This window comes from Camellia sinensis, chromosome 3, assembly GCF_055761805.1.
Source record: "Camellia sinensis isolate YWXY chromosome 3, ASM5576180v1, whole genome shotgun sequence".
NCBI classification, from domain to species: Eukaryota; Viridiplantae; Streptophyta; class Magnoliopsida; order Ericales; family Theaceae; genus Camellia; species Camellia sinensis.
In genome coordinates, this window is record NC_138963.1 from 227,297,692 (window position 1) to 227,369,780 (window position 72,089).

Consider the following 72,089-nt stretch of genomic DNA (forward strand, 5'->3'; position numbering starts at 1 on the left):
TGGATGAGGGGTGGTGGTACAATTTGATGTGTAGTTTGTCTGCAAACTGCATTGCTTGGCGCTGCCCTTGGCTCAATCTGCCGACAATGAGTTACAACATGGCCCGTCAACCTGGGATTCAATTGATTGGCATGACACACTGTGTCTTCTACTTTTCGTTCCGGTTCTGGCGTCAGTTCAGGCATGATCAGACTTGCCCGTTAGAGAGGATAGAGTACCCTGCTGCATTCCCAGCCCGAGGCACACAGCTTGCCCGGTATGCCACAGCATGGAGGACTAGAGAACTCTTGGCCCCCGCTCCCACTTTCAGTTGCGCCTTGTCTGATGCGTGTTTGGATTGGCTCAATGAAGAGGCACAAGAAGGGCCCACTTTGGCATCGGAGGCTTCGACCAGCTCTAGGAGGGAGCACAGGAACACTTGACTTATCTATGCCCCAGATTTATTGCTTTATTAGTACTTTCAAGTTTTCTTTATGAATGTAATAAAAAGCAACTTCAATTTGTATGCAAGAGCAGGAGAACTCTGTATTGAAATCAATGAAATTGAAGGTTGTGGGTACTTGTAGACGCGCCCGCGGAGGGGCCCCTCGCTACTACAGTTCGGACTCGATTTTTTTGTTTGCGGTTCTTAATCTTGAACCAAAGAGTCCAAATCTGACAAATCGTTTTGAGAAACAGATTTTTGAAAAAATAGTGCCAAACATGGACTGCTTTGCCAGATACAGAGTCGTCACCTAAATATTTTTTAATGGGGAAATTTAGGAAACCCTGACTCGGTGCCGAAGGCCACATGTCCGTCATCACAGGAGTTGTCTCGGCTCGGGAGCTAAGGTACGATTGGGGAAGGTCAGCTATGAGCACCCCCTCCCGCCCGATCCGAAGATCAGCCTCTACTAACCGTGATATCCGTTTTTGAAAATATTATGTGTTCTTATTCCAATTATTAGCCTAGAATTACTACGTTATGCGCGCAGCAAACAAGTATAGACTAGATTGCCTAGTTTGGAAATAAGCATTGCATATCCGTTTGTTTCGAAAAGTGCTTTAGAATTTGCTACTCGCAAGTAGGCTAAAACACGGATTTCAACGAGTTTTCCCAACTCAAACAACCCAACCTTCACCCACAGGCATTAAAACAGTTTATCACATAAGCATCTAGACACATGGTAAACATGCTGTCATGATAGCATTCACACGCATGCGAGATGCTAAAGCAGGAAAATACTTACATCGTACTCCGTGCCAAAACAATAAACTAGTTAGCAAACATGCATGTCCTAGTTCATGTCAATTTGACTAATGCAACACATACAGGATGCAACTAGATAGGCTCGGCTAATCCTAAACATGGCATGAGAAATGCGATCAATCGATGCACGTATTCAATTTGGAATTGAAGTACAAATGTAGTTAGCGTGATGTACCGAGCCTAGTGCATGCAATACAAATGCATGAATGCACGCATGCATAGCATAAGGTATGCTAAATTAAACGTGCCCTAATACTAACCATCAAAGCGGGTAAGTAAAAGGGAAGAAAGAAGTGGGGATTGGAAGACATACACACCACTCACGCACACTTATTACAGATTTGCCCTCACTCAGAGGGACCGAATAAATATTACAAATTAATTAACTATGCAAGCTAATTAAATATTACAAATTAATTAATTAATTAACAAATTAACTTAAGCTAAGAAAACAGTAAATCGCCTCGGGAAATGCGTCGCCATGCGTGAGCTGCCTCTGTTTTCCTTCCTTCACTCCTCTGGAGGTTGTCAAAACCTCAGGACTGCTTCTCTGGACATTGAGGAGTGCCACCGGCTGAATAGAATTGCCACCGGCAGTGTGGCGTAGTCACCAGCACAAGATGAATCCATCGGCTGCTCGTTTACTGCCAGTCGGCAATATATACTGCCGGTCGGCAAGGAATGCCTGCAGAACCTGCAATTGACAGCAACAGAGGGCAAGGCAAAGCATGGCAGCACAATTCAAGGCATATATGCACCAATCATGTCCCTTATCATGGTAATGACTCAAAGGGGCATGTGTCTCGATTCTCGGACCACCAATCACGCATTTCCATGCATGATGGCCCAAGGGATCAAGTATGCAACTTTCATGTCAAATGAAATGCAAACCATACAAACAAACCAAGGCCCAATTCCCATCACCAACTCAAGGAACAAGGCATGCATGCAAGATGCAATGCAACCTAGGCATACAAGCTAAGGATGCAACATGGCATGGCATGGCAAGGCACTTATGCAAGCATACAAGCAAACATGTGGAAATGCAAATGGATGAAAAGATGGACTTATACAAGATTTGGGCAGCTCTAATAAGGCCCAAAACAGTGGCCAAAGTGACCAAAACAAGGGACCAAATGGCATGCAAACACACATGCACACAAGGACCAACACTTAGGCACAAATTGGACAACTCTCAAGCACACTTGCAAGAGGCATATCGTGGACAATTAACATGCAACATAAGCTCTGAAAATGCATGAGGATGGTGTCAAACCAAGCAACAAGATAGGCTAACATTAACATGCAAAATGGTCCAAGTACTTGAAGCCGATCAAAGGGGACTTGAACCATGGTTAAGCCAACCAAGCCTCACAAGGCTAAGAGGGCTTAAAATAGGTTCAAGACAGACCTAGACCATGCAAAAGGGACTCCCTAGATGGCATCTAAGGGGCTCAATTTCAAAGCATGCACTATGGCCAAAACATGGAACATACCACACATGCTTTCAAAGCATTAAAGAAGCATTCAAGGCAAACACATAGGCATGAAAATGGGACTGACATAACACGTAGGGTGGCCCCAAATCACCAAACCAATGCGAAGATGTCATGCTATACATGCACATACTCAAGGCCAACAAGCCGGAATGCAAAGAGGCTATACTAAGCATGCCAAATCCGACCCAAACAACCATGGACAGACCTAAAACATGGCAAAATATGCACAAAAGCTTCACAAGACTAAGCCTAAAACATGCTCTAACAAGGGCTAACAACCTAAGGCACATTGAGGCAATATCAAGGCATTACATGGTAGGTATGCTAAGCATGCATGGTGTACCAAAACCAACAAAAAACAGAGGTATAATACAACATATTAAGCATGGAAAGCAGCCAAGACATGGTCAATACACACTCTAACATGGCGCTCCCTCAAGAGGCCAAAAATGGTCCATTTTAAGGACAACAAGGAGAGGGGGTGGCCCTCTCCTTTTGGAGACTTTAAGGCACCATCTCCACCACTGAAATCCCTCAAGATTTCAGTGGTGAAGAGGCCCAAACACCAAAGTCTTGAAGCTTGCTCAAAATGGCTCAAAATGAGGCCTTTCAAGGCCTAAGAGGGGTCAAACACCCTCAAACCACAAAACACCCTTAATAAACAATCAAGAGGGTCTAAAAACAGAACTTTTTTGTATTATACACCAAGCTCAAAAATGAATTTAAGACAGGTAAAAATACAATGCAAGATTGGGGTAAAAAGGGGTAAGATTCTCACCCTTGAAGACCTCTTCAACAATGGTGCTCCAATGGCCCTCTTTGGCTTGAATCCAATACCAAAACACTAAAACCAGTCCTTTAGAACCTCAGTATCTATAGGAAGGTGAAACACTATGTGTTTGTGTGCAATAGTAAGACACAAACACACTTTAACACACACAAGAGGGAAAAAGAGAGAGATAATGTGTATCAAACCCTAACCCTAGAACTCAAACCCTAACAATGGCTGTCTAAGCTCTCCAAAATATCTCAAGTGTCTAACCTTAAGGCCAAGAGACAAGGCTTCTCTTTATAGAAGCTTATTGTCTTGTAAAGCTTACAAGACAAGCTTCCAAGAGAGAAATCCCTCCATACACGTGTATGGAGGGGAGCCAAAAGCAAGACAGCTGTCTTAAAATATCTGCAAAAGCAGATGCACAGTAGTCGGCCGGCCAAAAATGCCATCTTGGCAAAAAAGAGTGCCGACCGGCACTAAATAGTGCTGACCGGCAACAAATAGTGCTGGCCGGCAATATACATTGCCGGTGGCAGCAAAAACCAGCCGGTGGCCTCTAGCCACTGCCGGTGGTGTATGGGGATGCCTCACAAGGCATTCCCTGCCCTTCCAAGGCAAAACACAAGTGTTTGGTGAAAAACCAAACACTAAACAGTCAAGTTCGGAGATCCTGAGGCAAGGCGCGCGAGCCGAGACCTCCGGCAACTCCAAACGAACACAAACATGGATAATCACCGAGTGTTCAAACGGTGACGTCCAAGTCTTGAGGACTGTCAAAAATGGGGTGTCTACAGTTGCCCCTCTTTGACAGAACTCAAAAGTCATAACAATGACGGGAGTGAATGTTAAAGCCCAGAGACGACCCATTTTTGACAAGGCCGAAGACTCAGACAAACATGCAAGACAAACAAGATATGCGCCCGAAGGCAGGGAAAAAATGCAAGACAATGCACAGAGCCGAACATAACTTATGATCATGCAAAGAAAACTGTAACGAAGCACACATGTGACAGTTTTAAGCTAGCATACACCAAACTACACTACAATGCAGAAAGGATGTAAGAGAATTATGCAATTCTCAATACGTCTCACTCGGAGGATATAATACCTGTGCGGCTCGTCTGGTTGCACCAGCCTCAAATGAACCGTACATACAATATCATGCCTGAAAAGAAAACAAACTTAACAGGTACAATATTGTTAGCAACGTGCATGACAATGCAAGAATGGATGCAGAATGATAAGCAATATATACAAAACAATGTATAAACAATGCAAATGAAGATGCAATGTAATTGAAACAATGCAAACTATATGCAAAGCAATTGAATCACGATCCAATCACGAGTGGTTCGAAACCACACCTATGTCAAATAGATTGATGGAGGTAACAAGTCTGTCTACCACAGAACGGTCAACTGAACTGTGAGCATTGTAGACAGACACAAGAACAAGTATTGGGTGGAATGACATAAGTGGGGAAATGACCCGCTGGAGAAAGGACAATGATCCTAATGCCGGATGCAAAAATTATACTACAATGTAATGGAAATGAATATGGCACGCGGGCCAAACCAAATCTTGCCTAGGTAGGGCATGTACGCATACAAGCCACGTCTAACACAGAACGGTCTACTGAACTATGCTTCGACACGAGAAGTATGGGCACATACCAGACCAAGCTCAACCATGGAAAGGCGCAAGCCATAAATGGAAAGTGATGCAATGAATGCATGCGATCTACGATGCAATGAATATGGCACGCGGGCCAAACCAAATCTTGCCTAGGAAAGGCATGTACGCATACGAGCCATGTCTAACACAGAAAAGGTGCCGCAACCCTCAAACCAACATACCAGCGTGGAATAGGCGCGTACACATGCAGAACTGTGCTTTAACATGAAAAGTATGGGCACATACCGGACCGAGCTCAACATGGAAAGGCGCGAGCCATGGGCGGATGGTGATGCAATGAATGCATGCAAACTACCATGCAATATTTACAAATATGCAATGGAATGGATATTTACAAAATGCATGACAATGCAGTATGATGTGATCTACTGGGGAAAATGCAATGGATGCATGCAAGCTACAATGGAAATGCATGACAATGCATATGATGCAATGGCTATGACTGCAACTTTCCCTATCTTACCAAGAGGGCGATATACTAGGTTGGTTCAGTATCCAGAACTGAGGCGCCGACATGCTGCCTCAATCTATGGGGCTTCCATACAGATTTCAAGCCGACGGTACACCTCTGGGTATTTAAACCAGACTTTAGTCTCGGAATTCCCGAACCTTTACGTTCTAGGCATTAGCCGTTCGAACTCTAGTTTTCACCGTCCCAGTTGGTCTTCTAGGAACTCACCGCAAACATAGACTGGTGGCTTTACCAGACCACCGAAAGTCGTTCGGGCACAACAAACACCGAAGGAATTGCACCTTTAGAGGATTTAAGGTCTCCTAGACCGGGATGCAAAATGTATGCATGACAATGCACCGAAGGTTTCGCACCTCCAAAGGATTTAAGGTCTCCTAGACCTTGCGTGTTTAACGTCTCGCCAGACCAAGCGTGTTTAAGGTCTCGCCAGACCGCGCGTGTTTAAGGTCTCGCCAGACCGCGGCAATGTACGGAACAATACAAGAATGAGGCACGCATGCCTATGCAAATGAAGCATGATACAAGATGATACAAATGAGACACGCGTGCCTCATGAAATGCAAAATGATACAAGTGTGACACGTATGCCACACGAAATGCAAAATGAAACAAATGAGACACGCGTGCCTCATAAAATGCAAGAATGATACAAGTGTGACACGCATGCCACACGAAATGCAAAATGGAACAAATGAGACACGCGTGCCTCATAAGATGCAAAATGATGCGAGTGTGACACGCATGCCACACCGAATGCAAAATGAAACAAATGAGACACGCGTGCCTCATAAGATGCAAAATGATGCAAGTGTGACACGTATGTCACACATAATGCAAAATGAAACAAATGAGACACGCGTGCCTCATAAGATGCAAAATGATGCAAGTGTGACACGCATGCCACACAAAATGCAAAATGAAACAAATGAGACACGCGTGCCTCATAGGATGCAAAAATGATGCAAGTGTGACACGCATGCCACACAGAATGCAAAATTTTGAAAATTGGACTTATATGCTATGCGAAGCCGGTTCGTATTCAAAACAATGCAATGTACTAACAAGTACAAGCAAGGTGCGCAAAATAGCGCAAGTGATTTTGAAATGCACAAAACAGTGCGATGCGCTAAACAGCGCGAGTGATTAACTGCACAAAACAATGCGATGCGCAAAACAGCGCGAACAATAAAATTGCACAAAATAGTGCGATGCGCTAAACAGCGCAACTGATAAAACTGCACAAAACAGTGCGATGCGCAAAACAGCGCAAACGAAATGCAATGCACAAAACAGTGCGATGCGCAAAACAGCGCGAACAATAAAACTGCACAAAACAGTGCGATGCGCTAAACAGCGCGACTGATAAAACTGCACAAAACAGTGCGATCGATTGAAATGCACAAAATAGTGCAATGCGCTAAACAGCGCGATTGAAATACAATGCACAAAACAGTGCGATGCGCAAAACAGCGCGAACAATAAAACTGCACAAAACAGTGCGATGCGCTAAACAGCGCGACTGATAAAACTGCACAAAACAGTGCGATGCGCAAAACAGCGCGAAAGAAATGCAATGCACAAAACAGTGCGATCGATTGAAATGCACAAAATAGTGCAATGCGCTAAACAGCGCGATTGATTGCATGCTCTATGCAAATGACGACACGCATGCCAATGAAAAAGTGACACACATGCCGATGAAAATAAGGCACGCGTGCCAATGGAAATGAAACACGCATGCCGATGAAAATAAGGCACGCGTGCCGATGAAAATAAGGCATGCGTGCCGATGCAAATGGGGCACGCATGCTGATGCAAAATGGGGCATGCATGCCGATGAAAATGGGGCACGCATGCCGATGCAAAATAATACAAATGGAATAAATGAGACACGCATGCCTCATAAGATGCAAAATGATGCAAGTGTAGCACGCATGCCACACGGAATGTAAGATGATGCTAAGTGTGACACGCATGCCACACGGAATGGACTAAAATGCGTAACAACGCACGTGTTTCGGAACGCATGACAATGCAGGAAATAAAAATGCAATGACAATGCATGAGAGATGTGCATGACAATGCAAGAGGCGCGTGTTACAACGCATGTAGTATGTGCATAACAATGCAACTGTGAGGCGCGTGACAGCGCGATGTAATGCACCGAAATAGTGCGATGAACGCGTGCAACGCACATGGGGCAACTTTTGAATTTAAAAGGATACAAAAAGGATACACCTTGCACGAATTCGAGTGCCGCGCGCAGAAGACACGACCCGGGGTTACAACGGAGGCCGGTTGAGCGTCGGAGATGCACTTTCTTGCACTTTCTTGAGCTATGAAGACCAGAAACTTCTCATATGGCCTAAACAAGGCTGTGGGAACACCACCGGCCAGGAGGGGAGGCCACCGGCTGTCCACCGGCTGTGAAATAAATCTATCGGCACAATATTGTGCCGGCCGGCACAAAATGTTGCCGACCGGCAAACAGTTCCTGAGTCGGGGCAGTTTCGGCAATTCACTTCGGGTGTTTTAAAATAGGGTTTCAAACCCTATTTTCTCACTTCCCTTCCGCCGAAAACTCTCACTCTCTCTCTAGAGACTGTTTTTCTCTCCTCTTTCGCCCGTTTCTTCGCGTTCTACGCCCGTTTCGTCGTCGGATTAGAGATTTCCTTCGCGTTTCGGACATTTTCAACCGAACACATCTTCGTTTCGGTGCTTCGTTTGGCGTTCCTGCCTTTTTGGAGTTTGTTCCCCTTGCTTTTCTCTTGATTTCCATGCCCTTTCACATCCCGACCTTTCTGGTCATTTTCGGCCTTCTCGGGAGTTGACCTTTCGGTTGACTCTTCGTATTCTAGCCCGGTTTTCCTTCCTCTAGCTATTTTCTCATCATTCTCGACATGGCGGACGACATTCCACGCGGTGGGACTCCCCCAGACCACGAGATGGATCCCGAGATCGAGCTTCTACCTTTACGCGAGCGCCCGTTCGACCCGGCGACCTACCGGTCGGCGATCCATGTTCTGTCCCCCGATGGACTCCGCCAGTTTCGGAGCTTCGAGAGGCACGTGCCACTCGAGCTATTGTTGCGCGAGCCTACCTCCCACCTGTCCTTCGGCACTTCCGAGGTAACTCTTTTTTCTCTATTTTACTTTCTGCAATGTAGGATACAAAACTGTCAACTGCTAGTTGTACTTTTTAATTGCTTTAGCCCAGATACCCTGTATACTGTAGTTGATTGCAAATGCACTTGCAACTGATTATCTGTTTGAGACTGACACATGCACACACACTACACTGGCCCTGAATCACCCAAACACACGGCGCACACTGTATACACACTGGTACCCGATTTTTGTTTAAATCTGTTAAACAAATGCACGCATGCTATACTATACTGAACCACCAAAGCACGCTGACTCATCACACGTTTGTAGTTCACTGTAAGCACACCGGCACCCGGTAGTTGTTTAAATCTGTTAAACCTGCACGCATGCTACATCTGTATGCTTCTTAAAACTGCATTTTGAATGTTGCCTTGCCATTGTTATTTTCTGTTTACAGGAGGGTTCCCATACCATCCACGGGTATGGGAACACTGGCGTTCGGGAGTGGTACGACGAGCTCCCTGACGCGGTCCGTCGCATAGTGGACCGGGCGAGCTTCGGCGCCTTCTGCCAAGGGCTCTCGCGACTCACTACTTGCAGACCTCTACTCGCCGTTCTGGCGGAGAGGTGGTGGGACACCACCGATTCATTTCACTTTTCCACAACAGGGGACATGACGATGACCCCTTACGACTTCTCGATGCTCACAGGCATCGGGGTGGGGGGTGATCCGATCCCCTTTGATATCGATATGGACGAGTGGACCGCCGCTCAGGTCTATCTACTGGGGGAGGCCCCACCTCTCGCTCGTCCAGGTTTTGTGCGGTACTCCTGGTTCGAGGTACAGTTTAGGGTCCAGCCCACTCTCGGTGATGCAGATCCGATGACCCCGGAGGCCGAGGAGAGGTATGCCCGCGGCTTCCTCGTGTTCTTATTCAGGACGACCATCTTCGCCGACCGGGCGAACACCGTGCCTCTCTGCCTTCTCAGCGCACTGGTGGACGTCCGGGACATCCTGCATTATGATTGGGGCGGCGCTGCTCTGGCCACCCTCTATGGATACATGAGCTCGGCTTCGCACGGCAGCGGCCAGTTGCTCGGAGGCTACTGGCGGGCTTGGGAGGTACATTTCTTCTCCGCTTTTCATTTCTGTCCGATATTTTCTGTACTCTGTACACTGCACACACTGTAGTCTGCTCTATACTTGCTGTATACTGTACACACGGCACACACATTCATTCTGCTTTACACCGACTGTACACTGTTCACACTGCCCACTCTGCACAATACACTGCACAACACACGGTTCTGCTATTTCTGCTTTATTCTGTATTCTGCTTTATCTGATAAATGCACTGGTATTTACCTTACAGTTGTGGGTTTACGCCTACTTTCCTAGGCTCGCTCCCGTACCAGTCACAGAGACTCCTCTGGTCGTCCCCTTTTCACGTCGTTTTGACGGGAGATGCACCCTAGAGGCCACGAGAGACATTCGGCTTTTTCTGCCGATACTTCGACACCATTACCCCGGCCGAGGTATGTTTTACTTGCAGTTCATTTAAGCTTCGCTTTCCCACTGCATATTTCAATAACAGTAGATAACAAATTGTCTGCATTTTCAGATCACCTGGCAGCCTTGGGCTCCGTTGCCAGCTGTGACTCGAGATCGGTTTGCCGGTGCCGGTGAGACCTCACGTTTCCGAATCTTGTTGGAGGGCCCGGTCTGTCAGGCTTGGTACCTGGGGGAGCGTTTCCTACGCCAGACCCTAGGGTTACCTGAGCAGATAGTCCCGGTTCACCCTCCCGCGGATATGAGGGAGACCGAGGGGCTCACGACCGAGCAGATGGACGATTTCACTATTGGCTGGGAGGAGGCCCGCTTCAGAGGCACCGGCGACTATCGGGAGTATGTGCAGACGTACCTGATGCGACCTCTGAGTGGCGGCCATCGAGCAGAGGGAGCTAGGCCTGCGGCGCCAGCGGCTGGGGCAGGAGTAGGAGCTGGAGCGGGAGCTTCGAGGAGGGCCCGAGTCCGTGGCAGGGGCGGAGCTCAGGGAGGACGGGGGGCTGGTTGGCCCGCCCTGCCTGCTGTACTGACTTTCCAGGGGCAGGGTGGGGCGACCTATCAGATCCCCTTCGCCCCTACGCTAGCTGATCACGAGTTTGTCAGTGTCCCCGACTTGCCTCCGGTATGTATTACTGCATTTTTGTATAGTCATTTCATTTCAGTTTATTTGATATTCCACAGAATATTGATGCATCTGATACTTTTGTAGGCTTCTTCTGGGTATACCCGGCAGTCATTGGAGATGAACGCCTCCATGATGGGGATGCTTCAGCGGACCTTTGATCTTCTGGCCCTCTACAGCATTCCGGTATGTTCTTCTGATACTGGCCTCAAACCATTCATACACTGCTTCACATAATCTGATGCACTGCACAACACCTAATACACTGATCTCACAGCATCTGACACACTGCATACACTGCATTCTGCACTGTACTCTGCATTCTGGACTGACAAACTGCTCACGGCATTCATACACTGTACTCATACACTGCATTCTGCACTGTACTCTTCATTCTGGACTGACAAACTACTCACGGCATTCATACACTGTACTCATACACTGCATTCTGCACTGTTAAACTGCCCACAGCATATATACACTGTACTCATACACTGCATTCTGCACCGTTAGATTGTCCACAGTATACTGATGCATTTCCCTTTTGTGTACCTTTTCAACCTCCTTTCCAGATTCCTATGGCAGGAGGTGCTCCAGCTGGACCTCCCGTCCCTGCCCGAGGGAGAGATGAGGAGGGCCGAGTATTCCCCCGCTCCAAAGCGGGGCGCGCTCATGTCGGGAGCAGCTCGCGAGCTCCAGTCCCGGATGATGATGATGACAAGGAGTCAGAGGCGGAGGCAGAGGCAGAGTCCGAGTCATCGGAGAAGGAGACCAGAGGCGGTTCTAGCTCGGGCTCTGACGACGATGCTGATGATGCTCCTGGACCCTCGTCCAGGAAGAGGACCAGGACAGACTGATGGCCCTTGGAGTGCTCGTCATGGATACAGATTTTGTTATTTTTCTTTTCTTTCTTGTACTTTTGTCTTTTGTTGGTAGTTAGATTACATTGTACTGCCGCAGGCGGATTTTTGTTTCCAAAACTTGTACATTTGAAAAGATGATGAAATGAAACAGGCTTTTTTATCTGAAAAAGTGTTACATTTACATATCTCTACATATTGCATTGTGTTTCATCATGTTACACCTCAATGTAAATGGAATTGATTGGTTGTCTGAAAATTGAACCTTTGCACTGTAATAATCAGATAACTAAATAGCCAACAGCAAAATAACCCAAGCAACCCACTGCCTGATTCTGGATACACAGCCCTTGCTCTACTGGGGATTAATCTACATATAGCCCTTAGCACAGCATTCTGTTCATCCTGCGCACAGCAAACTTGAGTGAATGGCCCAATCTGACAAGACGGAGCTCAAAGATGGAACCGGACACGCTCAGATGTAGAGAATGGCACCGCATTCTGAGTGTAAACAATTCTAAAATTGAATGAGGGTTTTTCAAACCGGGGTATCGAGCCTACAACTGAACACAGCGGGAAGGACTCAAACAAAAAGGGTACACGTCCCAAACACAACGAGACACGCTCGGAGAAGACCTAAAACACAGGTTGAGGTAAACAAAATAAAAGACACGGCACATAGACGCGTCAACGAAAACGGGGGACCTCAGATCACGAGGAGCCAGTTTCTTTGGGTATTGTTTCCCACCCTTTCTGATTTGTGATTCTCACATCATTCTGGCACTCAAGCTCGGCTTTTTCTCTCAAAACCCTTTTCCTCACTTTTTTCTCAACTTACACCTCTCTATTCTTCATTCTCTCATTTTTCATCCCTCCCCGGGGTGATTGATGGATAAATAGAAAGGTGTGGATTCATGCTCAACACCGTTAGCTCACGGCTATTTCTTCTGGCGGGTAGAGCGCTCTTCTGGCAAGTACGTCGATGACGGGGGAAACACAGAACGCCTGACTCAACCGTGCCCCTAGTTCATCATTTTAACCATTCTTTGTTTTTGCTTTCTACTAAAACAGTTTTGATCAAAACGAGGGTTGAATTAACGTACTTGTTCGATTTTCGATTTGAAAAGCATGCAAGTCAGGCTGCAAGCACTGAAAATTTTCCTTTTTGGGTCCAAGAAAATGGTCCAGTTTTGGAAAACGAAATAGTTTTCGAGAAAATAGTCAACCTCAGTAAAAATTTTCAAAAACTAGTTTTCAAACAGTCAATGCTCAACGAGCATGGAACTTACTCTTTGCGATGCGCAACCTCGGATCGGAGGCAATGGAAAATTGCCCCTGGTTTGAAGGGGGGTGGGAGGCAACGAAAAGTTGCCCCTGGTCTGAACGGCGTCTCGCGACGGCTGGTGGCAACGGAAAGTTTCCCCTTGTTTGGATGATGCCGCAGCAGTCCGCAGACAGTCTTCATTGGCGGTGGTCGAGCTCTTGGACACAGAGATGACGAAGTCGGTCACAACAAATATATGGACACAATCACCTTGAAGGGTATTGGCAATTGGATTTTGGGATGAAATCGAAACCATTGCATGGACTGAGACGCTATGAAAGCGTTGGGGGCTGGACTTCATGATGAAGTTGCCTACGTATCCCAAACATGGGAATCAAGCCTCACGTAGTTCCGGTTAAGGTACACTCGGGTATTTTAACCTTCACTTTTCAGGCTCTAATTTTTGCCAAGGTGCCCGATGCGGGTTTTCGACCTTGCGAGCTTTTCTTTTCATTTTCTTTTTTTTTTGTTGTTTTTCTTCTTTTCTTTTTTTGCTCTTTTGTTTCTTTTTTGCTTTCTGCTTTTTCTTTTTGTATGTTTCTCTTGCTCTAACTTTTGCCTAGGTCGCCTTTCCGGGTTTTCAGCCCAGCGAGCTTCTCAAAGGATAAAAGTGTAACAAGTCCATGCCAAATGGTTTTTGAAGTTGAAGCCTCTCTGTGTCTAGGAGATCGACTGTTGTACTGATTTGCGGAAGAACCCATCATGGTTGTTCCAAGAGCTCCTTCTAATGAGATCTACTCCTTTGATGCAGATTCGGCTTTGGTGCCTCTTGCTCGTGGGCGGCCCCTGATCTGGCCATACAGACCTTGCATGACGTTTGACCGTTGAACTTTCTGAACGTTCTGAACAGGTTCAAAGTTTGAAAACGAACGGGTTGAATCTTGAGGCTGAGAGCGATCCTAGGATGCGCAATCTCAAGAGCGATTCCACACAAGTCTTCACAGGGCCACGTAAAACATTTGTTTTCAAAAGTTTTTAGGAAAGCGACAAATCGCTCGCGCCGAAGATAGTGTGGAACCAATCTGGATCAAGCCAAGATCCTTCTCAGTACTCACGCCGACAAGCATGATTTCATTCATTAAAAGGCTTAGCACGCCTCTCTTTCTCTCAAAATGATTAAAATTTTGCAAAACCCAAGGAATTTCTTCGTCTTCGTTTTCATCACCGCAGTGTTCAAAAGGGTTTTTTTTTTAAAAACTTAGGTTAATGCAATGAGTTTGGCGCGCAGGAGAGCAGGCGAGATGTACTGTTAGCCCAATCAAATTCTCTGGCACTTATGCTGAAAGCAAGCATGAAAGTGAGATAGCAACAGCTGTTTCATTCGGATTTGTTGGTGCAACTGGCCTCTCGGCAGAAACAGACTCAAAACAAAAACAGATAATTACAAGACAAAACGGTGTTCGAGGCAACAACCCCAGAATCACCTAGTATTATATACAAAGGGGACTGACTCGATACAACAAGACAGACCCTTAAGCAAAAAGGCTGACTCAAGACAAACAGACAGACTCAAAACAAAAGACTGACTCGATACCCAAGCCAGGATTTACAAGGCTAGTGTTCATAGCCACTCAAAAATGCGTGCCAGACGCTACATTCAAAACACATCCAGATGTCGCCCGCAGGTGGTTCAACTTCTGATTACATACTTGCAGTATCCTCAAAGTCCAACAGCTCGGTGGTAACAGACTTCGCTGAGGTGGGTGGGAGGATAACCTCATTGTCAATCAAATCTTGCACCTCATGACGGAGGTGGAAGCAATTGTCGGTGGCATGGCCTGTCTGCTGGTGGTACGCGCAGTACTGAGCAGCATCATGCGTAGCGGGGAGATTCTTCGGGAGAGGCCGAGGCTCCAAGGGTTTAAGGTGTCCCCTCTCGGCAAGGATCTGAAGTGCCTTGGATAGAGGCATGTAGAGAGCATGAAAGGTCCTGCACCCTCGGGGCAGGTACTTTGGAGTCTGAGCGCTTTTACTAGCTGCACAGGGGAAAGGGTCGGCAGGCGCCACCTTGGCTTTCTGATCTTTCCCGGGTGCAGGGGCGGGAATAGGAGGAACAGTCTTGGCATGACGGGGCCTATCCCGATTTTCTGACTGACCTGAACTACCCTCAGGTGGAGTGGGGAAAGCATCCTCCACAATTTTTGCCACAACTGCGGATATCTGTTGCTTGTTCATCCCCCCGGCTTTCAAAGCCTCGACTGCCCACAGCAGTTGTTCAATAGGATCGGCGTCTGCCTTCATTTTGTCTTTTCCTCCGACCTCAGCCTGATCGAGGGTTTGAGTTGCTACTTCAGAGCGAAGCCCGGTTGTTGCTGACATGTCGTGGCTGTAGCTGGGAGCCACCTCTGGCTGGCTGAGCTCTATCACAATCCGCCCCAGCAGTGGGGGCTCCTGTGGTATGAAATTCCCGGCATATGGTGCCGCTGGGGGTGAAGCTGACATTCCGTAGGCGAGATCCGCCACAGACCTCTGGAGATCGCCTATCATCCCCATCAGTTCGAATGTAGTAGGCTCGCGAGCCTGATATAACTGGGGTGCCCAGACCGGGTGCACAACAGGTGACCTGGGTGGATGTGACACATCAGTGTTGGCCTCACTTTGCAGAGTGATCCCCTGCTCCAATGCAGCCGTCATAACTACAATCTCTTCTGAATTCTGCGTCATCATAAGCCCTGCCTCGGCAAGGGAGAACACTGGCTATTCTATATCAACTCTCTGACCTTCTGAACTGAAAGGAAAAACATACAGCATTTCAGCTCCAAACGGATCAAACACAGGTGTAGCCGAACAACTGTATTCCACTACTGATCACTGTTCCCAGAAATCACTGTTCCCAAAAACTGAACCCGATACCCGCAGATAACTGATTCTCATAACTGATACTGATACTGGCGCCCTCAGGTTTGATACTAAAACTTGCAAACTGATATATACTTTCCCTGTAGAAATACATTCTAAAAGCACATAGCAAGTAAAGAGAACCAAAAACACCCCTATGTTGGGGTAGGGTTTCCCTGTCCTATTTTGTCAAGAGCTAGGGTTTCACTACGCACGCAGCGGTTCTCAAACAACCTAACATCGGGTAAGCAGCCTATCCTAATTTAGAATGGTCACTATGGATCCGAAAATGTACTAGGTCGAGTGGTCAAAAAGGGTGCCCCGGTAAAACCGGGGTTTGTGTTCCCATACTGTCAGAGCCCATAACCGGTCAGCCTTATGGTCATGCCTTGACAGGAATAGCAGATGGCAAACACTGTGTTCTTAGGCGCACCAATGCACATGCAATGCAAAGAGACACATAAATGAATTCAAAACAGGATGTCACGAGTTCGAGTCAAGCTCTCTAAAATCCCCAGCGGAGTCGCCAGAAACTGTAGACGCGCCCGCGGAGCGGCCCCTCGCTACTACAGTTCGGACTCGATTTTTTTGTTTGCGGTTCTTAATCTTGAACCAAAGAGTCCAAATCTGACAAATCGTTTTGAGAAACAGATTTTTGAAAAAGTAGTGCCAAACATGGACTGCTTTGCCAGACTGCTTTGCCAGATACAGAGTCGCCACCTAAATATTTTTTAATGGGGAAATTTAGGAAACCCTAACTCGGTGCCGAAGGCCACATGTCCGTCATCACCGGAGTTGTCTCGGCTCGGGAGCTAGGGTATGATTGGGGAAGGTTAGCTATGAGCACCCCCTCTCGCCCGATCCGAAGATCGGCCTCTACTAACCGTGATATCCGTTTTTGAAAATATTATGTGTTCTTATTCCAATTATTAGCCTAGAATTACTACGTTATGCACGCAGCAAACAAGTATAGACTAGATTGCCTAGTTTGGAAATAAGCATTGCATATCCGTTTGTTTCGAAAAGTGCTTTAGAATTTGCTACTCGCAAGTAGGCTAAAACACGGATTTCAACGAGTTTTCCCAACTCAAACAACCCAACCTTCACCCACAGGCATTAAAACAGTTTATCACATAAGCATCTAGCCACATGGTAAACATGCTATCATGATAGCATTCACACGCGTGTGAGATGCTAAAGCAGGAAAATACTTACATCGTACTCCGTGCCAAAACAATAAACTAGTTAGCAAACATGCATGTCCTAGTTCATGTCAATTTGACTAATGTAGACACCCCATTTTTAACCGACCTTAAGACTCAGACATCACCGATTGAGCGCTCGGTGACGTTGCATATTGTGCTCGTTCAGAAGTCTCAGAGTCGCGGCCGTGAGCCCTGCCTCTGGATTTCCGAACCCTCTTCTGTGCCTTGCCTCGGTTTGCGAACCAGACTCGGTTTTCTCTGTTTCTTTTCCTGAGGGGAGGGAGAGGTCCCATAGACCATCTCTCAGTGGCCGTGGGCTACATTTTGTGGCTACAGGCCATTTTGTCCATTTCGGAGTCCGGTTTCCGATTTTTCAGGACCGTTGGCCGTGTGCCTCGGTTCGGGACCGCCTAACCATCTCCGTTTGCTCTAAATTTTGGCTTACATCTTATTTACTCCCTTTTGAGGGACACTGGGGTCTGAGAAACCCACTTCGTGGCCGAACGCCACTTTCGGTGCTTGGCAGCCCATTTTCGGGACCCCAAACTGCGTGTTTTGGCCCCCGAGCATTCGTTTTGCATCGGTTTTCGTTCATTTTTGGCAGGTGCCTCTGTTTCATCACCAGGAAGGTCACTGGAGGGTGGGAGTCCAGCAATTATCGTGGCAACCAGTTATATTCCATTTTCGCCCTTCGACACCCGTTTTTCGCGCTTCCGGGCCAATGTTGAACACCTTGGGGCCACTTTCTTCAACCCCAAACCACATATTTGTGTCGTACACACATGGGAGGACCCTAAAAGTTTATGGCCGGCCAGAAATTCCATTTGACCCTTTTGAACCCCTCTTAAAAATGGCTTGTTCTCTCTCCTGTTTTAGCGTTTCCAAATTCGAACCACAGGGTTGTGAAGAGGAGACCTGGGAGGCCACCTTTTTGTGGTGGCCGGCCACTAAAGCAAGTTGACCCTTTTGACCCCTAGCCGGCCGGCTAGGGGAGGTGGCCGGCTGGCCACCTGCAAGTCCAAAAGGTGGCCGGCCATGTTCCTTGCACTGTGGACTTTACAGCTGTATAGCTGTTTCCCCCAGAAAATATCTCAATCCGAGGGATATTTTGTGGGGGAAAGCCTTGGTCCTTTTCCCTCACCCTTTCCTTCCATGCTCCCCCTCCTTTTGGTCCTTATAACCAGCTGCAAGCATTGGTCTGGAGGGTTAGAAAAATTGGTCTTCAAGCTTGGTATACAAAATCCTCCTCCATCTCTCTCATTTCCTTGAAAACCTCCAAGTCCAATACCACCATTTCTTCTACACCACCAACCCCCACCCTTCCATCCTCCATTCCAAAAATTTGAAGGTGTTCTCCAAGGCCTAAGGAGCCACAAACTCAAGCCAAGAGGCAACCAAAGTCAAGCCTTCAAGGGTAAGTAGTATTTTTCCTTTTTTGAGCTTATTTTGGTATCTTTTCTTAGCCATATATTCTTATTGTTTTGAGCTCCAGCCCTAACTAAAAGTGGCCTTATTTTGAGCTCTTTTTCACTTTTTGTTAAGGGCTCAACCCTGTTTGAGCCTCCCATATTGCACTTGCTTCAATATCCCTCCTTGGTCCCCTTTTCTTGCATGTCTTGGCAGCCCATTATGCTTCCATTTTTGGGCATTTTATAGAGCTAGAAAAAGTCTTATTTTGACCTTCTTAACATGTTTTATTAAGGGTCTTTGCTTGTTTGATGAATGCTTTGTATACCTCATGTTATAGCCACTTTTTGAGCCTCGTTTTGCATTGCATTTCTAGCATGTTTGTATACTGTTTTGGTCATTTTACAGTTCTGTAAATATGCATATTTTTGGTCCCTCTTCAATGTTGTAGAAGGGAATTTTTCAGTTTGGGCTTTTCATATACCACTTGCTTCTTTGGCCACCTTTTGGCCCATTTTCCTGCATGAGAGCTTAGCCATATCTATGTTTGTTTTTGAGGTTTTTACAGTTCTGTAAAGTAGCTTATTTTTGGCCCCTCTTCAATGCTGTTGAAGGGCCCTAACCTGTTTGGAGTCAGCAGCTGTGAGTTGCTTCATAATCTCATGTTTAGGGCCATTTTTGCATGTCATTGTTGCCCTACCTTTGCTTGTTGTTTGGCCATGATTTGTACTAGTAAAATGATAATTTTGGGGCTTCCTTGCTACTGTCTATTCATTTCATGTCCATATTGTGCATATTTGGTATAGCTATAGGCCATTTCGGGTGCCAAAGTCCATGTTTCGGGACTATTCCATGCATCGGGTGTGTTTTCGCCTCATTTCGGGGCTGTTTCCCCCCACATTTCAGTGCTAAAATTCCATTAGCATGTTTGCATATCATTTCCATGCTATTGCATTGCATATGTCACTGCCTCGGTTTGCGTGCCTGTGTGCACGCATTCCGAAGCACTTCATTTTCATCCACCGGCATCCTATGTGAGTGTGGCTGAGGCTCTCTCATGTTGGTCTAAACCCATATCATATTTTCATGTCATTTGCATTGCGTATGCCATTGTCTCGGTTTGCGTGCCCGTGTGCACGCATTTCAAGGCACTTCATTTTCATCCATCGGCCTCTTATGTGAGTGTGGCTGAGGCTCTCTCATGTTAGTATAAGTCCATGTTGCATTCTATATGCCATTTTAGCCATATTGCATTGCATATGCCATTACCTCGGTTTACGTGCCCGTGTGCACGCGTTTCGAGGCACTTCACTTTCATCCATCGGCTTCTTATGTGAGTGTGGCTGAGGCTCTCTCATGTTAGTATAAGTCCATGTTGCATTCTATATGCCATTTTAGCCATATTGCATTGCGTATGCCATTGTCTCGGTTTGCGTGCCCGTGTGCACGCATTTCGAGGCACTTCATTTTCATCCATCGGCCTCTTATGTGAGTGTGGCTGAGGCTCTCTCATGTTAGTATAAGTCCATGTTGCATTCTATATGCCATTTTAGCCATATTACATTGCGTATGTCATTGCCTCGGTTTGCGTGCCCGTGTCAGGGTTTCCTAAATTTCCCATTAAAAAAAATATTTAGGTGGCGACTCTGTATCTGGCAAAGCAGTCCATGTTTGGCACTTCTTTCAAAAATCAGTTTTCTCAAAACGATTTGTCGGATTTGGACTCTTTGGTTCAGACTTAGAACCGTGACAAATTTGAGAGTCCTGAGCTGTAGTGACCCAAATGAACGGAACGGGAGCTCGTTCCTCCCGGGGCGTTCGGGGACGTCTACAACTAATGCAACACATACAGGATGCAACTAGATAGGCTCGGCTAATCCTAAACATGGCATGAGAAATGTGATCAATCGATGCACGTATTCAATTTGGAATTGAAGTACAAATGCAGTTAGCGTGATGTACCGAGCCTAGTGCATGCAATACAAATGCATGAATGCACGCATGCATAGCATAAGGTATGCTAAATTAAACGTGCCCTAATACTAACCATCAAAGTGGGTAAGTAAAAGGGAAGAAAGAAGTGGGGATTGGAAGACATACACACCACTCACGCACACTTATTACAGATTTGCCCTCACTCAGAGGGACCGAATAAATATTACAAATTAATTAACTACGCAAGCTAATTAAATATTACAAATTAATTAATTAATTAACAAATTAACTTAAGCTAAGAAAACAGTAAATCGCCTCGGGAAATGCGCCGCCATGCGTGAGCTGCCTCTATTTTCCTTCCTTCACTCCTCTGGAGGTTGTCAAAACCTTAGGACTGCTTCTCTGGACATTGAGGCCTGCCACCGGCTGAGTAGAATTGCCACCGGCAGTGTGGTGTAGTCACCGGCACAAGATGAATCCATCGGCTGCTCGTTTACTGCCGGTCAGCAATATATACTGCCGGTCGGCAAGGAATGCCTGCAGAACCTGCAAATGACAGCAACAGAGGGCAAGGCAAAGCATGGCAGCACAATTCAAGGCATATATGCACCAATCATGTCCCTTATCATGGTAATGACTCAAAGGGGCATGTGTCTCGATTCTCGGACCACCAATCACGCATTTCCATGCATGATGGCCCAAGGGATCAAGTATGCAACTTTCATGTCAAATGAAATGCAAACCATACAAACAAACCAAGGCCCAATTCCCATCACCAACTCAAGGAACAAGGCATGCATGCAAGATGCAATGCAACCTAGGCATACAAGCTAAGGATGCAACATGGCATGGCAAGGCAGTTATGCAAGCATACAAGCAAACATGTGGCAATGCAAATGGATGAAAAGATGGACTTATACAAGATTTGGGCAGCTCTAATAAGGCCTAAAACAGTGGCCAAAGTGACCAAAACAAGGGACCAAATGGCATGCAAACACACATGCACACAAGGACCAACACTTAGGCACAAATTGGACAACTCTCAAGCACACTTGGAAGAGGCATATCATGGACAATTAACATGCAACATAAGCTCTGAAAATGCATGAGGATGGTGTCAAACCAAGCAACAAGATAGGCTAACATTAACATGCAAAATGGTCCAAGTACTTGAAGCCGGTCAAAGGGGACTTGAACCATGGTTAAGCCAACCAAGCCTCACAAGGCTAAGAGGGCTTAAAATAGGTTCAAGACAGACCTAGACCATGCAAAAGAGACTCCCTAGATGGCATCTAAGGGGCTCAATTTCAAAGCATGCACTATGGCCAAAACATGGAACATACCACACATGCTTTCAAAGCATTAAAGAAGCATTCAAGGCAAGCACATAGGCATGAAAATGGGACTGACATAACACGTAGGGTGGCCCCAAATCACCAAACCAATGCGAAGATGTCATGCTATACATGCACATACTCAAGGCCAACAAGCCGGAATGCAAAGAGGCTATACTAAGCATGCCAAATCCGACCCAAACAACCATGGACAGACCTAAAACATGGCAAAATATGTACAAAAGCTTCACAAGACTAAGCCTAAAACATGCTCTAACAAGGGCTAACAACCTAAGGCACATTGAGGCAATATCAAGGCATTACATGGTAGGTATGCTAAGCATGCATGGTGTACCAAAACCAACAAAAAACAGAGGTATAATAAAACATATTAAGCATGGAAAGCAGCCAAGACATGGTCAATACACACTCTAACATGGTGCTCCCTCAAGAGGCCAAAAATGGTCCATTTTAAGGACAACAAGGAGAGAGGGTGACCCTCTCCTTTTGGAGACTTCAAGGCACCATCTCCACCACTGAAATCCCTCAAGATTTCAGTGGTGAAGAGGCCCAAACACCAAAGTCTTGAAGCTTGCTCAAAATGGCTCAAAATGAGGCCTTTCAAGGCCTAAGAGGGGTCAAACACCCTCAAACCACAAAACACCCTTAATAGAAAATCAAGAGGGTCTAAAAACAAAACTTTTTTGTATTATACACCAAGCTCAAAAACGAATTTAAGATAGGTAAAAATACAATGCAAGATTGGGGTAAAAAGGGGTAAGATTCTCACCCTTGAAGACCTCTTCAACAATGGTGCTCCAATGGCCCTCTTTGGCTTGAATCCAATACCAAAACACTAAAACCAGTCCTTTAGAACCTCAGTAGCTATAGGAAGGTGAAACACTATGTGTTTGTGTGCAATAGTAAGACACACACACACTTTAACACACACAAGAGGGAAAAAGAGAGAGATAATGTGTATCAAACCCTAAGCCTAGAACTCAAACCCTAACAATGGCTGTCTAAGCTCTCCAAAATATCTCAAGTGTCTAACCTTAAGGCCAAGAGACAAGGCTTCTCTTTATAAAAGCTTATTGTCTTGTAAAGCTTACAAGACAAGCTTCCAAGAGAGAAATCCCTCCATACACGTGTATGGAGGGGAGTCAAAAGCAAGACAGCTGTCTTAAAATATCTGCAAAAGAAGATGCACAGTAGTCGGCCGGCCAAAAATGCCATCTTGGCAAAAAAGAGTGCCGACCGGCACTAAATAGTGCTGACCGGCAACAAATAGTGCCGGCCGGCAATATACATTGCCGATGGCAGCAAAAACCAGCCGGTGGCCTCTAGCCACTGCCGGTGGTGTATGGGGATGCCTCACAAGGCATTCCCTGCCCTTCCAAGGCAAAACACAAGTGTTTGGTGAAAAACCAAACACTAAACAGTCAAGTTCGGAGATCCAGAGGCAAGGCGCGCGAGCCGAGACCTCCGGGAACTCCAAACGAACACAAACATGGATAATCACCGAGTGTTCAAACGGTGACGTCCAAGTCTTGAGAACGGTCAAAAATGGGGTGTCTACAGTACTGAAAATTTTTCGCTTTGGTCCAAGAATGGTCTAAGTTGTAAAAAGATTAATTTTGAGCAAAGTCAACATTTATTAAAACTTTTCAAAACCATTTTCGATATGGATCAGAACTGGACACGCTTGAAATCTGCCACTGAGATGCACAACCTCGGATCCTAGCAACTGGAAAGTTGCCCCTAGTCGGAATAGTACCACAGCACTGCATAGCAACGAAAAGTTGCCCCTAGTCTGAATAGCACTGCACCGGAGATCATAACCGAACTCTTGAATGCTGAATAGACAAAGATGGCCGAGATAATCAAATGGACAAAGTTGATCGGGGAAAAGTTTATGGTTGAACCTCAGGATGAAGTTGCCTACGTATCCCAAAGATGGGAATCAAGCCTTACGTAGTTCAGGCTCGGGTTCACTCGAGTATTTTCACTCTCCTTTTATGCTATAACTTTTGCCAAGACCGCCCTTTGCGGGTTTTCAACCTTGCGAGCTCAGTTTTTATATTTTCCAATTTTCTGTGCTCTGACTTTTGCCTAGGTCGCCCTTTCGGGTTTTCGACCTAGCGAGCCTCTCAGGGGTAATATTTCTTTAACTTGTCCATGTTGATAGGTTGGGAGAACTCTAGGCCATCTAGGTCCATCAGAACCACAGCTCCACCCAACCAGATTGACTTGATGATGTAGGGACCAGTCCAATTGGGTCTGAACTTGCCCCTAGGGTCGTGAATGGGAGCTCGATTGTCCTTGAGCACCAAATCTCCTTCTTTTAGATTCCTGGACTTAACTTTCTTGTTAAAAGCCTGGGCAATTCTGCGCTGATAACCTTGAACATGGTACAATGCTTTCAGTCTTCTTTCATCAAAGAGCATGAGTTCCTCAAATCTACTCTGCTGCCAATCTGCTTCGGCTATCTGATACTCAGCCAGTACTCGCAAAGACGGAACTTCGATTTTAATAGGTAGAACGGCCTCCATCCCATAAACCAATTAATACAGAGTCGCCCCAGTAGAAGTTCTAATTGAAGTCCGGTAGCCCCACAGAGCAAACGACAGCTTATCTGGCCAATCCCGGTAGGTTTCCACCATCTTCTGCAGTATGTGCTTGATGTTCTTGTTGGCGGCCTCAACCGCTCCATTGGTTTGCGGCCGGTACGTGGATGACTTATGAAAAGCCACATTGTATTTCTCCAACAAGTCAATCACTTCCTTCTTGAAGTGGGAACCATTATCTGAAATGACCTCATTTGGGACCCCATATCGACAGATGACGTTGTTTCTGATAAACTTTTCAACGTGCGACGCCTTCAGCACTGCATAAGATTGGGCCTCAACCCACTTTGTGAAATAATCTATCGTGACTAGGATGAACTCATGCTCATTCGACCCCTTTGGGGTAATAGCCCCGATCACATCGATTCCCCAAACTGAAAATGGCCATGGCGAAGTCATATTGTACAGCTTCGACGGCGGAATGTTCATGCGGTTTGCATAGATCAGACACTTGTGGCATCGCCGAACAAAGCCGATACAATCCTCCTCCATGGTGGACCAATAATAACCTTGTCTTAGGATCTTTCGCGCTAGCATTACCCCGTTCATATGTGCACCGCATTCCCCTCCATGGATGGCCTCCATCAGGTGCTTCGATTCTTCAGCTTCAACGCACAGTTTATACATTCCCAGATGACCTCTCTTATACAATTTACCTCTGCAAATAATGAACTGAACAGCCATTCTTCTGATTTCCCTTTTATCCTTGACATTTACCCTTGGTGGATATGCTTCCTTCTCCAAGAAATTCCAAATATCGTAATACCAAGGGTTCTCATCCTGAACCTCATCTATAGCAGCAATTGACTCGTAAGCCGGCACAAATTTCTGGTCGATAATGACTGGACGCATCCGAACTCCAAACGGGATATCTATCATGGAAGATAGAGTTGCTAGTGAATCCACGAACCTGCTGTTTTCTCTTAGTAGATGAGTGAAGTTTAGCTTCTCAAACCGAGGAATCAGCAGGTCCAAGGTTTGGTGATACATTATCATCTTTTCTTCTTTGACTTTCCAGTCTCCTTTTGCTTGAGACACAACAAGGTTCGAGTCCCCGATGACATCCAACTGTTTTACCCCTAGTTCCAGGGCTGCTTCTAGACCGGCAATGCATGCCTCATATTCTGCTTCGTTGTTCGAGACTTTGAATCAGAGTTTGAATGCTAGAGGGATACGGGAATTGTTGAGTGCTATCAGTAACACCCCTATCCCATACCCGTAGTGGTTTGACGCTCCGTCAAAGTACATCGTCCAAGTTTCGTCTTCGATATGCAAAATGGCCTCATCTGGGAATAAGTACTCAACTGCTTCACCTCCTTCCACGGGATGATCGGCTAAGAATTCTGCTACTGCTCTTCCCTTGACTAACTTGCACGTCACATATTTCAGATCGAATTCAGAAAGCAACAGCAACCAACAAGCTAGCCTACCCGTAGGTGCCGGTTTCTCGAAGAGATATTTGATGGAATCTAGACGTGAAACCAACATTACGGAGGGAGCTAACAGGCAGTGCCGCAGCTTTTTGGTAGTCCATACCAAAGCTAAGCAAGCTTTTTCCAACGGTGTGTAGCGAGTCTCATACTCTAGCATCTTCTTGCTCAGATAGTAGATGGCTCTCTCCACTTTGTCCTCTGATTCTTGCGCGAGCATGCAGCCCATTGTGGTCTCAGTCACTGACAGATACAAAATCAACGGCTTTCCCGGCTCAGGTGGTGACAACACAGGTGGGTTCTGTAAGTATTCCTTGATCTGTTCAAAAGCAGCTTGGCATCAGCCATCCCATTGGAACTTTTTTCCTTTCTTCAGGAGGCCAAAAAGTGGTTCACAAGTCAAGGTTAATTTTGAGATAAACTGTCTTATGAATTACACTTTACCTAGAAAGCCTCGCACCTCCTTTTCAGTCCTTGGTGGTGGCATTTCTAGGATGGCCTTGATTTTGGAAGGGTCTACTTCGATACCTCTCTATGTAATCAGAAACCCTAGCATTTTCCCTGCTGTAACACCAAACATACACTTTTGAGGATTCAGCCGCAACCGGAATTCTCTGATCCTTTGAAAGAACTTTTGCAAGGCGGTGTAGTGGCCCTCTCTTTCTTTGGACTTGACAATCATGTCATCCACGTACACCTCAACCTCTTTGTGGATCATGTCATGCAATATCGTGGTCGCGGCCCGTTGATATGTAGCTCCAGCGTTCTTCAGCCCAAATGGCATTACCCTGTAGCAATAAGTCCCCCACAGGGTGGTGAATGCAACCTTTTCTCGATCTTCAGGTGCCATCACTATCTGGTTGTAGCCTGAAAAGCCATCCATGAACGAAAGCAAAGCATGCCCGCTGTGAAGTCCACTAACTCATCGATATGCGGCAAGGGGAAGTCGTCCTTTGGACTAGCTCTATTCAAGTCCCTGAAATCCACGCATACCCGGATCCTACCATCCTTCTTCAGCACCGAAATGATGTTGGCCAACCAAGTCGGGTATTCAGATACTAGCAGGAACCCTGCGTCAATTTGCTTGGTGACCTCTTCCTTAATTTTGAGAGCCCAGTCCGGGCAGGTCCTTCTGAGTTTTTATTTAACGGGTCTGGCCTCGGGGTCAAGAGGGATCCGGTGCTGTACAATCTCAGGATTGATTCCAGGCATGTCTTCGTAGGACCACACGAAAACATCTTTGAAATCTTTTAATAAAGCGACTAAGCGCTCGCGTTCCTCCGAAGACAACGTGAACCCGATCTGGACCAGCCGTGGGTCCTCCTCAGTACCAATGTTCACAGTAGTGATTTCATCCATTAAAGGTTTGACAAATCTTTCCTGCTCTTGTTCAATTAAGCGTTGCAAAACCGGAAGAATTTCTTCCTCGTTGTTTTCATCAAAATTTTGAAAGTCTGAGTTAATGTAAGAAATCAAGGGCACAGAAAAGTACTCAGAAACCATAGCCACATCATTCTCATTAAGCATGTCCAAATCGTCCGATTCTTCGGTTACAACAGACTAAAAAGAGAAAGAAAAAGACGACCTAGACAGGACTGTAGTATCTGAGTTATCACTCCCCGGAATACCGGACTCAGACTCAGTCGAGCTGGAACCTGATTCTGACTCAACAGATTCAGTGGAATCAGATTCTGGCTCACTACCTGACTCGGTGCTGCTTGACAAAAATCCCTTTTCATACTGCCAAATGAGAGAGGGTGCGATAAATGCATCCAAAATGTTTGCTGGTAGGCCCGCAGTCGTTTCATTCCTGATCACGCATACCGAGAAGTTATCCCCCAAGCACTTCTGTTCGATCGGAGGATCTGAAAGTAGACATGCCAGCGCTACCCCCATTTCACTTTCAGCGTCCTCAGACCCCACTTTCTTGCTCTGCTCAGCCTTAGCTAATGGGTCTGTCTGCTCTTCGGCAACGTCATCCCCGGATAACTGTAGATCAAAAAAAATCTCAAAGCCTGGTACACGCTTCTTCTCCGCGTTCAACCATGGTTCCGGGAAGCCACAGAATGGAAAGTCCTCCCCCTCCCGGACAAAGCGTCCGTTTAGGGTACCCTGGATGGGCCGGTGCATTAACTCATATGGCTTCCCTGCCCTTTTTGCTCTGGCTCTCCCAGCTATCTCCTTACCTTTCCTTATCCAATCCTCTTTGGTGGACAGATAACCCAAACCAAAGGTATGTGGGTTGTGTGGCACTTCGGCCAACGCCGCAACGCCCTTCCGGCCGCTCTTTCCCAATCCTATCCCGAGGATGTGTTGAAGCTTGTTCATGAGATATACTGATTGAGCACTACATACACCCCCTCGTTGACAGCCAAAATGTTCTGCACGACCCGGGCTTCAGCCAGAGTGAAACTGGATAAGAACACATCCTCCATACCATGCTCAATTTCCAGGACTAGTGTAGACACCTCCGGCTGTGGATGGATCGATGAATTCCCAAAAACAATGGCTACTCCCTTCCCATGGGGGTATTTCACCATCTGATGTAATGTGGACGAAACTGCCTTCACCTGGTGTAGCCACAGCCGCCCCAAGAGTAGATTGAAGGTCGCAGGAACTTCTAAGACGTGGAAGTCAATCTCATGCTGTCCCAGCCCAACTTTGGTCTAAATTTTCACTGTCCCCATTACTTCCCGGCTTGTGTTATCATATGCCCGAATCACCTGGGCTGTCGGCATAAAGTCCGCGGTCTTTAAACCGATGGCATATGCAGTTCTTGCCGGGCACACATTGATGGCGGACCCTGTATCGACAAGCACCACGGGTATCCATTTGTTTCTACACTCCACAGAGATGTAGAGTGGCTTGTTATGGTTCGCACCCTCAGATGGTAGTTCTTTGTCAGAGAAAGTCAACATCGGGGTAGCCCCTCCCGAAAAAACTAAGCCCACCAGCTATTCGGGCGTGGTGTCTATTGAGAGCTTGGCCTTGTCCATGGCCAATAAGACAGCTTGTCGATGCACTCGCAATGCCATAAGCAGTCCCCAGATGGAGATGTCTGCCTGTATATTTTTTAACTGCTTCAGTACAGCCTCTTCTTCGATTTGCTTCTCTTTTTTCTTTTCTGCCTCCTTATCTTTCCCAGACCCCTCTGGCTGATCTAGATGTGGAGGCTTGAAATACCATCCACTCCTAGTCATATGGTCGACTTCACCAATGTACCAAGTATCGTCTGGTTGATTGCTCCCCCAATCCTCATCCGTGTGGGCAAGACATAGATCATCGTCCTCCCACCACATTCCATCGGTAGCCAATAGACACCTGTCCGGCTCCGGTACAATTATACTCGCAGTACTTTCTGTCCACATGCTCACAGCATTCTCTATCCTCGTGCACACAGCATTTTCAGTCCCCTCAGGGGCCTTGGCTTTTCTGATTCTCTCAAACTCTTTGACTCCTTTTTGCTCCAGCTACGTCAGTACAGCTGGCTGTTCTATAATTCCTGTATTCCAAATGCCCAAATCCTGAGTGACATTCTTAGCACCGGCGCTCTCCGGCGATGCATTCTGGCCTCCGGCCCTTCCAGCCACAATTGATGTCCTCGCCCCTGCCGGGCCTTGTCCCAACTGAGTTTTGTCGACAACATCTGGTAGGTCATCAAGCCACTCGGTTACCTCTGCTGACTCCTCAAAATCTGACCAGTTGACTATCATGCCCTCTGGATCCTGTTCATTAAAAAATTGGAGGTTAGCAAAGTCCTCTTCCACAGCTACCAAGTCATCTATCCTCTGACCAAATTCATCCCCCTGTATTACGCAAAGCTCTACCCCTGTCGGCAATTCCACATTTGGCCCAACCTAGCCCACTGATAGAATGTAGTCACTTGGACTGTATACCTCCTCAACAAAACTCCCAGATTCCTCAGATTCTGACTCAACAATCCCATTCTGCCCTAAAATCTCCCTTGTTCTATGTCTGACAGTCACCACCATTGGTTCAGGTTGGGTTCTGGAGATGTCCAACATGCACAAGGTAGTGCAGTCAGGAAGGAGCACCTCCGGCTTGGGTAGGTGGGATAGGGTGATATATATGCTAGGATCGTAAGATACAACCCCAGTCTGGATAAAGTTGATGCGTTTGGGGGGCGGAGCTTGGTTGTGTGGTGAGAGAGGGTTTGTCGTGACGTTGGGTTTTTTTTAAGGCACAATCACCTGCTTGTCAACGAGGTCCTGAATCTCGTGACACAATCTAAAATATTGGTCAGTGTCGTGACCATGTTGTTGGTGATATGCGCAGTATTTTGCTGGGTTATGAGAGTGAGGGAGTGGATTTGGCAATGGCCTCGGCTCCAGGGGCTTTAGGTGCCCTTTCTTGATTAATACCCCTAGAGCCTTGGACAGGGGCATATATAATGGGGTGAAGGTCCTTTGGCCTCGAGGTTGGTATTTGGTGATTTGCGGGTTGCTTCCGGACGCGCCGGAGAAAGATGTAGCTGCCATGGGTCTTGGAGGGGGAATGGTGGTGACCATGCTTACTTCTGAAGCTCTAGCATTTGCAGCATTACTGGTGCCTGTATTGTTGTTGCGATTGAAGGTTCTTCTGGGTTGCTCTCTGTCATTATCAATCAAGCCCTGTTTCAAGGCATTCTCAATTTGTACTCCCATCTCGTGCAGATCTGAAAAGGTAAGGAATGGGAGCACGATCATTTTCTGCATCAGCTTAAGCTGGAGATTGCGCACAATCATCTGGATTTGATCTTTATCGGTAGGCCTTAGGGTCATCATTGAGGCCACCGCCCTCCACCTGGCTACGAACTCTGAAAAGCTCTCCTTAGGCTCCTGCCTTGTTGTCTCAAGATCACGGGTTGTGATCTCGATTTGTGTGTTATAGAAGTACTGTGCAATGAAAGCCTCGGCCATCTCATCCCAGTTTCGCTTGACATCATTTTCTAATTTTGCGTACCAGATAGCGGCCACACCCGACAGGGTCCAGCCGAATAACAAAACTTCTGCGATCTGGTGAGGCCCATCAGCCATAGTACATCTGAGAACAACCGGAGATGCACCATGGGATCCCCAGATCTGTCAAAGCGGTCGATTTGTGGTATTTTGAATCTATCTGGTAGCGTCACAGCCACATCGGTGTACCCGTCCTCAATGTCCGGGATAGACTTCACCCCTTGGGATTTCTTGAACAACTTCTCAAGCTTGCTCAATTTTAACGCGATAGGGTCGACCTCGAACTCGAAAGGAGAGTCCGGTAGATTGGTAGGTGTTTTGGATAGCTGGGGTAAAATTGGGAGCGGAGCCGACCCTACCAGAATGTCCGTACCTTCCTGGACATTGGGTGTTTTCCCGGGTGTCTGAACCCCTGGTGGCAGAGGAGCTTGATGTGAAGCAGATGCCCCGGTTTATTATTGCAACCTGGCAATTAACTCTGCCTGCTGGGCCATGATCTCGGCCTATTGTTTGGCAAATTCATCTCGACGAACAGCATCCTGCTACATGGCTCTCATGGTGTCCTGCATCTGACGCATCATTTCCTCAACTCCTGTCGGTCCTGCCATACTGCCCTGATCTATCTGAACTACCGATAGGTCTAACTCTGGAGTAACCTCAGGAAGCTCAACCTGACTGTTCAAAGTCCACTGATCTGGCAATCTTTGCTCGGATACACTGCGTTTCCTCGACCTCCGTCTGATAACTAGGGGTAGAGAGTGGAACACTAGTTGTCCGTCGACCAGATCCTCAGATCGATTAAGTCGGCAACCTCTTGTCCAGAGTGCTTGGGGAATATCTGCTTGGTCTGAAGCAATTGTGCTAAACTACCTAGCAAAAAGATAAATAAAGCAATAATAAGGAAATAAACAACCAGACAAACGGACAGCATAACGGCTTTAAATAAATACACAACACACAGTTGGGCATCACAACACACAGTTGATAAGCTGAAAATGCTGTTCTCCAACACTGATCATTATCCCCAAATCACTGTCCCCAAACTGAATCTGACACCCGCAAATAACTGATTCCCAAAATACTAAATTGGTGCCCGCAGGCCTAATGTCCCAAACTCACAAACTGATACATGTATTCCTGTAGAGACGCACTCTAAAAGCACATAACAAGCAAGTGAGAGCCAAAACACCCTATATTGGGGTAGGGTTTCCCTGTCCTATTTTGTCAGGAGCTAGGGTTTTACTACGCACACAGCGGTTTCAAACAACCTATGATCGGGTAATTAACCTATCCTAGTTTGGAATAGTCACTATGGATTCCGATATGTACTAGGTCGAATGGTCAAAGAGGGTGCCCCAGTAAAATCGGGGTTTGTGTTCTCGTCATGGCAGAGCCCGCAACCAGTTAGCCTTATGGCACGCTTCTCAAAGCAAGCCTCCGGCAAATCGTTCAGGAATAGCATACGGCAAACACGGTGTCCTAGGCACACCAATGCAAATGCAATGCAAAGAAACACATAAGTGTTGTCAAAACCAGATATCATGAGTTCGAGTCAAGTTCTCTAATTCCCAGCAGAGTCCCCAGAAACTGTAGACGTCCCCGAACGTCGCGGGAGGAAATCCCCTCGTTCTGTTCATTTGGGGCTCACTACAGTTCAGGACTCAAATGTCACGGTCTTGTATCTAATCTCGCAGAGTGCAAAGCAAGACCGATAAATCGTCAAAGAGTCCAAATCCGACAAATCGTTTTTGAAAATAGATTTTTTTTAAAGAAGTGTCAAACATGGACTGCTTTGCCAGATACAGAGTCACCACCTAAATATATTATTTTTGGAGAAATTTAGGAAACCCTGACTCGTTGCCTAAGGCCACGTGTCCGTCATCACCAAAGTTGTCTCAGCTCAGGAACTTGGGTAAGATTGGGGAAGGTCATTTCGTAAGCACCCCCGCTCGCCCGATCAAAGATCGGCGTCTACTAACCATGATATCGGGTTTTGAAAACATTATGCATTCTTATTCTGGTTATTAGCCTAGACTTACTACGTGATGCGCACAGCATACAAGTATAAACTGGATCGCCTGAATTGGAACAATACATCTCATGTTTGTTTATTTTGAAAATGGTTTGATGGTGCTACCCGCAAGTAGGCTAAGACGTGGATTTGCCACCCTCGGGTGGGCTTAGAAAACGTAATGGTTTGCCACTCTCAAGTGGGCTTAAAACTCACGGTCAATGCATTATTCCAATTCAGATAATCCAACCTTCACCCACAGGCATTCAGGCAGTTATATCACATAAGCAGTTAGCCTCATGGTAAGCATGCTATCATGGCAGCCACTCACACGCATGCAAGGATGCTAAAGCATAAAACTTACCAAGTACTCCAAGCCAAAACAAAAAGTTATGTTAGAAATCCATCCATGATCCTAGCTATACAGAAATGCCTAATGCAATACATGCAAGAATGCAACTACAATAGGCTCGGCTATTCTAAAGATGGCATGTGAAATGCTACAGCTAACAAGTATTCAACTCGGAATTGAAATATAGTGCAGTTAGTATGATGCGTCGAGCCCGGTGCATGCAAGACAGATGAATGAATGCAAACATGCTATCATAAGTATGCTAATTGAAACATGCCCTAAACTAACCATCATAAGCTGGTAAATAAAAGGGAGAAAGACGTGGGGTTGGAAGACATACATCACACACACGCACACTTATTACAATTGTGCCCTCGCTCGGAGGGTTCGAATGAATAATACAGTCCGAATAAATAATTACAGTCCAAATGAATAATTAAATATTACAAAACCCTAATTAATTAACAAATTAACTAGGAAAGCAATAAACTAGTATGCAAATTCGGAGACCACCTCAGCTCTGTTCCGAATGATGAAAGAAGCATGCATGCTCGAGTCGCCTTGTCGGGAAATTCCATCACGATGCCTCGTCTCGCCTTTGCTTGCAACTGATTTTAGAAATTTACACAAGGCTCCAGAAAGCTGAAACTCCACCCTGGGAAGGCTGCCGACCAGATATTGGCTTGGGAAACACCTGCCGACCACCCTTTATGGTGGGAACCAAAAAAGGTGGTCGGCCTGCCAGAAAACCTGGTCGGCCGACCACTTTCTGCCCCTGGATTCTGGTTTTTCTGCAACAAAGGCAAGAGGGAGAGAAAGCAAGGTATTTTCAACATATGTGTGCAAGACCACTCTCCCCGTCATTGCACAAGCTCAAGGGAGTGTAGACCTCGATCCTCGTGCCACGAATCACGCATCTCGATGCATGATAGCCGAGAAGTCGAATTGCACGACTCAATGGAATGAATGCAAATATAAACACAACAAGGCTTAGACTCCATCATGGTTAATCCGGAGTGTCAGCGACCGGGAATTGAGACACGTTTCGTCACTTTACGAAACGTCCCTCATTTCCCGTGTTTGGGCTAACTCCTATCCCAAACACAATGCAAATGAGATGGCATACACAATGCGACTAACATGCAACCTAGCATACGCAATGCTATAGACTAAAATGGCATACACAATGCGCGAGATGTAACATGGCATGCACAATGCTCTAACATGCAACCTAGCATACGCAATGCTACGGACTGAAATGGCATACACAATGCAAGATGGACTTACACCAATATGAGTGGACCTCAACCACACTCACATCAGTGGCCATATGATGGAAATGAGACAACCGAAACACATGCAAACATGTACGATGCAAGGAACCGATCCTAAGGCATCAAATGCCACTCTACCAAAGCATGGTAAAGAATGAAACATGGCATAAAATGGCACATGATATAGCTCTGAAATGGCATAAAATATGGTCCCAAAACATGCAAATATGGCGCACAATGCAAGCTAGGGGGCCCGAGTACCGAAACTAGTGAAGTGCGTTACACTAGAGGTACCCAAAGCAATTCACCAAAGGCAAAACCAACCCCAAACAGACCCTAGGCAGGTCTGAAATAGTGGGGAAATGGCCTAAAATGATGGCTCGGAATGCAACGAAATGGAGCTCATTCAATGGTCCGAAAACAAGGCATACAAGTCCAACTCTCAAACACATTTAAAGAGTACAAAACATGGCAATATGGCATTCAAAAAAGCTCTGAAATATGATGTATAATGAGTCCAAAACATGAACACACCTCAGTATATGCATGTAATGAGCCTCAAAACTCAAAGTTAAGCATGGGTATTGAACTACAAGCATGCAAAACCAACATTATTCAACCATGAGACCCAAAAATGGAACTAGGGAAGTCCAAAGTAAGCACAATATCAGTTTAAGGCATGGCCAAAAAGTGTTAAAATCAAGGGTCAACAAAGCATGCAAAGAAAGTTAGTGAACCATGAGTTACACTACAACTATATGGGGCATATGAAGGCTCACCAAACCAACCAAAAACAAAAGTATGCCATGCCAAAATATGCCCAAATAACCACTGAAATTCAGTCAATGCATGCAAGAATGATTGGTTCCTTTGAAAGCCCAATAAGGGGGTTGTTCTATACATGCACGATGGACACACCAAATGGAAAAACCAACTCTAGAAATAGGTTATGAGGGTCCTAAAACCCACCAAAAAGGCCTTGGAATGGGTCAATGAAGCATGCAAATGAAGGCCCCTTTGAAAGGCCTTGAATGGGATTGTTCTACACATGCATGATGGACACAAAATATGGCCAAAAGGGCTCTAGACAGAGTTAAGGCAAACCTAAAAACTCACAGATAATGGTCTGAAACAAGACTTATCAACATGCAAAATGGAGCTCCTTTGGAAGGCCAACAAGGCTAGTAAAGAGAACAAGGGGTGAGAGGGTCACCCCTCTCTGATTTTAGGGCTCAAAAACATATCTAAGCCATTGAAAATCTACTGGATTTCAGTGGCTAAAAGGCCAAACCAAGGCCAACACAAATACTCTAATGCGTAGCCCTAAACATGAGGAAATGAAGCATGCAAAGGGGAAGGTGAATCCAAACAGAAAAGTGACCTTAATAAAACATATTTATAAGCTCAAAATAAAACTTTTTTCAGTTTATGTCAAAACCTAAAAATGCTTCCAAACAGGGCTAAGATACAAAGCAAAATAAGCCTACAAAGAGGAATAGAGCATACAAGGAGGTGAAGGACCTCAAACAGAAAAATGTCCTTAATCAAACTTCAAGAGGAGCTCAAAATAAGACACTTTTTAGTTTAAGATGAAATCCATAAATGCTTTCAAATAGGGCAAAGTAATGGAGTAAGATAATGCAAAAATGGGAGAAATGATGACTTACCCTTGTAGCACAGCAAAGCAGCAAGTTTTGGACCAAGAAGGTGAGCCTTCAACCTCTGAAAAATAGCTTCGGGGTGATTGAATGGATGGTGGAGGTGGTAGGCTATGAGGTGTTGTGTAAATAGCCAAGAATATTAGGGTTTGGAGCTTGAAGAAGAGAGCTATGGAGGGTGGGGTGTATCTATCTTGGCTGGTTTTTCTAACCCTTGCAAATGGAGAGGGAGTGTTGGTTTTTTAGAGGAGAAGAGCCAAGACTTCTTGGAGAAGCCTCAAGAGAGGGTCAAGGCTTCTCAAAGAAGCTTTACCAAAAGGGTCAAGTGTAGACACCCCATTTTTGACCGTCCTCAAGACTTGGACGTCACTGTTTGAACACACGGTGATCTTCCATGTTTGTGTTCGTTTGGAGTTCCCGGAGGTCTCGGCTCACGCGCCTTGCCTCAGGATCCCCGAACTCGACCGTTTAGTGTCTGGTTTTGCACCAAACACTTGCATCCTGCCTTGGAAGGGCAGGGTGGGGCTTGTAGACCATCCCCACCCATCACCGGCAGTGGCTAGATGCCACCGGCTGGTTTTTGCTGCCACCGGTACTATTGTTTGCCGACCGGCACTCTTTGTTGCCGGTCAGCACTATTTTGTGCCGGTCGGCACTTTGTTTGGCCAAGATGGCATTTTTTGCCGGCCGATTGCTGTTCATCTGCTTTTGCAGATATTTTTAGACAGCTGTATAGCTTTTGCTCCCCTCCATACACGTGTGTGGAGGGATCTCCCTCTTGCAAAGCTTGTCTTGTAAGCTTTACAAGAGGCATATAGAGAGGAGCTCTCTCTAAGGCAAAGAGAGAGGCTTTAGACATTTTTGAGGAGAGAAGACAGAGGAGAGCTCTGGTTTTTCCTAGGGTTAGGGTTAGATACACTCACCTATCTCTCTTTCCCTCTCATTTTGCACACTAGGTGTTTTGTGTCTCATTATTGCACACAAACACCTAGTGTTTCACCTTCCTCTTGGAGCTGAGGTTCTAAAGAGTGTGTTTTGAAGTTTTTGTCTTGGATTCAAGCTCAAGGAGGCCATTGGAGCATCTTTGTTGAAGAGGACTACAAGGGTGAGAAACTAGTCCCTTTTTCCCCCTTTTTTGCATTGATTTTCTACTAGTCTTAGAGCTGTTTTTGTGATTATTGTATAACATAAAAAAGTTCTATTTTTAAGCCCTATTTATTTTTTATTAAGAGTGTTTTGTTGTTTGAGGGGTGTTGACCACCCTTAGGCCTCAAAAGGCCTCATTTTGAGCCATTTTGTGCTAGCTCCGGGATTTTGGTGTTGAGGTCTCTTCACCACTGAAATCTTGAGGGATTTCAGTGGTGAAGATGATGCTTTGAAGTCCCAAGAAGGAGAGGGCCACCCCCTCTCCTTGTTGTCCTTGAAAAGGACCTATTTTGGCCTCTTAAGGAAGCCTATGCTTGAGTGTGTGTTGAGCATATTTGGTTTGTTTTTCATGCTTATATATCCATGATATAACATGATTTCAAGTTGGTTTTGGAACTCCATGCATGTTTAGCATAGTTGCCATGTAATGCCCTATTTGTGCCTTAACATGTTCTAGGTTGTTAGCCTTTGTTGGAGCATGTTTTAGGCTTGTATTCGTGAAGTTTATGTGCTTATTTTGCCATGTTTTAGCTCTGTCCATAGTCGTTTGGGTTGATCTTTACATGCATTAAATAGCTCCTTTGTATTTGGGCTTGTTGGCTTTGAGCATGTGCATGTGTAGCATGCCATCTTTGCATTGTTTTGGTGATTTGGAATCATCCTACATGCTATTTCAGTCCCATTTCCATGCTTGTTGGATTGCCTTGCATGTCTCTTTAATGCTTTGAAAGCATGTGTTGCAATGCTCCATGTTTTGGCCATGGTGTATGCCTTTGTATTTGGGCCACTTAGATGCCATCTAAGGAGTCCTTTGGCCTTGTTTTAACATGCTAAAAATCTGTTTTTAGTTGTTTAATGCATGCCATGTTTGGTCATGTTAAGTGTAGTTCAATGCCTTATTGATTTGCTTTGAACACTTGGACTATTCGTTGCATGTTTTGGCTTGATTTGTTGCTTGGTTTGGCACCATGTATTAGCATGATTTCAAAGCTTATAATGCACGCTAATTGTTCATGTTTGTCCCTTTCAAGTGTGCTTGAATGTTGCTTGATTTGTGCTTAAGTGTTGGTCCTTATGTGCATTTGTGTGTATGCCATTTAGCCTTCACTCTTGAGCACTTTTGGCTACTGTTTTAGGCCTATTTTAGAGTCGCCTAATTCATGTTTAAGTCCATCTTTGCACTCATTTGTATTGCCATATGCATGCTTGTATGCTTGCATAAGTTAATTGCCATGCCATGTTGCATTCCTAGCTTGTATGCCTAGGTTGCATTGCATTTTGCATGCATGCCTTGTTCCTTGAATTGGTGACAGGGATTGGGAGTTTGTTTGATTGGTTTGCATGCATTTGAAACCAAAGTTGCATGCTTGGTTCTTTGGGCCATCATGCATGGAAATGCGTGATTGGTGGTCCAAGAACCGAGGCACATGTCCCTTTGAGTCATTACAATGATAAGAGACATGGTTGGTGCATACATGCCTTGAAATATGCTGCCATGCCTTGTTTTGCCCTCTGTTGCTGTGAGTTGCAGGTTCTGCAGGAATACTCTGCCGACCGGCAGTGTAATGTGCCGACCGGCACCATTTTCTCTGCCGACAGCTTCAACTTTGTGCCGATGGCCATACAACACTGCCGGTGGAAATTTCATCTAGCCGGTGATGATCCCCTCTGTCCAAGGATGTAGTCCTGAGGTTTTGACAACCTCCAGAGGAGGAAAGGGAGGAAAACAGAGGCAGCTTGCGCATGGCGGCGCGCTTCTCAAGACGTTTTACTGTTTTCCTAAATTAGTTAATTTGTTAATTAATTAATTTGTAATATTTAATTAGCTTGCGTAGTTAATTAATTTGTAATATTTATTCGGTCCCTCCGAGCGAGGGCAAATCTGTAATAAGTGTGTGTGGGTGGTGTGTATGTCTTCCAACCTCACGTCTTTCTTCCCTTTTATTTACCTGCTTATGATGGTAGATTAGGGCACGTTTAATTTAGCATACCTCATGCTATGCATGTGTGCATCCATGCATTTGTATTGCATGCATTAGGCTCGGTACATCACGCTAATTGCATCAATACTTCAATTCCCAAACTGAATATGTGATAATTGTGCATTTTCACATGACATGTTTAGGATAGCCGAGCCTATTCTAGTAACATTTTGTATGCGATGCATTAGGCACTTCACATGGACTTGGATCATGCATGTTTGCTAACTAGTTTATTTTTTTTGGCACGGAGTACGATGTAAGTGTTTATGCTTTAGCATATCACATGAGTGTGATGTTATCATGACAGCATATTTAACATGTGGCTAGATGCTTATGTGTTATAATTGCTTGAATGCCTGTGGGTGAAGGTTGGATTGTTTGAGTTGGAAAAACTCGTTGAAATCCGTATTTTAGCCTACTTGCGAGTAGCAAATTCCAAAGCATTTTCAAACCGAACGGATATGCAATGTTTATTTCCAAATTAGGCAATCTAGTCTATACTTGTTTGCTGTGCGCATAACATAGTAATTCTAGGCTGATAATCGGAATAAGAACACATAAAGTTTTCAAAAACGGATATCACGGTTAGTAGAGGCCGGTCTTCGGACCGGGCGAAAGGGGGTGCTCATAGCTGACCTTCCCCGATCGTACCCAAGCTCCCGAGCCGAGACAACTCCGGTGATGACGGACATGTGGCCTTCGGCACCGAGTCAGGGTTTCCTAAATTCTCCCATAAAAAATATTTAGGTGGCGACTCTGTATCTGGCAAAGCAGTCCATGTTTGGCACTACTTTTTCAAAAATCTGTTTCTCAAAACGATTTGCCAGATTTGGACTCTTTGGTTCAGATTAAGAACCGTGACACAAATTGAGTCCGAACTGTAGTAGCGAGGCCCACGCGGGCGCTGTTACATCAAGCTTCTTGAGGAAGCTAGACCAAAAGGGTCAAGCTTCCTCAAGAAGCTTGACAAAAGAGTCAAGCTTCTCTAAGAAGCTAAGCAAAAGAGTCAAAACCAACTTAAAAAGACCAACAAAAGGCTTAAAATCTCGGACAGTGGGTCAAGTGCTACACAGCTGGCACAGTTGTATGCAACTCAAGAAGACCAAAAGGCAGAAGGTAGGCCGACCAATCCAAGTGGTCGGCCGACCACTTTCCCTGGCCGGCCAACCAGGGTTCAAAAGGGTCAAGGAGGAATGCTGGTCGGCCAGACCAGAAAGGTGGCCTCCCAGATGAGTAGAATACAGCTGTGTGGTGGGAGACCAGAAAATGTGACTCAGGAGAGAGAAAAACCAGCTTTCTAGCAAGGTTCAAAAGGGTCAGGAAGAAAAACTGGTCGGCCTGCCCATATTGGTGGCCTCCCAGATGAGTACAACACAATGGTGGTATGGGAGACCAGAAATTAAGGTCCAAAAGTGAGAAAAACTAGCTTTCTGTCAAGAAAACCGGCTGGAGGAGAGAGAAAATGGTTTTCAAAAGAATTGCTGGTCTCCCACCATCCTACCACCTTCCAAACAAGGAAAATAGGGTCCATACCAAAAATGAACCCTAACCGATGCAAAACGAGGATTCGGGGGCCAAAACACGCGGCCCGAGGCCCTAAAAACAGGCTGTTAGGCACTGGAGATGGCGTGCGACCACGAAGGTGGTCTCTCGGGCCACAGTGTCCCTCTAGGGAGAGCAAACAAGGTGTGTGCCAAAAACCGGGGCAAACAGAGGTAGTTAAGCAGTCCCGAACCGGGGCACACGGCCGACGGCTTTGAAAAATCGGTAACTGGTCTCCAAACAGGAAAAATGGCCTACGACCACGAAACGTAGCCTACGGGCACTGAGAGATGGTCTACGAGACCTCTCCCTCCCTTTGGGAAGAGAAAACAGGACCTGGTTCACAAACCGAGGCAAAGCACAATAGAGCCCTAAAGTCAGAAGGCAAGGCTCTCAGCCGAGACTCTACAACCTCAGAATGAGCACGAACTGCATCATCACCGAGCCCTCAACCGATGACGTCTGAGTCTTAAAGGCTGGTTAAAAACGGGGTGTCTACATATGGCAGCCTGCATGAAAACGGCCAATTCCTTGTTGGCAAAATTTGACCATCATGAGTTGAACCAGATAATTCATCCCGGAGCCAAGCATTGGCCCTTCGGAGGAAGTCCAGGTCAACGTTATAGAATCTACACCAAGTTGGATGGATCCCATTGTTGCATTCCTATCTTCTGAACAACTCCCAGAGGACAAGAAAGAAGCGCACAAGCTGCGAAACAAAGCCATGCGATACTACTTGGATCCGCAAGGAAGCTTTATAAAAAATCCCTCTCTGGCCCATATTTGGAATGTGTGCACCCGGACAAAGTCGAGGAGCTTCTGACTGAGATACACGAAGGCAGTTGTGGTGCCCATTCTGGCGGATGCTCTTTGGCCCATCGAGCTATAACACAGGGATATTATTGGCCGACAATGAGAGCGGACGCCAAATGTTACGCAAAAAAGTGTGAACAATGCCAGAAGTTCTCCCCGTTAAACCATTTGCCTGCTGAAGAGTTGAACTCTATCACCACTCCCTGGTCGTTCGCCCAGTGGGGGCTTGATATCGTAGGACCATTGCCAAGGGCCCCAGGGAACAAGCGATACCTGATCGTCGTAACAGATTACTTCACAAAATGGGTCGAAGTGGATGCATTAACACACATTCGGGATGCTGATGTTAAGTGCTTTGTGTGGAGGAACATCATAACACGATTCGGCATTCCAAGAGCTCTTATCTCAGACAACGGCACCCAGTTTGATTGTGGCGTGTACCAAGAGCTGTGCAGCAAGTATGGTATCCGGTCTTACTTTTCTATGCCGGCTTACCCCCAAAGCAATGGTCAAGCCAAAGCCTCTAACAAATCCATCTTAGACGGCATCAAGAAGAGGCTGGAGAAAGCCAAAGGCTAATGGGTCGAAGAATTGCCGAGTGTATTGTGGGCCCATCGAACTACGCCGAGAAGATCAACCGAAGAAACGCCGTTTGCCCTATGCTTTGGAACCCAGGCGATCTTACCCCTGGAGATCGGCCACCCGACCCTCAAGTCGCAAGTTTTTGATACAGGCCGAAACGACATGATGCTGGCTTTGGATTTGATTCTAATCAAAGAACGAAGAGACCGAGCCCTTGCGTCCATGGCACGGTATCAGCAGCAGCTGGCAAAGTCGTATAATCAACGCATTCAGTTGTGCCGCTACACACCAAGAGAGTTGGTCCTGAAGAAGGTGCTTCCAGCCGACGAGAAACCGACCGATGGAAAACTGGGTCCAAACTGGGACGGCCCCTCCCCGATTGATTCTGTTACGGGAGTGGAGGCATACTGGCTGAAAGATATGTCAGGAAGGAATCTCCCACGACCTTGGAATTCAGCGCATTTACGTAAATTCTATTATTGACCTAACTTATGGGACTTGATATTTGTACAAATTTCACTTCTGCAATGCGAAGTTTCTTATTTCTTAAATCACGCGATTCAGTTTACAAGCTCTTTGGGCCGATAAAGCCTCCGGATTCGGAGCGCCCTTCATGGATATCACGATTGGCCGATTAAGCCTCTGGATTCGGAGTGTCCTTTGTGGATATCACGATTGGCCGAATAAGCCTCTGGATTCAGAGCGCCCTTCGTGGATATCACGATTGGCCGATTAAGCCTCCGGATTCGGAGCACCCTTCGTGGATATCACGATTGGCCAATGCAAGTCTCTGGATTCGGAGACCCAGTGGCACACGATGCTTTGGGCAGATAAATCCTCCGGATTCGGAGCGCCCTTCATGCATGACACCTTTGGGCCGGTTAAGCCTCCCTATTCGGAGCCTCATCAGCGCATGACGCTTTAGAGCCGATAAGGTCTCCCTGTACGGAGCCTCGTCAGCGCATTACGACTTTGAACTGATAAAATGCCCCGAATTCGGAACCATGTTTTATGAAGAACTCATGACAAGCCGGCAAAACCCGTTTACACATTAAAGCATGTAAACGTTCAGAATGAAATGCTTATACAATGAAACACAAAACATACAAACACGGGAGTGCTGAATAAAAATTACAATAAAACATTTTATTCAATCAGACAATAATTACATAGTTTTGAACGCGCTCTGCATTCGAACGTTACAATGTGTTTTTATACGGCGTCGCCCTCATCCTCACTCTGCTCGACTTCAAAGGCAAAAAACAGAAAATGGTTACGTCGGTAGAGTGGCAATGCCGAATCGACGCCCGCTGCTCGGAGAGCTTCCTCGGCCTGAAGCGCCTTGATCCAACCGTGCTTAAATCCACGATTTTCACATCGGCAAACTTCCTCAGCAAGCTTTTCCTTGGTTTTCTGTATCCCTACTTTTTGGCCTTCATGGAAGCCTTTTTCATAGGCCCTCCCCTTCGCGGACTCAATTGCGAACATGCTCGCCGTATAGCGGTCGACAAGCGCGGTACTGATGAGCCGCTAGGTAACCCTTTCTTCCACGATTTGGTTTGCCTGTCTAGCGGGTTATGTCTGAACGGCCTTGACCTTCCTTAGCTCAAACTCAGCTGCTTCTGCGCGAGCCTCCAAGCTTCAAATGCGTTCATCCTTCTTCTCTATTTCTCGGCGGGCAGCATGGAAATGCATGCCGATTTCGTAGGCGGTGTAGAGCCCCTTCACCGCACCGTGAATGCCTTCACGGAACACTTCGAAGTCCTGCCGACCTGCCATTGACTGCTAGACCTCAGGTGGAAAAATCTGTTGAGCAAACTCGACTGCCACATTTGGATCTCGAATGATCGAGTCCGCCTTTGTCATGGGTCCATTCCCCACGAAGACTGTAAAACTCAATGGGCATGGGTTCGCATCGAGCGCCCTTCCAGAACGGGGTTGCGGGGATTTTCCATGTGCTCCTTGTCCCTCCTAGGTGACCTACTTTGACGACGAGGAGATTGGCGTCTCTCCCGATCCCTCAAAATCCTACCTCCCACGCGCGAAGGTTCGCCACTTCGATCCATGTCTCCTCCCAGCTTAGCTAGCATCCTCGCTTCCCCTTTGCTGTTAAAAAAGAGTCTATTCGACATTCGCACTTGTTTAATCTTCCTTTAAGAGCTGGACTGAGTTGTTCACTGAGCACATAAATAGGACGTCCATTCATTTATTCCCTACGAGGGCAGCACCTCCGAGGTAATCTCATTAATATTGAAAACCTCAATAGCCCGGCGCCGACCGAGTCATGTGCCCCCATCAAACATTGTTATTCGGCAGTCTTAACATCCGCAAGGGCAAATTCATCTCAATATTCATAAGCTTGTGTTATTCGGCGTTTGATATTCATGAACCAACTGGGGCAAAGGCAGATTCATTAATCTATTCGACTTGAGTGCCCTAGCCGTTCCACGAATCGATTCATCAGTACAATATTCGGCACCTCATGAATTTATTTTGATTAGATCAGATCCATAAATCTAATCAAATTTTAAGTTTGCCATCTCATGGGGGGCAAGGGCAGATTCATCAATCGATTTGGCCTGAGTGCCCCAGCTGCCTCATGAAGCGACTCAATATTCATAAGCTCGTGTTATTCGGCGTTTAATGTTCATGAACCAGCTAGGGCAAGGGCAGATTCATCAATCTATTTGGCTTGAGTGCCCCAGCCGCCCCATGAAGCGATTTACTAATAGAATGCCCACGACCGAGTGTGGAATCTATTCGGCTTGAGTGCCCCAGCCGTTCCACGAATCGATTCATCAGTACAATATTCGGCACCTCATGAATTTCTTTTGATTAGATCAGATCCATAAATTTAATTGGTTTTTAAGTTCGCCGTCTTACGGGGGCAAAGGCAGATTCATCAATCTATTCGACCTGAGTGCCCCAGTCGCCTCATGAAGCGACTCAATATTCATAAGCTCGTGTTATTCGGCGTTTAATGTTCATGAACTAGCTGGGGCAAGGGCAGATTCATCAATCTACTCGGCTTGAGTGCCCCAGCCGCCCCATGAGTCGATTTACTAATAGAATGCCCATGAACTAATCCTATTCGATGACATAGTAATGAAAGGCAAAGCCCTTCATTTATATCAAAAACTGCGTACAAGTAATATGAAATGGAAAGAAAATTTTCATTAATAAATTGAGCGCAGAAGTAACTAATTTATACATGAAAATTACCTTGTACTAACAGAAATCCACTAAACAAAAACATACATTGAAATTGAAAATAATTAATAAAACTAGAGTGTCTCCCAGATCAATCCTCAGGATCAAACTCAAGTGGCGCAACGTCCACTTGCTCGTATAGAATTAGCAAGGCCAATGTAACTCCACCGGCAACAAAAGCCTTGAGCCACCCATGTTTGAATCCCCGATTCTCGAATTTGGAGACTTCTTTTACGTAATGTTTAAAGGCCGCCCTCTTTCCAGCCTAGAACGCTGCAGAAGCCTCAGAGTCGGCTCTTTCCTTGGCCTTCTTCAACTCTTCTAACTCGGCCTCCACCTTGGCAAGTGCCTCTTTGACTAACTTGAGTGATTCCTCGCTCGCGTTTGCTCTACCCTCGGCTTCAGATCTAAGTTGGTCAGCAGTCCGAGCCCTCTCCTTCTCAGCTTCGGCTCGAGCACTTTCCATTGCAGCCCTCATTGCATCGAACTCAGCCCTACTCCTCTCACATTCAGCTTCAGACTTCAAGCTGCCAATTCTTTCAATAGCATCGTGATGCCGGCGGCCTAGTTCGGTTATCCTTTAAACCGTCTGCAAAACAGGGAGTTGGGATCAGCACATATCAAGAAATATCGTATGAAAACCAAACCAAACAAGAAAAAAAGTCACATACCAGAAGGGCTGACTGGGCAGCTAACGCTACAGCTACCAAATCCAGCTCTCCTAGAAAGATGCCTTGTCAGCTGGCAGTGAAACTGAGGCGGCCAAGCTCAACGCAACGGCTGGATCCTTCATGGCGAATGCGTTAGAGGAGATCGGCGTGTTTTTGATCTTTGGCTGAAAAACGAAAGGAACCACGTCTAATTCCTTTAATCGAGGCCGTTTGCCAGCAGGGCTATCCTCCGAGCTGACTTCTCCCTCGGCGGTACGTTTTTCGCCCCGCCCTTCTAGAATCAGCTGTTCTTCTGTAAACTGCTGGTCGACGTCCTTCTCCATCTTGGCCACAATAATTTGAGCAGTCTCTCCTCCAATAACAGTTTGCGAAGACTCAATCAGGGCAGGTTCAGAACGAATGACCTCGGCTTTCTTTCGGGCGGCCATTCGTTCGGTGTTTCTCTTTTGCGCCATCTACGTAAGATTTTCCCCAGCCATACCTTCAGAAAAAGAGCCGGGTAAGTCTTCCAAATTTATAAAAATATCTCCGAAGGAAAAGTTTGCCTGATCCGAAGTGGACGGCGAGTTAGGCTAGTTAAGACCGGCTGCCTCGAACGCTGAGTTTAGAGCTTCGTCGACCTCTTCGGCCTCCGCAGCAAACTCTCTCGTTGGTTCGGCAACTACCTCGACCACCGGCGCTACGTCTCGAATCAGGAGCTTCGAGACCAATTTGCCTAAGGGTCTTGAAGCTGGGGAAGATTAGAGCCGTAAGGTGATGTTTGCCGGTCGGGATTGGAATGTTGTCCGCAGTTGAGAACGTAGCATAAGTAGGCTCGTTCCGCAAGAGGGCGGATCTCCCTTGCTTCTATACGTTTGGACGGCTAAAATACTTTAGTGCAGTCCTAATTTCCTCAAGGACTGTGTCGTCAGTCAAGGTCAAAATCCTCTTCAACTTATTGCCTGCAAAAACAAAGAATTAGACTTGAAGAAAAAGCCGAATAAAAGAAAGATCAATAGACACAAGGCGTTACACAGCAACCTGGTTAGCCCCTCTTTCTGGGAATAGGGTCTAGGCAATCTTCGCCCTCGCCGAATTCCCAGATGCCACGGACATTGACCATTACATTGTTAACTCGTTTGCCAGAGCTGGCAAGCATGGTTACCAAGTGATGGTCGGTGTCTTTGGCCCTGAGAAAATAGCGCCCGAGCCGACCAGAGGATTTGGCTAAGGCATAGCAGTGTCGAATCGCCGAAATTCCAAGTTTGATCCTAAGGCACTGGTTCAACTCTACGATTCCCATTATGATTTGAAAGAAATTCACATTGGGTTGGGAAGGAATCAGACCCCAATGGCGGAGGATGGCCCTAAGAAATGGGTGAAGGGGAAAACGAACTCCGCCCTCCGCAATGGATAGGAGAGGAAAAACAATGGTATTTTGGTCTTCCCTCTCTATATCAAGGGTATTGTCTGTTACTAGAGATAGATGGACATCGTCAGGGATACAGAAATGTCGTCGGAACCCAGAAATTCGACCCTTGGAAAGGAGGTCTTTCAAATGTTTAGTCATTCTCGTAAGGACCAAAGGATATTCTAAATCAAAAATAAATACGGAAAGTAGGATTACAAAGAAAAGAGAAGAAAACTTACGAAAAGCAAAGGAAACAAGAAGAGACGGAGAGGAGTTGCAAAAAACGCGAGTCAGAGAAGAGATACCGACTAGCAGTCCAGGAAGCTCAAATATCCAAAAAAAAACGTGCATTCAAAGGGACTGAAGTAGGGATGGCGATGGGGGGCAGTGGGGTGGATATTAATTCTCCATCCCTATTCCCCTATAATAAATTTTCTCCATTCCCCATTCCCCATTCCCCATGGGTACCACCCTCCCCATTTCTTAATGGGTATGGATTTTCCCCAACCCACTTTAATCTCCATTTTTATTTTTTATATTAATGTTAAAAACCACTTTTTTTTTTTTTTAAAGGTTCACAACAAAAACTAAATATACCTTCAATCTTTTTTCTTTCTTTTTTAATATATTTAATGTTAACATCTTTTCTTTTTTTTTAAGGTTCACAACAAAAGTTAAATATACCTTCAATCTTTTTTCTTTCTTTTTTAATATATTTAATGTTAACATTTTTTTTTTTAAGGTTCACAACAAAAGTTAAATATACCTTCAATATTTTTTCTTTCTTTTTTAATATATTTAATGTTAACATTTTTTTTTTTTAAGGTTCACAACAAAAGTTAAATATAACTTCAATTTTTTTTCTTTCTTTTTTAATATATTTAATGTTAACATTTTTTTTTTTTTAAGGTTCACAACAAAAGTTAAATATAACTTCAATCTTTTTTCTTTCTTTTTTAATATATTTAATGTTAACATTTTTTTTTTTAAGGTTCACAACAAAAGTTAAATATACCTTCAATATTTTTTCTTTCTTTTTTAATATATTTAACGTTAACAACCTTCTTTTTTTTTATAAAGGTTTTAACTAAATATACCTTCAATCTTTTTTCTTTCTTTTTTAATATATTTAATGTTAACAATTTATTTATTTATTTTTTTTTATTTTTTTAAGGTTCACAACAAAAGCTAAATATACATTCAATCTTATTTTATTTTATTTGGTTCAACAACAAAATCAAATACACATTAATTAATTAATTAAAAAGTTTGTTTTGTAATAATCAAATATATAATTTTGAGACAACCAAATAAGTTTTAGTAATTGAAAAAAAAAATGTGGAAGAACGTGAAAAATTAAAAAAAAAATTACAACCATCTCTCTCTCTCTCACTCTCACTCTCACTCTCACTCTCTCCCCTACATGTTATAAGAACCTGATTATAATGTTATAAGAGCCTGTTTGAAGAAATAAAATGTGAAAGAACCTGTTTGAAGAAAGTGTTATAAGACCCATATTAAATTGCATCAGGGCATAAATAAGGAATTGTTTGTTGATCTCTTAGCCACGAACATTTTAGATATTAAATCATCTTTTTCTTAGCAAATTTGAACCATTCATTTTAATTTATCCAAAATCTAATTATACCTTTAACAAATCTGAACCACTCATTTTAAGATATCTATGCATTACCACACCCAATCCATCCTCCATCTTCTTCCTTTAGTCCCCCACGAATTTTGTTATTTGTTACTTTTAAAAAACAAATAATGTTTTTTCAATTAAATTTTTACTAATTTCACAACACCATCACCACTATTCTCACTTTCACTGTCATACTACCATCACCATAGCCACTACCATCATCATTGCCGCCATCACCCCACCACTATGTAACAATCTCTACTTTCACCTTCGTTCCATCACCACCACCACCAAATATAAAAAAATATATTTTTAATTCTTTTTATAAAAATATTTTTCATTAAAAAATATTTTCTATCTAAATAAATGAAGCATAACATTGGGAAACAAACTGATTTCAATTAAATCTGTTCATAACTAAGAAAAATTCTTTTAATTTAAAAAAAAATTATTTAGTAAGACTTTGTATCCCCTTTTTGTTTTTCCAGCAAATAAATCTTTGTACCCATCATTTCTAACCAATCACAACTCATGCTTGTTTTGATTCTCTACAATTTTCATATTTTCAAATACATTCATATATATATATATATATATGTTAAATCAAAAAATTTTACTTCGTGTTGACTGCAAATCTGCTAAATATGTTATTGAAAAAGATGTTCAAAATCTTGCCAGTAAACAAATTTTTGCCCGATGGCAAGCTATTTTAAGTATTTTTTATTTTGATATTACTTATATATCTGGTTCTCAAAATTCCCTACCTGATTTTCTCACCCGGGAATTTTTATAAGGGGGTAAGGGATGAATACACCATTTACTTCTTACCACAAATCCCGAATTACCTATTTCCGAGCCCAGATTAAACAGCTTACCTATCGTATTCACCGCCTCAAATTAGCTAGACCTACCACCAAAAGAGCCCAATATATTAATTACCACCAGCTCCAAGCTCGTCGCAATTTACTTGCTCACAACTACAATTGTTTACATCATCATCAAGATTATTTAGATCTTCTTTCTGGTTGCTAATCACTGTTTCTTATTTCACAGATGTCTCGCCCAAAGCCTCCTTCAAAGGCTTTGGTCCCTTCTTCCAATAAACCAAATCAACTTCTTGTTCCACCTCCTTTGGAGTCAATCTCCCAATCACATTCTCTTGAGACAGTTAACCGTTACCAAGCTCTTGGTAACATTTATCGCCCTGATTACTCTTCTGCATTGGCTTCTGACCCTTTTGCTTCTAGTCAATCAGTCTCAGTCACTCCATTCCCAGCTAACCCAGTCCGATCATCTAAAACTGATTACACCAAATCACATATTACTAACCTATTCTATAAAGAACCCAGTCACCCAAAGAGTCAACTCATTAATGACATTGCTAAATCCTATTTTGGTCCTGGATGCCATTTTACCCTTTCACATCCAGAGAAAACACTTTCCTACTACAAAGATATTCTGCTCTATCACCAATCAATTTTGATTAAGCCAATCCAAGATCGCACCTATGCTTATAAGATTCTGTACCATTCCATTTACATTCACAACATTGTTTCCTTAGCTGAATGGGGTCCTCCCTACCAGCTTCGTGATTTACCTGGCCATTCCATCCAATATAATTACCATGATTATATTGATGCTTGGTTCAAGATTTTCTTGTACCAGAATGAGACTTTTAGTCACTCTTGGTTCATTTCATTTGATCATAAATTCAAGTCTGAATTACCTTCCTGGTTTCTGAGATGGTGGACTCACTATGGTGCCATTTCAGATATCCTCCCTGATAATCTGCTTGAAGTAATCAACTATTTTGCTACTGTTTACCCATTCACTACTCATCAGAGATCATTCCCATTATTGTTAATTTTTATGGCCAAGTATAAAATCCCTTGGATATTCAAATGGCATTATGGGATTGATGGTAACATAATCATCCGACATCATTCAGTCAAATGGTGGGCTAAGTTCAATTTGCCCCGTATATTTGAAATTGTTCAAGAAGAATTCCCATCTGATCAATGTGCTCCAACTCCTGCAATGGTTAAAGCCCAGCAGATCCCAACTGTTGCAATCAGTCAAGGAAGTCAGCCCAGTCTTCCTCCGATCAATCTTGGAAGCCCCTCATCTAGTGGTTCCAAACCCAAATCCAAAGCAGCCCAGTCAACACAATCAAAATCCAAGGCTAAGTCCAAAGCTCCTGCAGCTCCGGCCCAGCCCAAAGACCATTCATGGCCCAAATCACAAATCAAAGCTAAGGCTAAGCCCATTCCTCCTCTTGCTCAGCCCACAGCTAAATCAAAGGTCAAGCCCAAATTATCCAGAGACGAACTGCTCCAGTTAGCTCGCCAAATTACAGATCAAGCTGAAGCCCAATCTGCTTCTAGTTCAGCCCATTCAGAAGAAGGTTCAGACAGTACACCATCTTCTGAAAAATCAACTAATCAATACTCAGGACCCGAGTTTCAAGATGCTCAGGATCCGTTTGCCTAATCAACATAGGATTCATTATAAATACAAATTAGCTTCAATCAATACTCTTTTGATAAAAGCTGCTAATTTATATTTATATTGATTCCTTTATTCACATGTTCCACCGAAAATAATGAATAGTAAAAGTTACTGTTCACTTTTACTATTTACCGTCACTATTCACCCAATCAACTTTTGCTAAAGGCTGTTCAGCTGTGCAATCACTCCACCTAAAGCATCCGACAGCATCTTCTTTGCCATGATCTGCCAGCTGCTTTCCGAAGTCACATGCTCACTGTTCTGCTTTTTATTTCTTTATATTGTAATCAATTGGAAGCATTTAGGCATTCGTCAATTTTTCTTCCCCTTCATTGTTGTAAGAAAACCAGAATGTGCTGAGTGCTCTGCATATTTTCCCCTTTGCACCTAGTTAAGATCCTTGCAGTTGCTACAATTGTAATTGTAAGTTATTTTCTATTATTAAAAATGTTTTAAATTAATGTTTAATTTTTAATGTTGTGCATTCCAGTATTATTTATTTTGATTTCGTAATCCATCTCCTTCATATGCTGCTTCCGCCATTATATATATATATATATATATATATATATATATGTTGTATAAATTGTGTGATAACATAAAACAAATAGATTCATACTCGTTAATTGAAATTTCAGAACAAGCAAACCAGTCTGAAAATTACAATACATAACAAAATAAAATAACATAGAAAAACAAACCGAAACCTATACTAGACAGTGTCCTTAATTTTTTTAAATAAATTAAAAAAATTCTAGATATGCATAAAATTTGACAAGCATAATGTGACAATGTTAATTAATGTGTATTTGATTTTATTGTTGAGCCAAATAAAATAAAATAAGATTGAATGTATATTTAGCTTTGGTTGTGAATCTTAAAAAAAAAAAATAGTTGTGAACCTTAAAAAAAAATTAAAAAAAAAACAAAAGAAAAAAGATTGAATGTATATTTAGCTTTGGTTGTGAATCTTAAAAATTAAAAAAAAAATTGGTTGTGAACCTTAAAAATAAAAAAAATAATAAAAAAAAGATTAGATGTATATTTAGCTTTGGTTGTGGATCTTAAAAAAAAAAATGGTTGTGAACCTGAAAAAATAAATAAATAAATAAAGATTGAATGTATATTTAGTTTTGGTTGTGAATCTTAAATAAATAAATAAATAAAAAGAACATGGGGAAATTAGTGGGTACCCATCCCCAACCCATCCCCTGTGGATATTTAAAGAATATCACTTACCCTACCCAATGGATAAGAAAAATAGGGAAAAACCCATGTATTTGGGTTGGGTCTCCATGGATACCCACAGGGTAGGCTATCCATTGCCATCCCTAGACTGAAGTTTCAAATCGTGATAAATGCAAGAGAAGCACGAATGAGGCGGGAAAGCGTTACAATGACCAAAAAGCATGTACGCGTTCTGACACGCATCGAGGAGAGGATTAACCGCCGAATTTTTGATTTCCCAGACTAGAAGCCAAGCACGCCGACTAACTGGTGCTAGTAAGGGTGTTTGGGGGCAATTGTGGGGGCTGGATAATTGGAAGAATCAGAAGCGTACTCTAGAAGACAGATATTACTCGGCTCTTTCCTGCACAATCAGGAAGCCGAATAAAACAGATAAGCCGAGTAGATACTGAACTATGGAGCCGAGTAAATAAAAGGATAATGAGTGAAAAGTGGGCCTGGCCCCAAGGCCTAGGAAACAAGTATAAATAAAGGAACAACAGATTAAGAAAGGTATGTGAGAATTCTTGTGCTTAATTTAGAATATAAGTAATCTTGAGCGTAAAGACTGACTGGTCCGTCAGAGTGCTAATTTTGGCACCCCCGACCGGAGTGTTTATTCCTTTTCAGGTGACTATCAGCGAATCATGAGTGTCCCCGAGGATCAGAAGAGTATTTCCAAACCACTTCTCCACAGGAAGATTTGGGTGAAGTTAAGGTTTGGGTTTAAATTTTGAAAGGGGGGTGTAGGCGTCCCCGAACGTCCCTTGAGGAATCCCGTTTTGTTCCTTGGGCTCGCTACAGCTCGGACTCAAAGTCACGGTCCTGTATATAATCTCGCAGAGTGCAATGCAAGACCGATGGATCATCGAAGAGTCCAAATCTGGCAAATCGTTTTGAAAAACTGATTTTTTTGAAAGAAGTGCTAAACATGGACTGTTTTGCCAGACACAGAGTCGCCACCTAAATATTTTATTTGGGGGGAATTTAGGAAACCCTAACTCGTGCCTAAGGCCATGTGTCCGTCATCACCAAAGTTGCCTCAGCTTGGGAACTTGGGTACGATTGGGGAAGGTCACTTCGTGAGCACCCCCACTCGCCCAATCAAAGATCAGCCTCTACTAACCATGATATCGAGTTTTGAAAACATTATGCGCTTTTATTCCGGTTATTAGCCTAGAATTACTATGTGATGCACACAGCATACAAGTATAGACTAGATTTCCAAAGTTGGAACAAAGCATCGCATATCCGTTTGTTTTAAAAATAGATTGAAGTTTGCTACTCTCAAGTAGGCTAAAACACGATTTTTGACGAATTATTCCAATTCAAACAACCCAACCTTCACCCACAGGCATTCAGGCAGTTATATCACATAAGCACATAGCCTCATGGCAAGCATGCTATCATGGCAGTCACTCACACGCATGAAAGGATGCTAAAGCATAAACACTTACTGAGTACTCCGAGCCAAAGAAAGAAGCTAATTAGAAATCATGCATGAATCCTAACTATACTAAGAATGCCTAATGCAACACATGCAAAAATGTAACTACAATAGGCTCGGCTATTCTAAGATGGCATATGAGATGCAACAATCGATTCAACTTGGAATTGAAATACAATGCAGTTAGCATGATGCGCCGAGCCCGGTGCATGCAAAACAGATGAATGGATGCAAACATACGAGCATAAGGATGCTAATTTAAACGTGCCCTAAAACTAACCATCATAAGCTGGTAAATAAAAGGGAAAAAGACGTGGGGTTGGAGGACATACATCACACACTTATGACAACATTGCCCTCCTCGGAGGGTCCGAATAAATAATTGTAGACACCCCATTTTTTATCATCCTCAGAACTTGGTTGTGCTTGCAGGTACACCCAACAACTAGTTCGATTGCTCGCTGAGTACTCGACTGTCGCGGCGAAACGTCACCGGTTCGAGCTTCCCGGACCTTGTATCCTTTCTGCCCCTTTCTTGGACCTTGGCTAGGTCTTCTCTTAGTGACCTTCTTGGTGCACTGCTGGCCATGGCATGGAACTGCCGGCTATTACTTTGCTCTTGCTGGCCACTAGTGAAGCCCTGCCGGCCATCAGTGAGCCACTGCTAGCCATTAATGATGGCCGGCACCCCCCCTGTCTCAGCTGGTTTTCCTCCAGATCTTTTAAGCCAGCTGGTTTTTTGTTTGCTCCCCTCCATAGTGTATGGAGGGATGAAGCCCTTGTAAAGCTTCTTGAAGAAGCTTTGGCTTTGCATTCCTCTATATAAGCAAGAGGGCTCCCTCTTTGCCAGAGGTTCTGAGTTTTGGAGAGCAAAAACTCCCTTTCTCTCTATATTGTTTGTGTTTAATGCTTTGAAGTTGGATTTCCTTGCATTTTTACACTACAACACCTAGATATATACCACCACCATTGGAAAAAGCTTCTTAGAAGGTCTTCTTGAGGTCTAAAAGCAAGCTTCCACCCCCTAAAATTGCTGGTTTCGAAGAGGGTCTTCAAGGGTAAGCATTTCCCCCATTTTTGCACTTTTTTGCACCTTGCTTTAGCCCTCTTTGCATATTGATTTAGGCTTTGCTTATAACTGAAAAAAGTCTTGTATTTAAGTCCTTTTTAAGTTTGGTTAAGGTCATTTTGCTGTTTGGGGTGTGTAGTCCCCTTGCATGCTTTGTTTGGCTTTGTTTTAAGCCATATCTTGAGGCCTCCGAGCTAGCCTTGGTTTGGCCTTCCTACCAATGAAATCCAGTGGGATTTTGGTGGTAGAGGTGTGGTTTTGAGGTACTAAATCAGTGGGGGTAGTCCCCTCGCTTTGTGTTCCTCTTTGCTTGCATTTTTGGCCTTCCAAAGGACCATCCCTCCATGCATCTTTGAGGCTTGGTTCAAGCATATTTTTGTGACTTTTAGGACCTGCCTTGGCCCTGTCCATAGCTGGTTTGGTCATATTTTGTATGCATATAGTATGTGTAGTGTAACTCCATCCATAGCTCATCAAAGTAGCATGTGTGCATAGTCTTTGTTGAGTCCATTTTAGTCCATTTTTGGTGATGTTTTACCATGCCATGAACCTATTTTGGGTCGGTTTTGTCACTCCATGCTTGCATGATGCACTTGTAATGTAAATCTCCTAAACTAGCTTCATATGATCCATGCCACGCCATGTCATTTTAGCTTGTTTGGTTTACATTTCAGCATGTATTTGGTCATCATTTGGCATGTTATGACCCTATCCATACTTGGTTCGATCATCCTTTGCATGCTCCATATAGGTGTAGAACAAATCATGTTTACTAGCCCTTTGTGCATGATGTTTTGACTCATCATACTAGCATATTTTGGCTTTGCTCAAACTTGATTTTATGCTTATTTTGAAGTGTTCTAGGACTATTTTGGGCTGCCATGGCCATATCACTCATGCTTTGCATAGCTATAGTGTAAATGCTTAGGCTAGTCTTGGGTTTTGAGGCCTCTATCATGCCATACATGTGATGTTTGCATGCCCTGCCCTCATTCCACATGTTATTTCAGTCCATGAAATGTTGTTGTTCACTCGCATTTGACATGCCTTGAATGCTTTGTATAGCTTGTGCTTTATGCCTCAAGAATGGACTTTTGCACATGCCACTTAGCCTAAGTCTTTGGCTCATCATTTCAGTACATTTTGGGTCCTAATATACCATGATGTAACTTTATTTTTGGTTGTCTAAGTCATGCCATGATTGGTTCTAATAGGTGCAGTGCATTGCCTCTTTTGTAGCCTTGCATGTCCTATGTTTTAGCATTGTATGCTAGCTTGCTTTGGCTTACTTCCTTGCATGTTTTAGTCTCATATCAACATGTACTAGGACTATTTTGGGTTGCCCTTGCCATATCCTTCATGCTTTGTATAACTGTAGTGTAATTGGCCTTGCAAGCTTTGTGTTTCGGTGATTCATGCATGCTATCCTTGAGCTATTTAAATGATTTGGCATCATTTATCATCTCATTTCAGTGCCTCTAGTGTTGTTACACTTGCACATTTGTCACTTCTTAGGCACTTTGGAGAGTTGCCCTTTTAGGCCCCTTTGATGAACCTTTCGCATTTCGCATGCTTGAGTGTGTTGTATGGCTTAATTCATCGCTTTGGCCACTGATTTGGGCTTAGTTGAGAACTGCTCATATTGGTTTAAGTCCATACCTAGCATGTTGTTACATGCCTGTCTTGCATATTGTTGTATGCTTGCTCCATATTCGCATGTTGTCGCATGCTAACTACATTACATGTCATTGCATGTTCATTATCCTTCATTTTTCATGCTTAAGTCATATTGCATGATTGGATGATTCAATTTAGCACCGAGTATGCCATGTAGTTCATATTGCATGTTTGCCATGCTTATGTATTGCATTGTTTGGATTAAGCGTTAATCCGAACACGAGGAACGAGGGGCGTTTCATACTCCGAGTGATGGAACGTGTCTCAATCCTCGGTCGCCAAAGCTCTTGATGATTCATGATAGAGTTCTAGGCTTTACTTGCTTTATTTGTGCATTCATTTTCATATTGATTTGCACAAGTTGAATCTTTGGCCATCATGCATCGGGATGCGTGATTGATGGTCGTGGATCTGACTAGGCCTCTCCCTTGATGTTTTGAGGTGATTTGGAGTGCCATGGTGCATACATGTCTTTGGGAGACCCTCCCTTTCCTCTATTTTGTGCTTCGTTGCAGCTTGGTGTCACAGCACACCAGTGGCCGGCAGCCTGCCACTGATGGCCTGCATTGTGCCACCCTTGGCCGGCAATGGACCATCTTGGGCCGGCAATGATCCTTCCCTAGCCGGCAGGCCACTGGTGACTTCCCCTACAGTGTTTTGGTAGGATCCAGCAACAAGCACTAGAAGACACCCTGCAAACAGAGCCTCTAAAGAGCAACCGGAAGGCCTTCCGAAGTGAGGAACCGAAGAGAGCATGCATACCCTCCTCTTTTTCAAACAGAGCTGGAGTAGCACCGTTTATTGCTTTCCCTACATGCTTGTTGTCATTCATTAATTAGTTAATTGATTCGTTAATTAATTAAGTTGTGTAATAATTAGTTGTAGCTAGTTATTCAATTTGGTTCTGTAATAATTAATTAGCTTGTGAGTTAGTTAATTAGGTGGCTTATATTATATATTCGGTCCCTCTGAGTGAGGGCAAATTTGTAATAAGTGTGCGTGCGTGTGTGCATGTCTTCCAACCCCATTTCTTTCTTCCTTTTATTTAACCGCTTATAATGGTTAGATTTAGGGCATATTTCAATTAGCATACCTTATGCTATGCATGCGTGCATTCATTCATCTGTATTGCATGCACTGGGCTCGGCGCATCATACTAACTGCATAGTATTTCAAATCTAACTTGAATACATGTTATCTGTTGCATTTCACATGCCGTCCTAGGATTAGCCGAGCCTATTCTAGACTGCATTCTGTATGCGATACATTGGGCACTTAACATGGACTTGGATCATGCATGATTGCTAACGAGTTCTCTGTTTTGGCACGGAGTACGATGTAAGTATTTATGCTTTAGCATCTCGCATGAGTGTGATTATTAACATGATAGCATGCTTACCATGTGGCTATATGCTTATGTGATATACCTGCCTGAATGCTTGTGGGTGAAGGTTGGATTACTTGAATTGGGATAATTCATTGAAATCCGTATTTTAGCCTACTTGCGAGTAGCAAACTTCAAACATTTCCAAAAAAACGGATATGCAATGTTTTGTTCCAAATTAGGCGATCTAGTCTATACTTTTGTGTTGTGCGCATCACATAGTAAATCTAGGCTAATAACCAGAATAAGAACGCATAATGTTTTCAAAACTCAATATCATGGTTAGTAGAGGTCGATCTTTGATCGGGCGAGCGGGGGTGCTCATGAAGTGACCTTCCCCAATCGTACGCAAGTTCCCGAGCCGAGGCAACTTTGCTGATGACGGACACGTGGCCTTAGGCAACGAGTCAGGGTTTCCTAAATTTCCCAAAATAAAATATTTAGGTGGCGACTCTGTATCTGGCAAAGCAATCCATGTTTGGCACTTCTTTCAAAAAATCTGTTTTCAAAAACGATTTGCTGGATTTGGACTCTTTGATGATTCATTGGTCTTGCATTGCACTCTGCGAGATTAGATACAGGACCGTGACTTTGAGTCCTGAACTGTAGTGGGCCCCAAATGAACAAAACGGGATTTCCCTCCCGAGGCGTTCGGGGGCGTCTACAGTTTCTGGCGACTCTGCTGGGGAGTTAGAGAACTTCATTCGAACTCATGATATCTTGTTTTGACTACACTTATGTGTTTCTTTCCATTGCATGTGCATTGGTGCGTCTAGGACACCGTGTTTGCCGTATGCTATTCCTGAACGGTTTGTCGGAGGCTCGCTTCGAGAAGCGTGCCATAAGGCTAACCGGTTGCGGGCTCTGCCACGACGGGAACACAAACCCCGATTTTACCGAGGCACCCTTTTGACCATTCGACCTAGTGCATATTCGGAATCCATAGTGACCATTCTAAACTAGGACAGGTTGCTTACTCGTTTATAGGTTGTTTGAAACCGCTGCGTGTGTAGTGAAACCCTAGCTCCTGACAAAATAGGGCAGGGAAACCTTACCCCAACATAGGGGTGTTTTGGCTCTCACTTGTTTGTTATGTGCTTTTAGAGTGCGTCTCTGTACGAATGCATATATCAGTTTACAAGTTTCGGCATCAGGCCTGCGGGCACCGGTTCAGTATTTTGGGTATCAGGCCTGCGGGCACTAGTTCGGTATTTTCGGAATCAGTTATCTGCGGGTATCAGATTCAGCTCCGGGAACAGTGATTTGGGAATAATGATCAATCTTTGAGAACGGTGTATCAATTGCGTGTTAATTATACCCGACTGTGTGTTGTGTTTATTTACGTTGTTATACTGTCTGTTTGTTTGCTCGTTTATTCCCTTATTATTGCTTTATTTATCTTTTTGCTACGGTAGTTTAGCACAATTGCTTCAGACCAAGCAGATATTCCCCAAGCACTCTGGACAAGAGGTCGCCGACTCAATCGATCTAAGGATCTGGTCGACGGACAACCAGTGTTCCACTCTCTGCCCCCAGTTATCAGACAGAGGCCGAAAAGATGCAGTGTATCCGAGCAGAGATTGCTAGATCTGTGGACTTTGAACAGTCAGGTTGAGCTTCCTGAGGTTACTCCAGAGTTAGACCTTCCGATATTTCAAAGAGACCAGGGCAGTATGGCGGGAACGACAGGAATTGAGGAAATGATGCGTCAGATGCAGGACACCATGAGAGCTATGCAGCAGGATGCTGTTCGCCGAGATGAATTTTCCAAACAACAGGCCGAGATCATGGCCCAGCAGGCAGAGTTAATTGCCAGGTTGCAACAACAAACCGGGGCATCTGCTTCACACCCAGCTCCTCCCCCACCAGGAGTTCCGCCACCTGGAGAGGTACCAAATGTCCAGGGAGATACGGACATCCCAATGGGGCCGGCTCCGCCCTCGATTCTACCACAGTTATCCAAGGCACCTACGCCTGTCAATCAACTAGACTCTCCCGTTGAGTTCGAGGTAGACCACACAGCATTGAAATTGAGCAAGCTCGAGAAGTTGTTCAAGAAATCCCAGGGGTGAAGCCCATACTAGACATCGAGGACAGATATACCGATGTGGTTGTGACGCTGCCGGATAGGTTCAAAATGCCATAAATCGACCGCTTTGACGGATCTGGGGATCCCATGGTCCATCTTCAGTTGTTCTCAGATATACTGCGGCCGATGGGCCCCACCAGACCACAGAAGCTTTCACTATTCGGTCGGACCTTGTCAGGTGTGGCCGCTATCTGGTATGCAAAGTTAGAAGATGATGTTAAGTGGAACTGGGACGAGATGGCCAAGGCTTTCATTGCCCAATACTCCTATAACACTCAAATCGAGATTACAACCCGTGATCTTGAGACAACAAGGCAGGGGCCTATGGAGAGCTTTTCAGATTTTGTGGCCAGGTGGAGGGCGAAGGCCTCAATGATGACCCTAAGGCCCACACATAAAGATCAAATCCGGATGATTGTGTGCAATCTCCAGCCAAAACTGATGCAGAAAATGATTGTGCTCCCCTTCCCTACCTTTTCAGATTTGCACGAGATGGGGATACAAATAGAGAATGCTATGAAACAAGGTCTGATTGACCAAAACAGAGAGCAACCCCGAAGAACCTTCAACCATAACAACAACACAGGCACCAGCAATGCCGCAAATGCTAGAGCTCCAGAAGTAAGCGTGGTCACCACCATCCCCCCTCCTAGACCCATGGCAGCTACACCTTTCTCCGGCGCGTCCGGAAGCAACACACAAACCACACGATTCCAACCCAGAGGCCAAAGAACCTTCACCCCACTATATATGCCCCTGTCCCAGGCTCTAGGGGTATTGATCAGGAAAGGGCACTTGAAGCCCCTGGAGCCGAGGCCATTTCCAGAAAAACTTCCCCCTTCCCATAATCCAACCAAATATTGCACATATCACCAACAACACGGTCATGGCACTGACCAATGTTATAGATTGCGTCACGAGATTCAGGATCTCGTTGACAAGCAGGTGATTGTGCCTCCAGAAAAACCCAACGTCATAACAAACCCTCTCCCACCGCACAACCAAGCTCCACCTCCCAAAAGAATCAACTTTATCCAGACTGGGGTCGTGTCTTATGATCTCAGCATATATATTACCCCAACCCACCTACCCAAGCCGGAGGTGCTCCTTCCTGACTGCACTGACTTGTGCATGTTGGACATCTTCAGAGCCCAACCCGAACCATTGGTGGTGGCTATCAAAGACAGAACAGAGGAGATTCCAGGGGAGAATGGGATTGTCGAGCCAGGATCTGAGGAATCTGAGAGTTTTTTATACAGTCCAAGTGACTACATCCGATCAGTGGGCCAAGTTGGGTCGAACTTTGAATTGCCAGCGGGGGCAAAGCTTTGCATGATACAAGGGGATGAATCTGGTCAGAGGATAGATGACCTGGCAGCTGTGGAAGAGGACTTTGCTAACCTCCAATTTTTTAATGAACAAGAGCTAGAGGACATGGTAGTCAACTGGTCAGATTTTCAGGAGTCAGCAGAGGTCACCGGGTGGCTTGATGACCTGCCAGACGTTGTTGACGAAGCTCAGTTGGAACAGGGCCTGGTAGGGGCAAGAATATCAGTGGTGGCCAGAAGGGCCGAAAATCAGAATGAATCGCCGGAGAGCGCCGGTGCTAAGAATTTCACTCAAGGCTTGGGCATTGTGAATGCGGAAATTGTTAAACAGCCAGCTGTACTGACACAGTTGGAACAAGAAAGGTTTGAGGACTCTGAGAGAACCAGGAAAGCTAAGGGCCCTGAGGGGACTGAAAGTGTTGTGTGCACAAAGATAGAGAATGCTGCAAGCATGTAGACGGAGAGTACTGCGGGTGCAATTATACCAGAGCCAAATAGGTGTTTGTTGGCTGCCGACGGAATGTGGTGGGAGGACGATGATTTATGTCTTGCCCACACGGATGAGGATTGGGGGAGCAATCAGCCAGATGATACCTGGTATATCGGCGAAGTCGATCATATGACCAGGAGCGGGCGATATTTCAAGCCCCCGTACCTAGACCAGCCAGAGGCATCTGTGAAAGATAAGGAGACAGAGAAGCAGAAAGAAAAGCAACTCGAAGAAGAGGCAGTACTGAAGCAGTTGAAAAGGATACAGGCAGACATCTCCATCTGGGGACTGCTTATGGCATCGCGAGTGCATCGACAAGCTGTCTTATCGGCCATGGACAAGGCCAAGCTCTCGATAGACACCACGCCCGAACAGCTGGTGGGCTTAGTTTTTCTGGGAGAAGCTACCCCGATGTTGACCTTTTCTGACAAAGAACTGCCACCTGAGGGTGCGAACTATAACAACCCACTCTACATCTCCGTGGAGTGCAGAAACAAATGGATACCCGTGGTGCTTGTCGACACAGGGTCCGCCATCAATGTGTGTCCAGTAAGGACTGCCTATGCAATCGGTTTGAAGACCGTGGACTTTGTGCCAACAGCCCAGGTGATTCGGGCATACGACAACACAAGCAGAGAAGTCATGGGGACAGTGAAAATTCAGACCAAGGTTGGGCCGGGACAGCATGAGGTAGACTTCCACATCTTAGAGGTTCCCGCCACTTTCAATCTACTCTTGGAGCGGCCGTGGCTGCATCAAGTGAAGGCAGTTTCTTCTACCTTGCATCAAATGGTGAAATACCCCCATGGAAAGGGAGTAGCCATTGTTTTTGGGAATTCATCGATCCATCCACCGCCGAAAGTATCTACGCCAGTCTTGGAAATTGAGCACGGTATGGAGGATTTGTTCTTATCCGGTTATACCCTAGCTGAGGCCCGGGTCGTGCAGAGCATTTTAGCTGTTAATGAGGGGGTGTATGTCAGTGCTCAATCGGTATACCTCATGAACAAGCTTCAACACATCCCCGGGATGGAATTGGGAAAAAGCGGCCGGAAGGGCGTCGCAGCATTGGTCGAGGTGCCACATAACCCACATACCTTTGGCTTGGGTTATCTGCCCACCAAAGAGGATTGGATAAGGAAGGGTAAGGAGATGTCTAGGAGAGCTAGAGGGAAGAAGACGGGGAAGCCTTTTGACTTAATGCACCGGCCCATTCAGGGTACCCTAAACGGACGCTTCGTCCGGGAGGGGGAGGACTTTCCGTTTTGTGGCTTCCCAGAGCCGTGGCTGAACGCGAAGAGAAAGCGCGTGCCAGGTTTTGAGATTTTGTTTGACCTGCAGTTACCCGAGGATGACGTTGCCGAAGAGCAAACAAACCCATTAGCTGAGGTTGAGCAGAGCAAGAAAGTGGAGTCTGAGGACGCCGAAAGTGGAGTCTGAGGACGCCGAAAGTGAAATGGGAGTAGCGCTGGTGTGTCTACTTTCAGATCCTCCGATCGAACAGAAGTGCTTGGGGGATAACTTCTTGGTATGCGTGATCGAGAATGGAACGGCTGCGGGCCTACCAGTAAATATTTTGGATGCATCCATCGCACCCTTTCTCATCTGGCAGTATGAAGAGGGATTTTTGTCAAGCAGCACCGGGTCAGGTACTGAGCCGGAATCTGATTCCATCGAGTCTTGTGAGTCGGAATCAGGTTCCAGCTCGTCTGAGTCTGAGTTCGGTATTCCTGGGGGTGATAACCCGGATACCACAGTCCTGTCCAGGTCGTCTTTTTCTTTCTCTTTTGAGTCTGTTGTAACTGAAGAATCAGACGATTTGGATGTGCTTAATGAGAATGACGTGGCTGTGGTTTCTGAGTACATCTCTGTGCCCTTGATTTATTGCTTGAATCAAGACTTTCAAAATTTTGATAAAAACGACGAGGAAGAAATTCCTCCAGTTTTGCAATGCTTAATTGAACAAGAGCAGGAAAGATTTGTTAAACCCTTAATGGATGAAATCACTACTGTGAATGTCGGTACTGAGGAGGACCTGCGGCTGGTCCAGATCGGGTCCACGTTGTCTTCAGAGGAATGCGAGCGCTTAGTCGCTTTATTAAAAGATTTCAAAGACGTTTTCGTGTGGTCCTACGAAGACATGCCTGGAATCGATCCTGAGATCATACAGCACCGGATCCCTCTTGACCCCGAGGCCCAACCCGTTAAACAAAAACTCAGAAGGATCCGCCCGGACTGGGCTCTCAAGATTAAGGAAGAGGTCACCAAGCAAATTGACGCAGGTTTCCTACTGGTATCCGAATACCCAACTTGGTTGGCCAACATCGTTCCGGTGCCGAAGAAGGATGGTAGGATCCGAGTATGCGCGGATTTCAGGGACTTGAATAAAGCTAGTCTGAAGGACGACTTCCCCTTGCCGCATATCGATGAGTTGGTGGACTTCACAGCGGGGCATGCTTTGTTTTCGTTCATGGATGGCTTTTCAGGCTACAACCAAATAGTGATGGCACCTGAAGACTAAGAAAAGACTGCATTCACCACCCCGTGGGGGACCTACTGCTACAGAGTGATGCCATTTGGGCTAAAAAACGCTGGAGCTACATATCAACGAGCTGCGACCACAATATTGCACGACATGATCCACAAAGAGGTTGAGGTGTATGTGAACGACATGATTGTCAAATCCAAGGAAAGAGAGGGCCACTACACCGCCTTGTAAAAGTTTTTTCAAAGGATCAGAGAATTTCGGTTGCAACTGAATCCTCAGAAGTGTACGTTCGGTGTCACGGTAGGAAAAATGCTGGGGTTCCTCATTACACAGAGAGGTATCGAAGTCGACCCTTCCAAAATCAAGGCTATCCTAGAAATGCCACCACCAAGGACTGAAAAGGAGGTGCGAGGCTTTCTGGGTAAAGTGCAATTCATAAGACGGTTTATCTCGAAATTAACCTTGACTTGTGAACCACTTTTTGGTCTCCTGAAGAAAGGAAAGAAATTCCAGTGGGACGACTGATGCCAAGCTGCTTTTGAACAGATCAAGGAATATTTACAGAACCCACCCGTGTTGTCACTGCCAGAGCCGGGGAGACCGTTGATATTGTACCTTTCAGTAACTGAGACCACAATGGGCTGCATGCTCCCGCAGGAATCAGAGGACAAAGTGGAAAGAGCCATCTACTATCTGAGCAAGAAGATGATAGAGTATGAGACCCGCTACACACCATTGGAGAAGGCTTGCTTAGCCTTGGTATGGGCTACCAGGAAACTGCGACACTACCTATTAGCTCACTCTGTAATGTTGGTTTCGAGATTAGAACCCATCAAATATCTCTTCGAGAAACCAGCACTTATGGGTAGGCTGGCTCGTTGGCTGTTGTTGCTTTCCGAATTCGATCTGAAATATGTGACGCGCAAGTCAGTCAAGGGAAGAGCGGTAGCAGAGTTCTTAGCCAATCATCCAGTGGAAGGAAGTGAAGCAGTTGAGTACTTATTCCCAGATGAGGCCATTGTGCATATCGACGACGAGTTTTGGACAATGTACTTTGACGGAGCGTCAAATCAATACGGGTTTGGGATAGGAGTGTTACTGATAGCACCCGACAATTCCCGTATCCCTTTAGCATTCAAGCTCCGATTCAACATCTCGAACAACGGAACAGAATATGAGGCATGCATTGCCGGTCTTGAAGCAGCCCTGGAACTAGGGGCAAAACGGTTGGACGTCATTGGGGACTCGAACCTTGTTGTGTGTCAAGCAAAAGGAGACTGGAAAGTCAAAGAAGAAAGATGATGATGTATCACCAGACCTTGGACTTGTTGATTCCTCGGTTTGAGAAGCTGAACTGTGCTCATCTACTAAGAGAGAACAACAGGTTCACAGATTCTTTAGCGACTCTATCTTCCATGATAGACATCCCGTTCGAAGTCCGGATGCGTCCAGCCATTATTGACTAGAAATTTGTGCCAGCCTACGAGTCGATTGCTGCTATAGATGAGGTTCACGACGGAAACCCCTGGTATTACGATATTTGGAATTTCTTGGAAAAGGAAGCATATCCGCCAGGGGTAAATGCCAAGGATAAAAGGGCAATCAGAAGAATGGTCGTTTAGTTCATCATCTGCGGAGGTAAATTATATAAGAGAGGTCATCTGGGAATGCACAAGCTGTGCGTTGAAGCCGAAGAATCGAAGCGCCTGATGGAGGCCATCCATGGAGGGGAATACGGTTCGCATATGAATGGAGTAACGCTAGCGCGGAAGATCCTCAGACAGGGTTACTACTAGTCCACCATGGAGGAGGATTGTATCAGCTTTGTTCGGTGATGCCACAAGTGTCAGATCCATGCAAACCGCATGAATATTCCGCCGTCGACGCTGTACAACATGACTTCGCCATGGCCATTTTCTGTTTGGGGAATCGATGTGATCGGGGCTGTTACTCCGAAGGGGTCGAATGGGCATGAGTTCATCCTGGTTGCGATAGATTATTTCACGAAGTGGGTTAAGGCCCAGTCTTATGCGGTGTTGAAGGCGTCGCACGTTGCAAAGTTCATCAGGAACAACATCATCTGCCGTTACGGGGTCCCAAACGAGGTCATTTCAGATAATGGTTCATACTTCAAGAAGGAAGTGATTGACTTGTTGGAGAAATACAACGTGGCTTTTCATAAGTCGTCTACATATCGGCCGCAAACCAAAGGAGCGATTGAGGCCACCAACAAGAATATCAAGCACATATTGCAGAAGATGGTGGAAACCTACCGGGATTGGCCAGACAAGCTGCCGTTTGCTCTGTGGGGGTACCGGACTTCAATTAGAACTTCTACTGGGGCGACTCCGTATTCATTAGTTTATGGGATGGAGGTCGTTCTACCTATTGAAATTGAGGTTCCGTCTTTGAGAGTGTTGGCTGAGTGTCAAATAGCCGAGGCAGATTGGCAGCAGAGCAGATTTGAAGAACTCATGCTCTTTGATGAAAGAAGGCTGAAAGCATTGTACCATGTTCAAGGCTATCAGCGCAGAATTGCCCGGGCATTCAACAAGAAAGTTAAGTCCAGGAATCTAAAAGAAGGAGATTTGGTGCTCAAGGACAACCGAGCTCCCATCCACGACCCTAGGGGCAAGTTCAGACCCAATTGGACTGGTCCCTACTTCATCAAGTCCATCTGGTCAGGTGGAGCTGTGGTTCTAATGGACCTAGATGGCCTAGAGTTCTCGCAACCGATCAACATGGACAAGTTTAAGAAATATTACCCCTGAGAGGCTCGCTAGGCCGAAAACCCGAAAGGGCGACCTAAGCAAAAGCTAGAGCACAAAAAATTTGAAATTATAAAAACTGAGCTCACAAGGTTGAAAACCCACAAAGGGCAGCCTTGGCAAAAGTTAGAGCGTAAAAGGAGAGCGAAAATACTCGAGCAAACCCTAGCCTGAACTACGTAAGGCTTGATTCCCATCTTTGGGATACGTAGGCAACTTCATCCTGAAGTTCAGCCATAAACTTTTCCCCGATCAACTTTGTCCATTTGATCATCTCGGCCATCCTTGTCTATTCAGCATTCAAGAGTTCGGTTATGATCTCTGGTGCAGTGCTCTTCAGACTAGGGGCAACTTTCCGTTGTTGCGCAGTGCTGCAGTACTATTCAGACTAGGAGCAACTTTCCAGTTGCAGGGATCTGGGGTTGTGCATCTCAGTGACAGATTTTAGGCGTGTCCAGTTCTGATCCATATTGAAAATAGTTTTGAAAAGTTTTAATAAAAGTTGACTTTGTTCAAAATTAATCTTTTTACAACTTAGACCATTTTTGGACCAAAGTGAAAAATTTTCAGTACCCACAACCTTCAATTTCATTGATTTCAATACAGAGTTCTCCTGCTCTTGCATACAAATTGAAGTTGCTTTTTATTACAATCATAAAGAAAACTTGAAAGTATGAATAAAGCAATAAATCCGGGGCATAGCTAAGTCAGGTGTTCCTGCGCCCCCTCCCAGAGCTGGTCGAAGCCTCTGATGCCAAAGTGGGCCCTTCCTGTGCCTCTTCATTGAGCCAATCCAAGTACTCATCAGACGAAGTGCAACTGAAAGTGGGAGCAGGGGCCAGGAGCTCTCTAGTTCTCCATGCTGTGACATACCGGGCAAGCTGTGCACCTCGAACCGGGAATGCAGCAAGATACTCTATCCCCTCTGGTGGGCAAGTCTGATCATGTCTGAATTGGCGTTGGAACCGGAACAAAAAATAGAAGACACAGTGTGTCATGCCAATCAACTGAATCCCAGGTTGACGGGTCATGTTGTAACTCATTGCCGGCAAATTGAGCCAAGGGCAGCGCCAAGCAATGCGGTTTGCAGATAAATTGCACATCCAGTTGAACCACCACCTCTCATCAAGGGCATCGACTAGGCGTTGTCGGAAAAAGTAGCCGCGAGCTGAGTATGCGGGGCAAGACTCCACAATCTGTAACTTGTCCATCAACCACACCTGGGAAGGGATTGAAAAATGAGAGAATAAAGAATAGAGAGATGTACGATGAGAGAAAAGTAAGAAAAGGGCTTTGCGAGAAAAACCGAGCCTGAGGGCCGAGTGATGTGATAAATACATATGTAAGATTGGGTGGGAAACATTACCTGCAGTAGTAGTGGACTCCCTGCAAATCTGGTCGTCTCTCGGCAATAGAAGGCATCTAAGCCCATCAATGTCTCAGCCAGAGTCATGACAACACAACTCTTGCCCTCCTTCAAGCCTTGGGCAATCTCGATCAACCGGACATTGAACCCTCCAGAGCCTGGGGCAAACAAGAAATAAGATAGCAAGCATAGGCAAAGCGCATGTTGTCGATGGCCCTGTCGATAATGGTCGCCGCGGTCGCCAGCATCAGAAAACTGACAAACCAAGCTTGGGATGTCCAGCTCCCCATCGTGAATCAATGATCAAGCATCATGTAAAGTGAGGCCGCACATTTGTCTTAGGGCTTCGACGTGGCCAAATCGGAGTTGAGGCAAGATTTCCTCGTTACGCTCGGATTCCATCAAAGCTTGGAAATCCTCGAAGGTAGGACACATCTCTTGCCTGCTAAAGCTAAAGACATGTGTTATCGGATTCCAAAACCTTGTCGCAGCATGGAGGAAAGGAAGGTGCAGCGGAGTACGGCCCAGCATGAATAGTGCGTTCAAGCTGAAGCCCCGGAAGTTCAACTTTTCCGAGCCATCTAGAGAAGCGATCCAATTTGTGAGGTTTTGGGCAAGGAGTGCTTCCATTTGGTGCAAATTTGAGCTAAAATGAAGAGAATCCCGAAGCTGGAACTCATATAGAAGATAAGGAAGTGAGTGGAGGATAGATGTTGTCATTTCGGAGAGTCTGCCATCGATGGCCGGCAGTGGCTCATCAGTGGCCGACAGTGGCACACTGATGGCCGGCAGGGCTCCATTGATGGCCGGCAGTACTTCCCTCTTGCTCATTGGCTCCCTCGCTGAAGACCCAATTGTCTGTTGTAGTGGAGTCCTATCCCTTATGTCTTTCAAGGTGTTGTTTTGTCCTGTTGGACTTTGTCGTCTCTCGTTTAAGGCGTATTATTTTATTTTTCTGTGTTAGGTTGTAATTATCTTCCTTTCATTTATCAAGTTGTTGCAATTTGCTTATCGAGTTGTAAACTTGCTAGGCTTTGTTTTGTTTATCGAGTTGTTTTGTTATTAGTCAAGTCACTACCTGATTAGTGCACTTTGAGCGTTTGGTTTTCAAAACAAAAACTTCGATTTCATTTACAATGTTGTGTAAAGTAATGTGATGCGATGCGATGTATGTACAAACAAAACAATTTTTCAACAAAAAGGTTGTTTTCATTCCGTCATAGTTTCTTTTCACAAAAGAGATTGGTTTTAAACCAAATCTGCCTAACGCAGTACAATGTGCAAAACTACTAGTAAAAAGGAAAATAAAACAAAAGAAGATCAACATCTAAAGTAGCAAAATGTCTGGATCAGTGCCGGTGGCCTCAAGCGCGAGAATCCGTCCTGGTCCTCTTCCTGGATGAAGGTCCAGGATCTTCACCATCAGCATCTGACTCTGACTCTGACTGCGGACTCATCGCCTCCTCATCAGACTCATCATCGTCTGGGGCAGGCCGCCATGAACTAGTCCCTCGTCCTGCTCCCTCTACTGCTCGAGGAGGTGCTGAAGGACCCGCCCCCGCTCCTGCTGGAACACCCGATGGGCCTGGCGGCAAGAAAGGAATCTAAAAAAAGGACAATCCACCAAAATGCATTAGTAATCAGAATGTATCAGATGCAGGAAAAGGATGCACTGTGAATAGTGAATGTGTACCATGAGTGAGGTATGGGAACAATGTATCAGATCAATGCAGTGTACAAGCTATACAAATAATGGTGTGTTAAGAAAAGACTTCATGGCACGAAGTGCAGTTTGAACGAACTTACCAGGATGCTGTAGATACTGAGTAGGTCCATGCTCGTCTGTAGCATCCCTATCACTGAAGCCGTCATCGCCAGGGACTGATGAGTGTACTCAATAGGAGCCCGCAAAAAAATGGTTGAAATCATTAGTACTCTGCAGAATATTTAGTGAAATCATATGACTGTACAAAGGGATGACAGTGTAGTACATACCGGAGTCAGGCCGTAGCCTCCGATAAGCTTGTGACCAGCTGGAGGAATAGCAAAAAGAACCTGATAAATCTCTCCAGCTCGCCCTCAGAGTGTCATAGTAGCAGGCAGCACTGGCCATCTAGACCCCTGCCTCTCCTCAGGACCTCTCCTCCCACGAGATCTGGTCGCTCCGCCCCTGCCTCTCATAGCTAGAGCCCTCGCTCCCTCTCCTTCTCCGACACCAGTCAAAGGCGGCATCAGATGTGTCTGAATAAAGGCCGCGTAGTCGCCCTTGGCACGGAAGTAATCTGTCTCCAGCCCTACCATGAACTGGATCACTTGGTCGGCGGATAACATATGTGTCTCCCTCATCGATGGTGGAGGCGCCATCGGCACAAATGGGGCGGGTAACCCCAAAGTTTGACGTACAAAGCACTCACTCAGAAACCAGGCCCGACAAATCGGCCCCTCGAAGAGGATACGGTACTGAGACATAATCTGGGCAACGCGATACCGATCCCGGAGTCCTGATGGAATCACCTTCCATGGTCGCCATGTAATCTGAGAAAGAGAATCAGCAAGATGATCAGTCGTTAAATAACTAAGGCAGGTGCATTTGTTTAATTAAAATAATCCTATTGCAGACTTACCTCGCCCACCGCAACCGTGTCAAAGTACTGCTGAAAGAACATGAAGCCCTCCCGAGTCCTACGACGGAGCGGACCGTCATATACATCAGAGAACGGGACCGTCACTGCAGTCTCCTCCACCGAATCTGGAGCAAGCGCTGGGAAGTATGCATGTACCCAAAACTGTTGAACAGATGTGATCAGTACAGCGTATGAACAAGAATGTAGAAAGCAGAATGCAAAATGCAGTACAGTACATAACAGGGGCAGGCCTAGAAAAGCGGACATTAGATCCAGTGTGCAGTGTGTATGGTGTGCAGTGTGCAATGTATGGTGTGCAGAAAATGCAAAGCAGAAAGCATACAGTGTGATAGTGAGTACGGAAAGTACAAATGTTGAACAAAGCAAAACGTACAAATGGTAAGCAAAGTAATGAAAAGGGGAAATTAGGTTGTGCACCTCCCA